At 38.6% G+C, this 72,089-nt stretch overlaps 3 protein-coding genes and 3 long non-coding RNA genes across 6 annotated transcripts; 2 read left to right on the forward strand and 4 right to left on the reverse strand.

Annotated features, from left to right (window-relative positions):
- The first annotated feature begins 14,472 nt into the window (after positions 1-14,472).
- On the forward strand, positions 14,473-19,977 carry LOC119073082 (beta-mannosidase-like). The gene is made up of 12 exons (XM_037178395.1): positions 14,473-14,762; positions 16,514-16,666; positions 16,734-16,882; positions 16,945-17,156; positions 17,211-17,478; positions 17,541-17,715; positions 17,790-17,983; positions 18,055-18,436; positions 18,500-18,618; positions 18,679-19,000; positions 19,055-19,263; positions 19,339-19,977. The coding sequence occupies exons 1-12, from the start codon at positions 14,594-14,596 to the stop codon at positions 19,927-19,929; spliced, it is 2,943 nt and encodes a 980-aa protein (XP_037034290.1). The 5' UTR covers positions 14,473-14,593; the 3' UTR covers positions 19,930-19,977.
- Positions 19,978-26,609: 6,632 nt separating this feature from the next.
- On the reverse strand, positions 26,610-30,231 carry LOC119073090. The gene is made up of 3 exons (XM_037178404.1): positions 29,799-30,231; positions 26,786-29,727; positions 26,610-26,714 (listed from the first exon to the last, which is right to left on the reverse strand). The coding sequence occupies exon 2, from the start codon at positions 29,554-29,556 to the stop codon at positions 26,890-26,892; it is 2,667 nt and encodes an 888-aa protein (XP_037034299.1). The 5' UTR covers positions 29,557-29,727; positions 29,799-30,231; the 3' UTR covers positions 26,610-26,714; positions 26,786-26,889.
- Positions 30,232-31,285: 1,054 nt separating this feature from the next.
- On the reverse strand, positions 31,286-32,199 carry LOC119073118. The gene is made up of 2 exons (XR_005087000.1): positions 32,093-32,199; positions 31,286-31,730 (listed from the first exon to the last, which is right to left on the reverse strand). It is a non-coding gene; the product is annotated as an uncharacterized LOC119073118 (long non-coding RNA).
- A 13,874-nt stretch (positions 32,200-46,073) lies between these two features.
- On the reverse strand, positions 46,074-47,497 carry LOC119073130 (putative odorant receptor 71a). Its single transcript, XM_037178430.1, has 4 exons — positions 46,670-47,497; positions 46,514-46,613; positions 46,179-46,439; positions 46,074-46,121 (listed from the first exon to the last, which is right to left on the reverse strand). The coding sequence occupies exons 1-4, from the start codon at positions 47,425-47,427 to the stop codon at positions 46,074-46,076; spliced, it is 1,167 nt and encodes a 388-aa protein (XP_037034325.1). The 5' UTR covers positions 47,428-47,497.
- Positions 47,498-51,667: 4,170 nt separating this feature from the next.
- Positions 51,668-51,884, forward strand: LOC119073122. Its single transcript, XR_005087003.1, has 2 exons — positions 51,668-51,702; positions 51,749-51,884. It is a non-coding gene; the product is annotated as an uncharacterized LOC119073122 (long non-coding RNA).
- An 11,812-nt stretch (positions 51,885-63,696) lies between these two features.
- Positions 63,697-64,208, reverse strand: LOC119073120. Its single transcript, XR_005087002.1, has 2 exons — positions 64,109-64,208; positions 63,697-64,050 (listed from the first exon to the last, which is right to left on the reverse strand). It is a non-coding gene; the product is annotated as an uncharacterized LOC119073120 (long non-coding RNA).
- Positions 64,209-72,089: the final 7,881 nt, after the last annotated feature.

The raw sequence follows: 72,089 nt of genomic DNA on the forward strand, positions 1-72,089 counted from the left end.
CAATTCTGTTCCGTCAATCGGTTCCATTGAATCCGTGTGGTACATTGGGAAAGGAGCATTCGTCACGAACAGGAGTATCATTTCCGTCACGTGAAATGATTCCATTTGGACCGTATGGCACATCTGTAACTGAGTCATCGTCACGAACATTCGGATTGTATAGCACAACAACGGGAGCAGGGTCATCGATAAAAGTGTCCACTCAACCGTCAACATTTTCACAGACATCTACGGCTGGTTCTAACGTTTTTTCATCTCAACCAATTATTCCAGCTTCGAACGATATGAAACGCATCGTTCTTCCACCGAAAAATGTTCCACCTGGGCGCCCTAAAGGTACAGGTAAAACGGCTATTGGACTACCGAAGAAAATTGTTCAGAAGAAAATTGAAAAGAAAAAGACAAAGTTCTTTGACCTGAAACTTGCAGAACGTGGACCAATCATTGTGCAATGGCTTACGAATTGGCCGTTGGAAAAAATTGGTAAGAAAAAAGTAAATTATTCGGACATCATTCAGGATCCGATAATATTCAACCGACTGAGAGACAAAAATTTGGACATTACCGCTACGAAGAAGTTTTTTGACATGAAAACGTACAGATACATCGTTGATGAGGTGGACAAATTGAAACGTACACAACACACATGCGCGAAGTGCAGAAAATTATTGAACGGTCTACAAATTATGTGCCACGGTTGTTTAGACTGGTATCACGCAAAGTGTATAACAGGAACACAGGATAAGAATGATGATTATTTTTGCTGTACATGCAGTGAGTCAAAATAATGAATAAATTTACTTGATTTCTAATGACTTCTCTTTTTGTTATGGATTGGATCAAAAGTGATGAAAAAACCAAGAATTTAAGTGCAATTAGTGTTTCAATACACTATTTGCACTTAAGTGCAATTAGTCTTCTTCGACACTATTTGCACTTAAGTGCAAATAGTGTATTGAAACACTAATTGCACTTAAGTGCAAATAGTGTCGAAGAAGACTAATTGCACTTATTTTTATTTATTAAGAAGCACAATTGCACTTAAGTGCAAATAGTCACTTCGTTTCAAATATTGTACAATTCAGACAAATTTTGTAAAATCCATTCTCGGCGTTTAATAGAGCATGGAAACCTCTACCAATATCGCCATTCAAAGAGTTTCAAACTTTCTTCGTCTTGGACATATTACTGTTCAAAGATGTCGAATTTTCGACTTTAGCTGGCTGTAGCTACGTGGTCAAGTTGTCGAGGGGAGCCATTTCCATACGAATTAGCTTAGAATTAGTCCCTCCATCCGTTGCGATAACAATCTGTATTCAAATTGACTCGTCGGTCCCGCACGGCCATGAGTGCCGGTTCTCCGAAACGACTGGAAAATTTTGCGAACTGAATGTGGTTCCATATAGTACTCGAGTCCCTCAATAAGAATATAAAAAAAATCAGAGGTGGTGTCGCGACTCTATTTAAATGGTGTTAACCAGCAGCAATGCTTTTGGTAGCTTTCTTGATCGTGAACGAAATATGTTGATTGTTGTTTTTCTCAATTTTTCGATCCAATGTTTGTAAACAATAAAACACGAAAAAGTTTTTTGTTTGTACGTTTCGTAACTATATTGTTACATCATCAGCTTTCTATAAATAAACAAAGAATGTCTTATTTCACTAATTTTTGATTGAGAATAATGAAAATAAAATTAAAAACGGAAGAAAACCGGAAAAAAAAACTTACAAATATGAAAATTTCAGTCTGGCTTTTGACTAGATTGTTTATGCTCAAAACAAACGAGGCATTGAAAACGTGTTTTGGTCCTAGTTTTCATTGACAGATGCAGCAGTCGCGATTTTGAATAGAAAAAGTTCTAACTTCATTTGACAGTTTCGAAAATTTCGTCATGAAAAATAGGACCAAAACACGTTTTCAATGCCTCGTTTGTTTTGAGCATTACTGATTGCAAAAACTGTGACATGTCAAAAGCTTACACACACTCAAAGAAGCCGAGTGTAAAAAACGAATGGAATGTAAACAAGTGGAATGGGAAGTTTCAATAAACTTTTGTACGCGGCACTAATGTTCTCTGTGTCACGTCTAAAGTTCATGGTGATAGATTGGGTGAGGATATGTAGTGATTCTAACACTTTACGTTTGGTGTAAGTGTGTTCAATGTCCAATATTGATGCCTTGTCTCTGTCAGGTGCGTGACCAGTGTCGTGGAAATGGTGTACTATTGCTGTGGTATTATCAAGATCATTCGTAGCATTGTAGGTTGCTATATCATCTTCGTGTTGATCGAATCTCTTAGTCACTTTATGGCCTGTGGTGCCTACATACTCTATTTAAATTTTGTTCAACCCCACCGTGTCCTTAGTCCTGTGGAAAAAGTTTTTGTCAAATTTTTCAGTGTGAACGCACTTGCGTCACGGCCCTTCACTAACGTAGGGCCATGATCGGTCACGATATCTGTAGAAATTTTACTTTCGCATAGATGTTATAATTGAAACTGATGTCACTGACTCGACGTTTTCAACAGTATTGAGATCTGTGTATAGGCAACTACTAACAAAGGTATGAACTTTATGTCCGACTGGGACATTGTAATTTGGATTTGTGATTGACTCGGCGAGAGTCTTTCGTAAGTGTGTGCACTTTTCGCTCGGTGAGAGCGGTCATTTTGATTAACTGATGTCCGACGAGGACCTTTTTACATGAAATAATGATCAGCTCGACGAGAGCGTAATATATGGGTTTGCGATAAACGAGAGAGCTTGTGTTATTGCGCTGTGTGCGTGAGCACCTTCGATTATGCTTGTAATCTATGTGATTGTTGGTTACGACTGCATGGCTGGCTGAAACATTCTTTGTTTTAAACAAGATGGCTGCTGTTTTCAATAATTATGTAATTATTGAAAATTCTTTTGCCAGATACTTACTAGATTTGTTTGGATTTCCTCCTAAACTGGTCTGCAAATATTTGATGTATATATTTGACTGGTTATTACGCCAGCTAAACACTTCAACAAGATAAATAACTTAAATTTGCCGGAGCTATCTAAAATGCGTCCGTTCGCTTCAAAATCTCTCTCTAGACCCCTATCATAAGGATGTCCTCTTATTTCTACTGAGCTAATTCTGGTATTCCAGGAGGATATTTGCACTGGAATAGCTGAATTTGATATAATCTGAATCATTGTCTGTGTTCTTCTTTTTCTTCTTCTTCTTATTCTTCTTCTTATTGTCTAGCCTTCGTTTAACTACCGACTTCTGGATATATGCACCTTCTTTCTACTTCGATGGGTTGTGATTTTCGCCATTTTAAGAAGAAGAAGAATGACGTTTCAGGTCTATGACGCTCAGTAAATACACAATTTGTGAAACTATTTATGTTTCAGGCATGTAGTATACGTTGAATAAATTGGTTTATTGAGTCAAAATCTCAATTTCAATAGATCATTGAAGTGAAAAATCAAAAAGAAAATGTTGAAACTGGCGCTGGCGATCAGTTTCGACGGACAAACCATGAACTTTCATCACAACCCATTTTGAACGATCCATTGCGACTGATTGAATTTCTCTAGCGTTCTGTCCATTGGTCGTGCTGTGGTCGGCCTCCAGTTCATCTGTCTTTCTTGTGGTTTATCCATCCAGTTCCATTTTTAAGAATGCTATACCTTTCATGACCCCGATGACTTTTGTCTGTTCTTGAATCCATTAATTTGTCATTTTGTCTCTGTGCAAGCATCTTTCTTCTTCTTCTTCTTTTTCAGCCTGTTTCTATCCACTGCTGGATGTAGGCCTCTCCAACTTCTTTCCATTTCGTACGATCCATTGCCATTTGCTGCCAGTTTGTACCTGCAATATTCTTAATTCCGTTTGTCCATCTCTCTGGTGGTCTACCTATAGCTCGTCTTTTATATGGTCGCCAGTTCATGATCTTTTTGGTCCAACGTTCGTCTGTCCTTCTTGCAATATGTCCAGCCCAGCTCCATTTCAGAGATGCTATTCTTTCCATGACATCAACGACCCTGGTTTGTTGTCGAATCCATTGATTCGTCATTCTGTCTCTGAGTGTTATTCCAAGCATACTCCGTTCCATGGCTCTTTGTGTCACTCTCAATTTTTCTTCGGATGCTTTCGTTAAAAACGTTTCCGCTCCATAAGTGAGCACTGGAAGGACACAAGTGTCGAAAACTTTGCGTTTCAGACTATTATTAATTTTGCTTTTGAAAATTAGTCTGAGTTTTCCGAACGCTGCCCATGCAAGACCAATCCTACGTCTTATTTCTGCAGTTTGGTTGTGCAAGCATACTTCGTTCTAATTTTGAAAATTAGCCTGAGTTTCCCAAGTGCTGCATATCCAATACCAATTCTACGTGTGACTTCTACAGTTTGCTTGCCCAAACCTAATTTCAGTTTCTGGCCGAGATATAAATATTTCAACAAGTAAGGCCACTGACGTGGCTTACCCGTTTCTCCATTTTTTTAGTTTCTTGATAAAATTCTCAAGAGTAATTGAGCTCAATTCAAGATATACTACAGATATTATAGGGCAGTTTCCACGCTCAGTGAGAATTCACAATTTGTACTAACACACATAGGGACAGTAGTACTAGTGTTAAAAATATACATTCGAAGCACATTTTTTTTGTTACCGGTATTTTACAGAAATTTGTAGCGGATTTTTGGTTTCTACCGGTATTTGGCGTCATTAATCTTTTGTTTTCAATGTAAAATAGCGCACAAAGTGCTATTTGGATACCAATTTGATGTAACCAATTTAACTTTAGTAGCGTTTGGTTCGAAAACTTTCTGCCTATCGGTATGACATTTTAGATTTTTTTACTAATGAAACGTTCGGAACGGTGACATTTTTAATTATTTTATAATTATTTCACAATCAAATTTAACTTAAAACGTGATTAAAATGAAGTTTTGCCCTTCTTGTTATTTTTAAATGAAGTAATGGTTAAAATTTTATTGTGAAACTATAAGAAAACACCTTTGCCGTCGATGACTGCATACAACTTTTCTCACTTTAGAAACGTTCGGAACGACGCTTGATTTGGGTGTACTTGGCAGATTTTTCCTAACACTTTATTATTTTTTGGTCTGAATATGAAGATTCATCTTTATTTATCATTTAGAAACAGTTTTTAAATCATTTCCAATGTATCTTTATTATTATTATTATTATTTAAATATCTTTATTTTGCATTGAAAAAATACCATGCACGAAAATGTTACAAAAGAACATGCCATAGACAAATTCTGGAAAATATTCCAGCACAACACTAATTGCTAGGGTTCCTCGATTTTTGAAAAATGTGAAGCGATGCTTCAGTACATTTATCAATTACCATCTAAAAGAGTCTTTTTTAAAGATGTCCCTGCAAAATGCGTATAAATTAGTCACACAATATCTGATTCTAAAGTAATTTTGATGGGAAACTTAGAACTAAAAAGACTATGAGAATAGTTTTACACTGGTGTTATTGCCTTAAGACGAACTAAAAGTTAGCCATTTTAGATCTGGAAACCTAGAATTTAATAAAAGCTAACGTCTCTACTCTACTCGAGGACATTTTAAACTTTTCTTAAAAGGGGTACCCCATCAAAGTATCTTTGAAATAAGATATTGTGCAACAAAATCTACAAAAAAAGACTCTATTAAAAAATAAATATCAGACACCTGTGAAACTTTTATCACAAAAAAATATTTTTCTAACTAAAAGGATTTATCCTTTGGGTTCGTTTATTAGAATAGAGATCTAAAACTTAATATTATGACAGTTTTACTAAAAATTCACATTTTAGACTAACCAGAAAAACCCTTTTTCAAAAAATCGTCTGTATTTAATGTATGTTCGTTGATTTGGCCCTCTCATTTATTTACTAGGCCCCACCTTTTGGGTGGGTCAGGTCCCTTGACTGACTGGGATTTTCTCAATAGATTTTTGTAATTGTAACAAAAATATCATAGATTGGTATTTGCTCAAAGCAGATCCATTTTAAGTCAGTGTGGATCTTTGATAGATAGATAACATCTTTATTTAAAAGACGTTCTGCTCCTATCTGAGTTGCTATTTACACAGAATACTAATATCATTCAAAACTTATTGAAAATATTTCGCTTGGTGGTTTTGTTCTCCAAAATGTCTCCATTTGTTCTCCATTAGTTGTAAAGGTGGTGATGTAAAATTCGCAATGAATCTTTTAAAATTGAAATTAAAATTTCGTCCAAAGTTTGTTTTTGAATTTTCATTTTAGAATGTTTGACATTCGGGAATCGTTCTTTGTATTTCGGTATCGTTTTCAAGAAATGCTCACGCTTTTCTGCATTTATCTCTTCTGCTTGTGATAATGTTTTTTCCCATTTAATTGTAGGATCGAGAATGTATCCAATTTTTCCGTTCTTTGAAATTGCTACGATGTCTGTGAATCTTGAATCGCCGTCCACTGTTGTCACTCGATCTTCACGTATTGTTTTCCAATCTGGTTTCAATGCATTGGCAAGGATGTCACAAGCTCGATGGTGACGATTTGTGCGGAGCAGTTCGCCTTTTTTACACTTTCCGAGTACGTGAGAAAGAGTTTCATACTCTCCACAGTGTCTGCAGAAGACAGTACTCGAATCGTTTGGACGGTTGCTTCGGACATCGCAATTGTTTGTAGACATTTTGATTACATTGGTCCATTCGGAAGATTATATACAAAATTGGCTTTGTTCATTATAATTTTGTTATTGTCTGTACACTCTTTGAATGTGCAAACACCATTTGCGAATTTTTGTGTGTCATAAATGGTTCACTCCTTTTATTTGATTGAAAATAAATTTTCATTTGCTTCAGGGTTATGCAGTCTGCTGAGAGATTCTTTGAAGAGGAGGTATTTCTTGCCTCCCTCTTGAACAAAAATTAAACTCGTGTAAATACGGCCGCAAAGCTCACACTCAATTTTCTAGATTGAAACACTTTTTTAGCAAATAAATCTACTGAATTGACCCGATTTGCTCATGAATAAGGTATGCACCTCGCGTGATTACGGCCGCAAAGTTCACTCTCGTTCATTTTTTTTCTAGCATAGACAGCAAGAAATCACGCATAAAAGTCTTTTCAGAAAAAATCATAGATTATTGATCCATCATTTTCCATTAACGTTAACTTCAGTACTGTCGAAAATTACTCCGTATGATAAGGAGACAGAGCCACCACAAATTTCATTCTTAGTTGAATAATTTTTTTTTTGAGATCTTTTGAGGATTATTCAAGTGACCGACGAGACGAAAATTCTTTTGGGAATATCTTTAAGATCATCGGTCCGTTATAGACCATCTTCGAACTTAACCTGAGGAACTGAATTGCCCGTCGATTAAAAAAAAAGTTTTTGGAAATCCGTTTAGGATTACTCAACTTATCCTGGCATCAAGCGACGAGCCAAAAATTCTTTTGGGAATATCTTTTAAATCTTTTAAATGAATTGAATTCCCCGTCGATTAAAAAAAGTTTTTGGAAATCCGCTTAGAATTACTCAAGTTATCGTGTCATCAAAGAATGAACAAAGTGTGACAAACATTTTCTGTATTTAAGGTTTTTGGTCATACATTCCATGTGAACATAGTACTGAACATTGTGTGACAAACAATTTTAGAGTGTTTATCATTCGTAAGACCCATGACTTTCAGTCAAGGGAATAAAAAATAAAATTATCTAGAGAAAACCCACATGCTGGACCGTTCAAGTCAGTTTGTTGGGAATTACCCTTGTAGAACAAACCGAGTGAGTTATCTGACAGGCTTTAAAAAAAAACGGTCTCGGACGTCGTATTTCCAAGCCCCTGCGACGCCGTTTTTCAAAAATGGCCTTCGAGGTACTTCTGGCTGACCGCTGGGAGGCCATTTTTGAAAAACGACCTCGTTGATCCTACTGGCTGACCACTTGGAGACCGTTTCTGAAAAATGGCATCGGAGGTCGTAGCGGCTGATCCCTAGGAGACCGTTTTTGAAAAACAGCCTCGTAGGTCGCAGCGGCTGATTCCTCGGAGGCCGTTTTTGAAAAACGGCCTCGAAGGTCTTATCGCTTTATTCCTGAGAGGCCATTTTTGAAAAACGGCCTCGGAGGTCATACGCGGGGACCTCCAGGAGGCCTGCGGACAGACAGACTCAAAAATTTTTTTGGACCAGCCCTAGACATAACTCATTAGTAACTGATACATGTAGATAAATAGATAAACAAATAAATAAACATTTAGATAGATAGATCTAGATAGATAGATAGATAGATAGATCTAGATATTTATATAGACAGTACTGCTATATTTCTGTATTATCTACTGATGTTGGGTTGCGGACAGACAGACTCAATTTTTTTTTGAAGACCCGTTTCTCTGACGAGAAACGGGAATTAACGGAATTTGCTTAGAAATTGTTTGATTGAAGTTCGAAACGAAGTGAATTTATTTTTTGGATTTTAGATTTCTTGCTCAACATTCCGAGTAGCTTTCAGTTGAGAAGTGACGAAAATGTTGGTATTTCTGGGATTCCTTGTAGTAACTGCATTCCTAAGGTGAAATGAGGAAGAATGTTGAAAAAGAGTTTCTTCCACCGCCCCTGTCGACTTCTAGAATTTTTACAGCTTTACGGTTTTTATCGCATTTCTTTCTGGACCCGAACTAATGTTGTGGTAGTAGGCTGGGTCCTACACAGCAGTGGATGAATGGTAAGACGCTTGCATTAATGCAATGAGTGATGATCTCACGAATGTGATTTTGACTTTCAGGGGAAGAATTCATCACCTAAAAATGATGTCAGTTGTTTTGTAAGTATACACAGGGACTTGCGTCACATTTCCCCACTAACCGATGTATTTTATTTTGGACGTGATAGATCGTTGACTAGGCCGAGGTTTTAAGATGACTTCTCTCTTCTTAACCACGCCTCGAAGTATGCAAACACAGGTGATATTCGCATAAATGTAGGCGAAACTAGAGATGTGCGGGCCGACCTATTTTCAAAATCCGACCCAGCCCGGCCCAGACTAATTTTTAAAGCCCGACCCGACCCGAGAATTTTGTAATCCGACCCAGCCCGGCCCAGACTAATTTTCAAAGCCTGGCCCGGCCCGACTCGGCACGTATTTTTTTTACTGAGCGCCAAAACCTAAAATTTGCGCGCCTAACAAGTGGAATTCGTTCGGTTCCCTATCTTTGTAATAATGTAGTCTCACAAATCTAACGAACACTTGAAAGTACGAGCGTAAGCTTACTGTATTGCAATTTTTCTTTAAGTTTTCACATTTTTCTTAAAGACGAACAAAGTCGGGCCAGCCCGAATCTTTGTTTTTGAAACCCGAGCCCGCCCGAGCCCGACTAATTTTTGAAACCCGGACCCAAGCCCGGTCGGGCCAGGCTGTGCTGGGTCGGGTAGGTAAATTTCGGGCGGCCTGCACATCTCTAGGCGAGACATGAGTCCACAAATTTCAGTATGCACATCGTTCCAAGCCCACCACAAATACCCAAATTGAAAAGCTTCAGTGAACCCTAGGAGCATTACCAATGCGATATAACCGCTAGACAAATTCCTTGTAGAATTTTGTCTGACAATCCCCTTCATTTTTGGTAGAAGTACTGTATATGACACTCACTCATCCCGTGATCGCCAAACAAAAAAAAACGAAAGAAAAAGTTTTTCATTTCAGTCACACAATATTTTGCACAATATTGACACAGAAAATTTTGCAATTCATTAAATATTTTAGCTCATCATCGCTTTGAATGCAGACATATTCTTGTTTATTTGTTTTTTCTTCTCTTTTTTCAGATGTCTTATATAAACAAATTTAAATATTTGTACCTACATTCTGTGTCAATTGAAATAAGACCTTCACCCTAGACAGATACTTTTGCAATATTTAAAATACATCGACTCAATACAGAGCATCATTACACTTGGGACTGTTAGTAAATGAGTCGATAAAAACGCACTTCAAGCATGAGTGGTACTCTAGATGGAGTGCTGAAACTGAACTGTGTACCATACAAAGTTTGGTACTAGAATAAAAAGTATAAAAAATGTTCATGCAAAACAGTACCCTATTTGACAGCTGTCACTACAATCAGTTATGCTTGAAGTGCGTTGGTCCATCGAAATCGAACCAGCCAAATTTATTTTGTTATTGATGTTCTCTCACCTCTCTTCTATTTTTTGAGCTTTTCGAATTTTGAGGTAGTGTATTGATGCCCAACGTCGTACTGCTCCTCATGGTCCACCATCTTCCCAGTTCTAGAACTTAAGAATTTCAAAGAATTTTTTAGTTTTTTCGGATTCCTTTCTGCGTTTTTGATATTATCGAGGTAGTAGCATGTTCGTTCTCCAAATTCTAGCATACCACACGGTCCACCCACCATTTTTCCAGTTCTAGAATTCACGGAATCTGAATTCTAATCTAATCTTTTGGGATTACTAAGGTGGCATCCATAGACGAATGGACGAATGAGCGTTTTGTAAACTTGGCACTTCGTTTTCTTCGATATCAACTTTGAGCGTAGATGTTTCATTAGACCGTAATAGCAACTGCTTGCCGCCACGATTCGCCTTTGGATTTCAGGGTTTATTATCGCCATCCGAACAAATCAGCGCTCCAAGGTAGATGAATTCATCGACTACCTCGAGGTTGTACTCTCTAATGCTTATCACGCACCCTGTTGATTGGCACCCGTATTGAATCGGTCTTCATGTGCTTGGTTTTCGATTCGTTGATCATCAAACCCATTCTTTCCGCTTGGATTTTCAGACTTGTGATAACGTCTACTGTCGCTGCTGGCGAAATCCAAGTCATCTGCAGAGACCAGAACTTGAACTGATCTATTCACCAGTATTTTGTTGGTTTGGATACCAGCACGCCTCATTGCAATTTCCAACGCCAAATTGAAGAGCAGGCAAGACAGTGCCTCACCCTGTTTCAGCGCTTCACTTATAGCAAAAACGTCAGACAAGTCATTTTGCACCTTGAGACGACATCCAATGTTGCTTTCACAAGTAGAATCAGTTTTGTTTCGAAGCCCAGCTCCTTCATCGCAACATACAGCTCTCTACGAAGATTGAATATTTGATCAGTTGTTGAGCGATCTCGTCTGAATCCGCCTTGATAATCCCCAACGACCGTCTCTGCGCGCGGATTTAGTCTAACGAATAGCACTCGAGCAAAAACCTTGTACGCCGTGTTAAGCAAAGCTATTCCACTGTAGTTTTTGCAAATCATCTTGTTATTTTACCTTATGCTTCCCCTGAACGTTCTGATAATTTTGAGGTAATCTTAAGATCACAATCTCAACTCAACTGGAGATTGTGGTAATCTTGAGTTGAGATTGAGATCTCAAGAAAATCTTGAGTTGAGATCTCAAATCAATCTCAAGATTTTCTTGAGTTGAGCTAACATATTCTACATCTTATCTTACGTTACGTTTGAAAGTACAGTAACTTGAAGATGATCAATTCAACCTAGCACGCAATGAAATTCGCAAGGCACACTGAGTGATTTCAGGCCTCCAAACGTTGTAAACAATGAGTGTGCGGTTGGTAGAGAGCTGCCTTGATATAATATATCGTTCTATTTAGCTGGTCGATCGTTGACTCTTCTTCTTCTTTTTCAGCCTGTTTCTATCCACTGCTGGATGTAGGCCTCTCCAACTTCTTTCCATTTCGTACGATCCATTGCCATTTGCTGCCAGTTTGTACCTGCAATATTCTTAATTCCGTTTGTCCATCTCTCTGGTGGTCTACCTATAGCTCGTCTTTTATATGGTCGCCAGTTCATGATCTTTTTGGTCCAACGTTCGTCTGTCCTTCTTGCAATATGTCCCGCCCAGCTCCATTTCAGAGATGCTATTCTTTCCATGACATCAACGACCTTGATTTGTTGTCGAATCCATTGATTCGTCATTCTGTCTCTGAGTGTTATTCCAAGCATACTCCGTTCCATGGCTCTTTGTGTCACTCTCAATTTATCTTCGGATGCTTTCGTTAAAGTTAACGTTTCCGCTCCATAAGTGAGCACTGGAAGGACACAAGTGTCGAAAACTTTGCGTTTCAGACTATTATTCATTTTGCTTTTGAAAATTAGTCTGAGTTTTCCAAACGCTGCCCATGCAAGACCAATCCTACGTCTTATTTCTGCAGTTTGGTTGTCCAGACCTAACTTCAGTTTATGTCCTAGATATACATAGCTGTCGACTCGTTCAATGACAGTGTCACCAATTTTGATTTCTCTATCGTCCCCGATGCCAACATCATCTTGATAAGTTCATCTTGAGGCCAACTTTGCTTGCCTCTTCACTTAACTGTTGTAGCATAAGCTGAGCCTGACCTAGATTCACTGCTATCGGTACAATGTCATCAGCGAAGCGGAGATTGCTCAGGTACTCTCCATTTATCTTTATATGCGTCCAATATCGACCATGTTTCCACTGAATCGAAAGCTTTTTCGAAGTCTATGAATAGCAAGACTATGTCGATATTGTATTCACGACACTTCTCAATAAGCGTTCTCATCACCTGCAAATGGTCGTTTGTGCTGAAACCAGATCTGAAAGCAGCTTGTTCAACAGGTTGGTAGAAGTCGAACTTGTTAGTGGTCCTCTTCGTAATGATTTTCATAAACAACTTGTAGAGTGTTGACAATAGGCTTATGGGCCGGTAATTTTCCAGCTTTGTTATGTCTCCTTTTTTATGCAGCAATGTAATTACCGCATTTTCCCAGGCTTCTGTACTTCTTCCCATTGAGACATTGATTAAACATAGCCGTGATTGCCTTTAATAAGGATTCTCCACCTAGTTTAATGGCTTCCACTGGAACACCATCTTCTCCGGGAGACCTTTTGTTTTTCATCTCGGCTACTGCGGCCTTGACTTCATCAACAGTTATGTCGGGCGATATGCCCACGTTTCTTATTATTGGTCCTTCTTCGGTTTCTTCCGTTGGACTCTGTCTTGCTGAAGAAAACAAATTCTCATAAAATTCTGTTGCAATGTTTAATATCGCATTTCGATCCGTTTGGATCGTTCCTGTTTTGTCTCGTAATTTGAAGATTTCTTTTTTGGCGTTTGTCATTTTTCTCCGTAGGACTTTCATATTGCAGTTAGCTTCAATTATGTTTTGAGCCAATTGGACATTATATTTTCTTTCATCTGATCTCCTTGCTTTGTTGATACTTTTAGACAAGTTCCGGTATTCCACCGAATCTCGTCCTCCGTTTTTTACCAACTTTGCTCTGCTTGCGATCAGGTCTAACGTTTCTCTGCTGAGTTTTGATTCTTTCCCTTGGACGGATTTGCATTTGGATTTCATGAAACCCATTATTGTATCGACGATTTTGGTATTCAATTCGTCCAATGTTTCACATTGATTGTTGACATTATCTAATTCGGCAGTCATTTTCGTAGCAAATTCTTCATTTTGTGTGTAAAGCCGTTGTGCGTCAATCCTTTCACTTTTTTGAACTAGTTGTGATCTTTGAAATCTGGTATTTAACGTGACTCTTGCACGAACCATTCGGTGATCACTACCTGTTGAAAAATTGTTTAGGACCGTAACGTTCTTAACGGTTGACTTACAGCCAGTTATGATGTAATCGATCTCATTTTTCGTTACACCATCAAAAAATGAATTCATTGCGTACAAATTGTGTTGCTGTAGGAAGTTGAGTAAAGTATTTCCACGCTCATTTCTTTGGTCGTTGCTAAAACTACCAATAGAAACTTCGGAGTCTTCTTCTCGTTTTCCCAGCTTCGCATTGAAATCACCGATTAGATATTGGTAATGTGAAGGGTTTTCGTTAAGAGCTTTCTCGACATCTTCATAGAATCTTTCTACTTCTTCGTCATCATGGGTGGACGTGGGTGCGTAAACCTGAATTAATTTGACACTGTATCTGTTATTTATCATCAGCCTTACGTATATCACTCGATCGGATATGCTTTTCGTGTGAGTTATGTGATCCGACCACCGCTTGTTTATGAACAATCCGACACCGTGCATCAGCTTCTGACTGTCACTTCCTCGGTAGAAGAATGTATGCCCTGATTGTAATTTCAGGCATTCCTCTCCAGGTTTTCTCACTTCGCTCACTCCCACAACATCCCATTTTATCTTTTCTAGCTCTTCTTCCATTTCTTGCATTTTTTGTCTTGACGACAATGTTCTCGTTGACTCTACTATCAAGTAATTGCTAGGATCGACAATTACAATTGCTCGTGTGTTTACTGTATTATTACGGGAATCCAGAGAAATTGAGATAGTGGATTGTGTACAAACAATACCGATAGTAATCACGCTGCAATGGCAAAAGATACATCGAAATATTAGGCTAATAGCAGTTATCGCAATAAATCATTATGGATGCTTCTTAATCAGTCTAATTACACACCAATTTAGATAATTTTGATTATTTATTGAAAGTCGTGGTATATCTTTCTACCACTGAGACTCTGTAAAAATTAGGTTGCATAACAGCCTAATGAAAGTTCAGCAACGATTATAAATATGGGGAAAACAGTCGGATTAATAACAGTTTTTTATCGATCACAAATGGCAGTCTTTCGATAAAATGAAGACGAAGACGAATATTAGTGAATTATTGTTTCTGACGGTTGTCTTTATTTACTCGTGGAACGTTGATTGTGCAAAAGTTGTTAAATTCGGTATTGAACATTTATCCTTAAACGCTAAGAGAGAGAGTAATTTGTGGACCGCTGTTGGAAACAATGGTACCCAAGGTACGGAATTTCTGACGAGATATTTTGAAAGTCATATCGCAAAAACTGCAGGTGATACGGTAACAAGCGGTCTCCAATTTCAATGAGTGTTAGCTCGTTGGATTCGTCTTTCTATTGTAGCGAGCACGTATCTCATTTTTTCGAAGGAAATAAGCCGTCAGAACAGTCGGAGCGTTTGCTGCGACTGAGCCCCGTACGACCCGTAAACCGATTACGTACGTGACCCTAGTGCATCCGTAGCCCTAATTCGTCGGTGATTCTAATTTTTCCGAAGCCCTAATACGTCCGCAATCCTAATACAGCTATAACCCGTATGTGCCCGTTACCATAACGCTTCCCACCTAGCCCAAGTCCGGCACGTGCAATTTTAATAAAAGTATTCATATTCATCTTAAAAATTGCACATAGCGCGTACGAAAGCCCGTACCTCTCAAATAAAACAAAAATTTACGAAGTAATTTAAGGAACCCTTTGAAACTTTTTCTATCACCATGTCCATATGTGTGATATATGGAATGCCTGAAACACCCCACACACATAACCAATTACTTCTGTGTTAACAGAACATAACTCTCTATGTGCCATTTTTCACAAAATATATAACTTTTACTAAAATCCAATATGGCCGCCGGCAGCCATTTAAGCACGAAACCGAAAATAATGCTGACGCATTCGTTAAAACCTTTCAAACAAAAAAAATCATGAAATTCGGTCGAAATTTACTCGAGATATTGTCAAAATACACCACGTTCACTGTGCTGCCTACTAGCCGGATATGAGCTCACTCCAAGGGACCTAGCTCACGCTCCGGTCAACCAAATTTCAAAATCTTTTTTTCCCTGATTGGTACGTTCAATACCTATCTAATAAAAAGCAAAAAGTCGAAAACCGTTCAAATTTAGCCGACCTACAAGCAAAAACTGCTTCGCGTCCTGAACCTAGTTCACATCAAGGGGTCTAACTCACGAGTTGTTCTTCCGATTTCTATAAACTTTTTTTTGTCGATCAGTATTGTAAATATCTTTCATTTGATGTATCATTTACAGGTGTAGCATTTTAATTGCCGTAGATATCTTCGAAAAACCCTAAAACACTTATTGGGCCCCAGCTCAAGAGTGGTCGACCCAAATATGTCCATTTTCATATGGGGTCTTGCCATTGTCATTACCTATCAGGGAAAAAAAATGAAATCGGTTGAGTTTTACTAAAGTTATCTTGGGCACGGACGGACAGACAGACAGACATTTTGCTTATTGTGGATTCGTCATCTATAATCATAGACAAATGCTTTGCCCTTACCGTCTGCTTAGAATTTCACATGTTACAAACGACATGGTGTTCTTATAAGCCCCCAGTACTTCGTACGGGGCTAAAAATATTTCGGTGTAAAGCTATCAAAAGCAAAGACATGGTAGAGGGTACCGAAAACCGTTTTTCGGTAATAACTAAAGACAAAATTATTTTAAATGATTGTAATATGATACCAATGTCGGCCTTGGAAAGACCTACAGATAGAGTAGAGTATACGCACGGCTTGATGCAGCATTGATGTTCCGCGGAACTGAGTATAAGGTGTTGTAGCTGGCCTCACCCATTATCGTTCGCTAGAATGAAAGACAAATGCGACGAGCTGTCTATCACTCATTAGAATCGGAGACCGCTTATTCCCAAAGTTAATAAAATCACCTAAAGCTTTGGCGATATGACTCTTAAATTGTAAAAATTCAGTGCAATGATAAAAACGTTTTCAGAATTCAGTGTACCTGCTCAGGTGCCAGGAGGAATCTACTCAGATCTGGAAGCATTCGGAGGCCTCTTCAGAAATCCAATATATCATGATTATAATGATGTAGAGAATCGTTGGGTGGGAAGAACTGACTGGACTTTTTCTCGAACTTTTACTGGTAACTTACCTCCGTGTTTCTGACCAGAAATGGTGACAAATTATTTAATTTTTGTCATACCGTGCAGTTTCTACTGAATTACTGAGCAGGGCGCACATCGTATTGTTATGTGAAGGGTTAGATACCGTGGCCGATGTATATGTAAATGGCAATTTAGTTGGTCAGAGTGTGAACATGTTTGTCCGTTACATTTATGACATAAAGGAAGCTATAACGGTCTGCGAACAATTCGAAACTAATGTTGTATCACTTGATTAACCAGTCACTTAACAATGCAGATCGGACAAAACGAAATACGAATCCAATTCCAATCTCCCGTTCGATACGCCTTAACGCAATATGACAGTTACAATGATGCTTACGGGTATCCCATTGTACGCACAAATTTAAATCCAGCATTCCGTGGAGAAGATAAAGTCCAAATGATGAGGAAGATGCAATCGTCGTTTTCATGGGATTGGGGACCGTCATATCCAAGCTCTGGCATTTGGTAAACAGCATTAACCAAGATTATTTGAAGAAAAACAATTATCGGATCTTACAGGAAAGACATATACATTGAGGGTCGGAATGGTGCGGTGATAAGAGATGTTCTAGTTTTCACCTCGACCAGCACTGCGAATCCAGGAGAAACAGATGAAACGGTGTGGACACTAAGGGCTCGTGTCTATTTGGATTTAACCTCAACGGAAGACGTTGGTTTTCTGAGTTTTCACCGATTGGACGGAACGTTTACGACAAGAGTTGCAGTCACTTTTGGAAACGAAACACAGATCCAAGGAGTCTATCGCGATATCACCCTTCAAATTCCTGTAAGACAGAACTGGATTGTGATGCTAATCGACTGTTTTTATTAGATTGATTTAACCGTTAGGGAAGTGAAGCAAAATTATGGTGGCCCAACGGATATGGAAACATAACGCTTTATGCTTATCAGGTGACTTACACCTCTTCGTCGACAGATGAGACCAGCTCAAAAACATTTAACGTTGGATTTCGAACTGTAGAACTGATTCAAGATCCGGTTGACATGTCTAATCTTCACTTCGGTTAGATGACTTTGCTCAGTTAAATTTACAAAGCATTCCACCACCAACTGACTACGTTTTATTGTTTCGATCAGGAAATTTCTTCTATTTTAAAGTAAATGGAGTGAAAATTTATTCCAAAGGATCCAATTCGATACCGATCCATGTTCTGCCCGAAAAAATCACAGACGAGATGACAGAATGGCTTCTCACATCGGCCAATAAATTGCACACAAATCAAATTAGAGTATGGGGTGGTGGCATCTATGAATCCGATTATTTCTATGACGTAAGACTCAATCAATCAAAATCCATGCAAAGAGTCAACTCGAAACTTTAAATTTGGTATCAATCAATTAGTTAGCAGACAAGCTGGGCATTTTTGTGTGGGAAGATTTCATGTTTGCTTGCTCGATGTATCCGACAAATCCGGAATTCCTTTCGAGTGTGGCAGAAGAAGTGGACACTCAAGTCAAGCGTCTTCAGCACCATCCGTCGCTATTAATCTGGGCAGCTAATAACGAGAATGAGGGAGCGCTCAGAGATAATTGGTACGGCACAGCAGAGAAGTTCGAAGTTTATAAAAATGATTTTGTAAAATTGTACGTTGACACAATAATCGAGAATGTTGCGGTGCTAGATCCGTCCAGAGAGTGTTTAATTTCGAGTCCTACGAATGGAAAAAAATCAGAGGAAGAAGGCTGGGTGTCAGAATGGCCGGGAAACATTAGATACGGAGACGGTATACGGAATTCACCTGAATCAATTAGGAAAGTCGAATCTTATCGATTTCTTGTTGTTGCAGCACATCCGTACAACTACGTTGAAGACAATTGGGATTGGAGCTGGATGGTTTCGAGGCGAACACGCTATGCCTCAGAGTTCGGTTACCAGTCGTTTCCTTATGTGGAAACAATGCGAAAGGTTCACCTTTTCAAGAAATTTTTATGTGACTGATCAATGAACCGAGAGTTTGTCAATTAGGTCGCTTCCAATTTCGATCAATGGACCTGGTTTTCTGAGTTTGTAGAGCATCGACAACATCATCCAAATGGTCAACGGGAGATTCACAATTTTATCGAAGCTCATCTTCCGTTGCCACGTAATCCTAATTCTACCGAATCATTCCCTTCAATGTTGTACATGGCACAGATAACGCACTCCATGGGCCAAAAAACGCAAACTGAATTTTACCGTAGGAATGTGGACAAGTTCTATGAGTCGGAGAATGGTACCGGATACAACATGGGAGCACTCTATTGGCAGCTGAACGACATTTGGGAAGGATGTTCATGGTCCTCTTTCGGTAATTAATTGACTCAACCTAATGCTTCCCCTCGATTACTCTTATTTTGCGCAGAAATTAATGGCCGATGGAAAATGTACGCCTACTTTGCTCAGAGGGCGTTCTCTCCGGTTCTAGCGTCTCCATACAGAGACACTAATGGAGACGTAGCTGTAGAAGTTATCTCCGATACTCTTCGAACATACAGTGGCTCTCTGCGAGTCCGTATCTTCAAACTGAGTTCGATTTCTCCCATATTCGATCAGGAGATATCAGTCGCTGCAGTAAGTGTCTAGCGTCACGATCCCAACACAAAGCACATTCCAATTTATAATTTTAATTAATTTACTCAATTGAAGGACTACCTAACGTCGAAAGAAAACGTTCGACTGAGCGCTAAGACAATTGAAACACTCAATTGCCATTCTGCACAAACTGGATCGCCATGTTTCGTTTACACAACAATGCCTCAACTTCCAGATAATTTCTTATTCCTCAACTATCCAACGGATAAATACTTTATCATTGATCCTCATCTTCAGGCCGGAGCAATGTACGCTTCACCTGATGGAAAAACCATCACGTTTACGCTTACTTCACAGGCGGTAGCACTGTTTGTCTTCTTAAATTTGCGCGATCACAATCATGGTCATTTCAGCGACAATGGATTCATAATGGTTGAAACCGAAAAGGAGATGACTTACTATTCTAGTGATGCGTTGACAATTGGCGAGTTCGCATCACAATTGCACATTACTTCATTGTTCGATGTTACTCCATTCGCGTTTGAATATGATCATGATGATGACGACGACGACGATGATGATGATGATGATGATGACAAAAATGACGACGACGAAGATGATGATGATGATCACAATAAATCGGTCTGTATCGCAACAGGAACCGTATCATTGTTACTCTCAATACTTATGTCGATTATGAACTGATTTGTATATTTTGTATGACATAGAGTGCTCACAGAGCTAAGAATTCAAATTTTTGCTTTTCTAAATTTTCATTACTGGCAGGAATTTTCTGATTTTGATAGAGGGTCTCAATACAATTACAAATAAAAACTTTTTCTAATGGCTTCCCCATCCAAGTTCCGAGTTATAGTGTTGATGTAGTAGCCATTCAAAATGTGTCCTAGTTCGCGACCTTAGGATTGTCACAAGACTTTTTCTGAGAACATTTAGGGGCCGTCCACAAAGGACGTCCATGATTTTTCTGGAATTTTAGAACATGGTGAATATGGAGAAGGACAAGGAAAACATGGAAAATAACAAAGTGAACATGGAAAAGGATAAGGAAATCATGGAAAATGACAAGGAAGAGGAGAAGGAAACCGTTTAGTAACATTTGATGCATTGAAAGGCTACAAATTTAGTGGTGGTCATTCGAGAGAAGAACAACAAAACGTAGAAAGAATGGAAAAACAAGTAAAAGGATAAGGATAAAAAAAACTCAAAAACAGCAAGGACAGCAAGGAAGATGCACATTTGGTTTTCCCATGCCGAGGCCTCCCACGCAAAATTCAGCAACCTTATTAAGGAATTTAAGAGGTTTTCGAGCAAAAATAAGGAAAAAATAAGGATTTGTGAAGTGGAAATTAAGAGTTATATCGCCAAGACTTCAGGTGATTGGGGAACAAGTGGTCTCCGATTTTAATGAGTGATAGCTCATTCGATTCGTCGTTTAATTCTAGCGAACACGTATCTGCAATTTTTTTGAAAAAAAAATTACTTTCTGTGAAAAAGGTTCAAAAGTGAGGACATGTCAGAGGGTAACGAAAACAGTTTTTTGGCAATAACCCAAGAAACAATTATTTTAAATTATTGTAATGATGTACGAATGTCGGCCTTGGAAAGACCTACAGGTAGAGTATACGCACAGCTTGGTGCGAGTATATCCGCGAGAGTTATTACTAATAATATAGTGAATGTTCGGAGAGTCCGCCATCTCTGCAGCTTCTATGTTCCGCGGAACTGAGTATGGGGTGTTGTAGCTGGCCTCACCCACTATCGTCCCACATATAAATGAAACCAGTACTTTTGTGCTGCAAGCCTACCGAAGTCTTGTAAAACAAGTTGGTGCCAAAATGCAGATTTTTTCCTTCTTTCTGTGGGCCCAACTGCTGGAACAGCGTCTGGAACGCTTCTACGGGAGTAATTTCATATCATCTACTATTCTGTTACCTTATACGCTTCGCTATGTCGCGAACATGTATCGTTACAAAATATCCAGTGTTAGTAATATCAAGAGAAAATTTATTAAATTTTTCTCGGCGGATTTTACTCAAATAAAGTGTTAGCATGTAGGGCATGATCTCAGGACTCCGGAACAATAATTAGTTTTTTATGTGGAACAATATTTGCTACGGGATGGGAGTTCGGAAAACCATTTGCTCTCAGTTGATCATATCGTTTTTCCAAACTTCCATTCCGTAGCAAATATTGGTCCGGTTGAAAAACTAATTACTGTTCCGGAGTCCTAAGATCATGCGCTATACGCTTACACTTTATTTGACTAAAATCCGCTTAGAAAAATTTAATAATTTTTCACTCGAATTACTAACACTGGATATGTTGTAACGATCTATGTTCGCGACATAGCGAAGCGTATAAGGAAACAGAATGGTAGACTATATGAAATTATTCCCGTAGAAGCGTTCCAGACGAGGGGTAATCACTGATTTACTAGCTCAGTAAATCACGGTAAATCACGGTAAATCACAGTAAATCAAAAATGAAGTTTCTACTAAATTTGAATCTATTTACTTCAGTTTGTATTAGTTCATGAAATTTATCCTATATGTTTACGGCCACGATACTTCGAAATGTAATCCAGTGACAATTAAAAAATTTTCAAAAAATTTTCAAAATTTTTTGTGATTTACCGTGATTTACTTGATTTACTGATTTACTAGTGATTACCCCCTTATCGAACTTATCGAAAACAAAAGTCATGACCAACATCGGGGACGATAGAGAAATCAAAATTGGTGACACTGTCATTGAACGAGTCGACAGCTATGTATATCTAGGACATAAACTGAAGTTAGGTCTGGACAACCAAACTGCAGAAATAAGACGTAGGATTGGTCTTGCATGGGCAGCGTTCGGAAAACTCAGACTAATTTTCAAAAGCAAAATGAATAATAGTCTGAAACGCAAAGTTTTCGACACTTGTGTCCTTCCAGTGCTCACTTATGGAGCGGAAACGTTAACTTTAACAAAAGCATCCGAAGATAAATTGAGAGTGACACAAAGAGCCATGGAACGGAGTATGCTTGGAATAACACTCAGAGACAGAATGACGAATCAATGGATTCGACAACAAACCAGGGTCGTTGATGTCATGGAAAGAATAGCATCTCTGAAATGGAGCTCGGCGGGACATATTGCAAGAAGGACAGACGAACGTTGGACCAAAAAGATCATGAACTGGCGACCATATAAAAGACGAGCTATAGGTAGACCACCAGAGAGATGGACAAACGGAATTAAGAATATTGCAGGTACAAACTGGCAGCAAATGGCAATGGATCGTACGAAATGGAAAGAAGTTGGAGAGGCCTACATCCAGCAGTGGATAGAAACAGGCTGAAAAAGAAGAAGAAGAAGACCCCCTTGGTTCCAGACGCTGTTTCAGCAGTTGGGCGTACAGAAAGAAGGAAAAAATCTGCATTTTGGCACCAACTTTTTTTACAAGACTTCGGTAGGTTTGCAGTACAAAAGTACTGGGTTCATTTATATGTGGGATGATAGTGGGTGAGGCCAGCTACAACACCCCATACTCAGTTCCGCGGAACATCGAAGCTGCAGAGAAGGCGGACTCTCTGGTCATTCACTATATTTTTAATAATAAATCTCGCGGATCTACTCGCACCAAGCCGTGCGTATACTCTACCTGTAGGTCTTTCCAAGGCCGACATTCGTACAACATTACAATAATTTAAAATAATTTTTTCTTGAGTTATTGTCGAAAAACTGTTTTCGGTACCCTCTGACATGTGTTCACTTTTGAACACTTTTCACAGAAAGTAAATTTTTTTTCGAAAAAGTGAAAGATACGTGTTTCCTAGAATTAAAAGGCGAATCCAACGAGCTATCACTCATTAAAATCGGAGACCGCTTGTTCCCAAAGTTACAAAAATCACTTGAAGTTTTGGCGATATCACTCTTAAGGAGAAAATTAGGCGTTTTCGAAACATTTTTTTAAAAATTTTAAACAGAATATCGAAAAGTTAAACAACAAAAAGGTTAAAGAGACCAAAGAGTTACAGTAATGCTCAGTTAGAATCTTTAATTTGTCAATGGTTGAAGTAATGTTTTTCGACCTTTCGATGCCAGCATTTATCACCATTTCCGACTTTGGAATCAATTCCTTATCGACTTTTCCTTTCCCAACAGTGAAGTCTGATAGTGCCTGTTTTCCATCAGCAATTATTTTTTGAGCCACATTAAACTTTGTTAATTGTTCTTCGAGTTCTAACTCTAGTCGGGACACTTTTTCAGCACTAATTTTTTTCTTTTGCTGAAGCTCACGACTCGCTTCCACTCTTTCTTGCTCTTTCAATGACTGTTGACGGTTCTCTTTTTCTATGTCCAAGTGAAGAAAATATTTTTACGAGACGCAGAACATAGGTCCAGCAAACGACGAATCATTGGGAAGTTTTCGGCACCGCCGTATCTTTCTGACACCACACACGAACCTGTACGGCTCGCGTAACTGGAGAAATTTTTGTAAGAAAAGTGCAAGTTTTCGGTTTTTGATCACCTTTCACCAGCCACACAAACTTCGAAGAATTTTTTTGGAAGTGGTTTTGGCTTCTAGGGACGAATACCTTTCTAGGCACATATAAAAAAGTCCACCGGAAAATGCGTCCGATTTCGGTAGGCTGTTTTTCAAGCCTCCTAATTCAAGCCTTAAACGCGCCCAAAATATTCAAGTTTTCATCGTGATAAAAGTGAATTTTACCATACAGCTTTACAAAAACGAAACGTTAAAATAAACAATAATGCGTTTTATTTTAAAGTTGAGGCGGACTTCCGATGTTAATTGCTGTATCTTAGAATAATTTCGATTTTATTCGAAAAATTTCTCCTCATTTTTCCTTAATTTCAACTAACAATTTCCTTATTTCTCCTTATTTTTGGTGTAAAACCTCCTTAATTCCTTAATAAGGAGTCCAAATTTAGAGTGAGACGGTCGAATAGTCTTCACTATCGGGACTGGCTATTCGTCCGCGCGGTCGAATAGTCTTCACTACGAGCATTGGCTATTCGACCGCGCGGTCGAATAATCTTCACTGTGGGGATCGACTATTCGACCGCGCGGGCGAATAGTCACTTCGAATAGAGTTTGCGCATGTGTAATATGAATTTTTACTTACGCAATTGGTAGTTTGCATTACCGGCTATGTTAAAACAGTAGAATGAAGTTTTTATTATGTAGAGGAAGGAGTTTTTAGCGCCGTACGAAGTACTGGGGGCCTACAAGAACACCATGCCGTTTGTAACATGTGGAATTCGAAGCAGACGGTAAGGGCAAAGCATTTGTCTATGATTATAGATGACTAATCCACAATAAAAAAAATGTTTGTCTGTCTGTCTGTCTGTCTGTCTGTGTACACGATAACTTGAGTAAAACTCAACCGATTTCAAAAATTCTTTTTTTTTCCTGATAGGTATTGACAATGACAAGACCCCATATGAAAATGGGCATATTTGGGTCGACCACTCCTGAGCTGGGGCCCAATAAGTGTTTTAAGGTTTTTCGAAGATATCTACGTCATTTTAAACGCTACTCTTGTAGGTGATACGTCAAATGAAAGGTATTTACAATACCAATCGACAAAAAAAAGTTTATGGAAATTGGATGATCGACTCGTTAGTTAGAACCCATGATGTGAACCAGGTACAGGGCGGGAAGCAGTTTATGTCATTTTTAAACGGATCTCGACTGTTTTTTCTTTATTAGATAGGTATTGAACGTGTCAATCAGGGAAAAAAATGTTTATGAAATTTAGTTGACTGGAGCGTGAGCTAGGTCCCTTGGAGTGAGCTCATATCCGGCTACTCGGCAGTACAGTGAACGTGGTGTATTTTGACAATATCTCGAGTAAATTTTGACCGAATTTCATGATTGTTTTTTATTTGAAAGGTATTAACGAATGAAAATCGTCAAAACTACTTCCGGTCTCCTAACAAAATGGCTACCGGCGGCCATATTGGATTTTCTTAAAAGTGATGTATTTTGGGAAAAATGATACACAGAGAGTTTCTGTTAACAGAGAAGTAATTTGTTATGTGTGTGGGGTGTTCCAGGCATTACATATATCACGCATATGTCATAATCATGTCCGGAGCGATAGCGGAGGACTTGACGCAGTCTAACTTCCAAAAAAAGAACGAAGAAAATTTTTTGAGACGCGGCAACTATATATAGGCGAGAATTTAAGTTTCTTTCCTTTGGCCTGTATCACCACAAATCCTATTCTATCTTATTCGCGCTTCAAATACGAGCAACACGAGCTATCACTCGACTATGTAACTTTAAAATTGCCGGAGATACATCGTTTTGAAGTTGGTCATTTTGATAGAAAATGCACCAAATTAACGTTTTCCAAACAATCAAAATCTTTCAACTTACTCTGTATGTTTCTATCTGTCTATCTGTCTATCTGTCTATCTGTCTATCTATCTATCTATCTATCTATCGACGGTCGATCTCGGAAACTAGTCAGCCAATCTCCATGAAATTTTGCAGGAACCTCAGGGTGGGCATAAAAATGAAAATGTGATACGTCATTACCCCAGGAAAAACCAGAATTTTGTTTTATTGGCCTCGAAGTGGTTTCTGAGTGTGGTTTTCGAGGGTCGGGAACGCGTTTTCGGCTGTAGCTTAGCTGTATTGAAACCTACAGAGGCGTGTGACCCATCAAATGAAAGGTATTCGTAACACGATTCAAACAAAAAAATAATTAAAAAAATCGGGTCAGATTCGTTTGAGCTAGAGTGATTAGAGTGACCAAATTTTGAGCTACTCGAGCGTAGGATGAAAGGACTAATATTTTTGCGATTATGAGAGATAGAGAGTTACTTTCTTCGGCAAAGTCTCAGAGTTTTACGAGTAGAACAGAGGGGCATATGTGAAAAATGTCGAAAGTTGGAAATGGGTGGGTCAATTATGTTTTTAGAGGTATTTCTTGAATGGTGGCAGATAGAGAGTTACTTTCTTCGGCAAAGTCTCAGAGTTTTACGAGTAGAAAAGAAGGGTATTTGCGAAAAATGTCGAAAGTTGGAAATGGGTGGGTCAATTGGGGTTTTGGAGATATTTCTTGAATGGGGGCAGATAGAGAATTACTTTCTTCGTCGAATTTTCGAATTTTGTCAAATTTTCGATTTTCGTCAAATTTTCGAATTTCGTCAAATTTTCGAATTTCGTCAAATTTTCGAATTTCGTCAAATTTTCGAATTTCGTCAAATTTTCGAATTTTGTCAAATTTTCAAATTTCGTCAAATTTTCGAATTTCGTCAAATTTTCGATTTTCGTCAAATTTTAGAATTTCGTCAAATTTTAGAATTTTGTCAAATTTTAGAATTTTGTCAAATTTTCAAATTTCGGATATTGCGTTGTATCGCCTGGATTCGACAAAATTAAAACTCCAAAAGTTGATGTGACCAAATTTTAGCCTAGCTTTCGACTGTGTGACCAGTCATCTTCAAGGCTGAAAAAATTTTATTTGGCACTTAATCACTTAGAGCTATGAACAATTATAATTTATTTTCGTAAACTTACGCTTACTACTAGGTTGTAAACAAACTTAATCAATTTCTTGGTTTTTCCTTATCACTTGCTTACAGTCTCGTTTGTTTATGTTTGTCACTTGACAATTTCACCTGTCACTCAAACATCTGTTGCAGATTCATTTCATCATTCCGTCTTCGAGGGGGGTTCACATGGCGGCGTTTTCCACTATTCACGATCAGATTGTAGAACATTGGCGATACATGAGCTGCATCTTTTCTGAAGTTCACAGCTGAATTTCCTTTAAGAATGATTTTGTTCGCTTCATGTATTTTGATCGTTCGTTTTGACCGGACTTTTTTCAGAATTTCTTTGTTCGCAAAATCAAATTGATGTTTCTTGGTGGACACATGGTAGACCAGTGCAGTTTTTTTGTTGTTCTTGGCCATGTTTTCCACGTCTTTCTTATGTTCTACATCCCTGTCATCGAGCCGGCGACACGTGCATCCTACGTAGCTTCTGGGGCAGTTCCGACAAGGAATGTTATACACCACATTCGAACATTGACCTGGTCTGAGTTTGTGTTTCATATTGGAGAAAATGCTGGCCACCTTATTTGTAGGTCTTGGGGCTATTTTCAGATCCGGTGCATATTTTCCGACTTGCTTTGCAACTGCTTCAGTTAATCCGGGAATGTAAGCCATTCCTGCAAACCGATTTTTCTTTGGCTGTGTTTGAACAGCTGGTGTTATTGTTGTGTCTATTCTGGTCGAGTTTGCATTCGGTGGTGGTGAGTTAATTTCCGATACATCGGCTGATAACGACGTGCCAGCAATTTCCATCCTGCTAATGAGCGGGTAACTTATATTACCTTTCGATGTTTGGCTGGACATCATCTGGTTCACTTGGTGGATTAGTCGTTCAGTCAGTTTAGCCGGAAAATTGTTCTTGTCCATTATCGCTTTGATGGTCAATCGGTTTTCCTGGTGGAACGATGAGTGGCTCAACGTGAACACTCGCCGGATGAACGATTTTGCTGTGTTGATGACCATATTCTTTGGATGTTTAGAATAATAGTTCAGCAGTCGATTGGATGCGATCGGTTTGTGGAACCATTTCGTTTTGAGTGTGTTTCCATCGTTGTGCACTGTTGTGTCCAGGAACACAATGGAGCCGTCATCGTCTTGCTTTTCCATTGTGAATTGAACATTGGGGTTGTAGGAGTTAAGTTTATTGAGTACTTTATCGGCCATTTCAGGTGGGATTGATGTAATATGATCATCAACGTATGTGTTCCAAAAATCTGGATCTAGGTTTGTGTCGATGATCGCCTTTTCCACAATGTCTTCAATGACTCGTTCGACCAATATTGGGGCCAAAGCGGAGCCCATAAACATACCCAATTTTTGGCGGTAGAATTTGCCTGCGAATACAAAGTAATTCGCTTGCTCCAAACAAATTTTCAGCATTTTGAGGAATTCTTCTTTCGGAATGGGTGTGACTTGCTCAATGTGGTGAAAATCACGGTCTATTATCTCCAATGCCAACTCAGTTGGGATTGTGCCAAAACAGTTGACCACGTCGTATGAGACCAGAATGTTGCCTTTTGTGATTCTTTTGCCTCGAATTGCTTTTATAAACTGTTTTGAATTTTTTATTCCAAATTTTGGCTTGAAAGCCTTCCGCAGGATCGTAGCCAGGAACCTTGCCATCTTGTACGCCGCTGAATCAATAGTAGACACTATTAGTCTAATCGGATGGCCTACCTTGTGGTATTTGATTTGACCAAAAAGGCGTGGAGGAATGGTGTTCCAGGTTTTCATGTTTTTCTTGACCTGGTCGGAAATGTAGTTTGCACGATAGAGTTTGTCCAGGAATCGGTTCACCCTGCCCTTCAGCTGTTCGGTTGGATCTTTGCTGATTGGTTCGAACGAATTTAGGTCGGACAATAGTGTTCGTATTTTGGTGAAATATTCTTCTTTCCTTGAGATGATCGTGACTCCTCCTTTATCGCTGTTGGAGACCATAATTTCTCGGTGGGTTTTGAGAAAGTTTCTGGCTTTTTCCGCCGCCTTTTGTAAGAAACGGTCAATTCGGTTCAGTTCTCTGTGCTGTTTGGAGAACTTTGTGATGGTGTACAATACGTCGCCTCTGGCTGATTTTCTGAGCGGTTTTGGGATTTGTTGTGAAATGATAGCCTCGACATCCGTTGCTACCTCCAAAATTGGCTCTCTCGTGGGATGAATTGCGAATTTTGGTCCCAAGCTTAGCACCGTCATGACATCTTCGGGTATGTCCACGCCACTAAGGTTTTTAATGAACGAATCATCGTACTTGATGTCCTCCAGGTGTGGCTGTGTATCAGTCAGCTTGCATAACTTGTTGTGTAGATTTGTATTTGCTGACCTCAACTCATTCTCATAGATCGTTCGGTTGTCGTGTGTCGTTGTGTGATTGGGTCGTAAATCCAATTCAGTAGATTTAATTTTGGTCTCAATTGTTTCAATGGATTTGTTGCAAATCGATATTTCCATGTTGAGAATTGTCCGTCTGATGTATTCCGACAACTTTTTTACTTGGTTTTTCACTTGCTTGGGTATGCTGCTACCATCGTAGTGCTGTAGTAGACGGTTGGTCCGATCGATGATGAATTTTGGTGAAATGCTCTTGCGACGGCATTTCAATAGGAAGACGAGCCTTGATTTTTGTCTGGCTAGCTTTTTCCATTGATTTTTTGAACGCCTGCGATCGATGTTGATTTCGCTGGGCGTGTTTTCGTATTGGCTGCTGTTGAGGTTATGGCTAACAGCGGCGGTGATCATTTTCCAGGATCACCAAAAATTAACGTTTATAGTTGTTGTATTGCTTGTCGATTTAGAACGAAATTGGATATTGCGTTGTATCGCCTGGATTCGACAAAATTAAAACTCCAAAAGTTGATGTGACCAAATTTTAGCCTAGCTTTCGACTGTGTGACCAGTCATCTTCAAAGGCTGAAAAAATTTTATTTGGCACTTAATCACTTAGAGCTATGAACAATTATAATTTATTTTCGTAAACTTACGCTTACTACTAGGTTGTAAACAAACTTAATCAATTTCTTGGTTTTTCCTTATCACTTGCTTACAGTCTCGTTTGTTTATGTTTGTCACTTGACAATTTCACCTGTCACTCAAACATCTGTTGCAGATTCATTTCATCATTCCGTCTTCGAGGGGGGTTCACATGGCGGCGTTTTCCACTATTCACGATCAGATTGTAGAACATTGGCGATACATGAGCTGCATCTTTTCTGAAGTTCACAGCTGAATTTCCTTTAAGAATGATTTTGTTCGCTTCATGTATTTTGATCGTTCGTTTTGACCGGACTTTTTTCAGAATTTCTTTGTTCGCAAAATCAAATTGATGTTTCTTGGTGGACACATGGTAGACCAGTGCAGTTTTTTTGTTGTTCTTGGCCATGTTTTCCACGTCTTTCTTATGTTCTACATCCCTGTCATCAACTTTTGGAGTTTTAATTTTGTCGAATCCAGGCGATACAACGCAATATCCAATTTCGTTCTAAATCGACAAGCAATACAACAACTATAAACGTTTCAAATTTCGTCAAATTTTAGAATTTCGTCAAATTTTCGAATTTCGTCAAATTTTCGATTTTCGTCAAATTTTAGAATTTCGTCAAATTTTAGAATTTCGTCAAATTATAGAATTTCGTCAAATTTTAGAATTTTCAAATTTTGCCAAATTTCCGAATTTCTGTTATAAACTGTTATAAAAAGCAGTGTTCTAAAACTTCTAAAACGACTGATATCCCAACAAAAATCTCTTCGAGAAAAGTGTGACGCAGTCTTTGAAATACAATTTCTAAAATGAATGATATCGCTAGAGTTGACGCTTTCAGCTTCGTTACGCAAAAATTAAATTTTACACCCAATTAGTTCAAACAAGCTGGCTTAGGTTTTCTCATCACCTGCCAAATAATTTTTACAAAAAAAAATTTTGACTGGAAACAACCAAAATTTTACCAAAAAAATCTGCGTCGCAAAGTTGCAGATGTTCAGGAACAGACCAGCAAGAAAATTTATCTGCCACATGCGACACAGATTTTTTTGGTAAAATTTTGGTTGTTTCCAGTCAAAAATTTTTTTTGTAAAAATTATTTGGCAGGTGATGAGAAAACCTAAGCCAGCTTGTTTGAACTAATTGGGTGTAAAATTTAATTTTTGCGTAACGAAGCTGAAAGCGTCAACTCTAGCGATATCATTCATTTTAGAAATTGTATTTCAAAGACTGCGTCACACTTTTCTCGAAGAGATTTTTGTTGGGATAGGAATGTGAAACGAAATTAACTTCATTGAAATAGTGGAAAATGTTGCCCCAGATTTAGATCACAGATTCAGATCGATTAGCTTGCCATTTAATTCGCAGAGCGGAGACTCAATCAATGTTATCAAGGTGAGAGGCTCATTTGAAATAATCAGTTTTGTCACATTTAATCTGGTATAATCATTTGAAGTAAAAATTCAAATGTAGAGAGAGAAACGTTTTATCATTGTTCATTCAATTTTATTCAACGAAAAACAGACACAAAAAATGAAAAAGTTCGTAGAATGGTTTACGATCTGTATGTTGAAAACACCAAGCATAAAATAGGTATGGTCAATTGGCACTGACTCTTGAACGCACTCGCAATTTTTGGTCGAAATAATATAAAAATGAGTGTTTTTACAAAACCGCTAAGTATGTTCTCCGAGCCAACATTAGACCATACCTGTTCAACATACTTTCACTGACAGACACCACTCATTTGCGGGGTGTTCGGTTGTTGTAAACAAAATTGTTTACCGCCAGCTCCTGGGCAACAGTATGGAGATGGTCCATCCCATTGGCACGATCCCCCAATTGGAATGCATTCGCCTGCAGTGAATTGAATGTGGAAGCTTGCGAACAGTACCAGAAGCAATGCTAGAATTGTACTAATTGCATGCATGTTGAACTGGAATTAAGAAATTAGAGGGATGAGTATCGTTACAACTGTTTACTTGGTCATATAATCAAAGTCACATAAACATTTTACATGCTTCGGGAACGAAACTGAGGAAGTTTCAGAAATTTTCCCGTGATTTCATCCCTTGGCATGTAATTTGTTTTAGTGTCGTGGACGTTGAATTTAAGATAGTTGTGCGTGTAGTTTGTGCTCAATCAACAACAAGCAATATTTTCGTAAACCCATCGTCCAAGCCATATTTATGAAAACTAGTCGCTAGTAACGATTAGCGATCAGTTAGTCATTAAATTAGCGAGATGCTTTCGCTAGTCGAACAAAATGATTTAATTGAACCCCTAATCGGCACTTACAAATTGATTTCTATTATCTTAGACAGGTAAATGAATAATGATCTGTCATCAGAAAGGCCACCCTTTTATATCAAAATGTCCGCTATTATTTGTGCATCGACCCAAAACGAGCCAATTCTGTTTTTTGTCCTTGTGCAATTTGATTTCTTTGATTTTCTCGTAAACAACACCTTCGTAACACACTTTCATTTCGCATCGTCTCGTTGATTTAATAATTAAACAAAGAAAACAGCACAACCTTCGCAACACAGATTCATTTCTAGTATTACATCGTCTCGTTGATTTGATATTGTTTAAACAAACAAAAATAAATAAATAATAACTTGACGCTGAATATATACTTTATAGAACGATTTAGCCGACTTCGTCCGTCAGTTTAGTCCGAATTTACTTCCCAATAACAATCAATGAAACTACTACTGTACTGCGTGGAAACGTCCGAAACACGACAGATTAACCAATAGCCAGAATTTCTCAGAGACAAAGCTATACTGAAAATTCCGCTATTGGCTTACTCGACGAAACAACATTTTCGCATTACATTTCAGCTTCAACATCAAAAATATTTCATTGAAAGATCTCTGGCAGTATAGGGTACCCATAGTCGTAACCGACATAAGAATTTTCAAAAATTTTGTGCATCCTAAATATTCTAATTAAAAATACTAATGTTGAAATGAGGGATTCTTTTGAATTTCGACTGACTTTATATATGTTTTGTTCGCTCCAAAACCAGTTCCAGATATTTTTGATCTTCCATACTTGGCTGGTTGTAAGTGGCCAAAAGTTGAAAAATTGGGTTTCGTAGTCCGGATTTTATTTCCGTGAGGTGGCGAGGACACGGGCGTGTATGAGTTCGTTGGAAAGCTGATGTCGAGTACTACCGGGGCAAATATTAACTTCAAAAAATTTGATGATAAACGGCCGAAAATATGACTTCAGAAAAATTTCTCACGATCGATGGAACCTCGATGAACTTTTACTATTGCTGTGATTATTTGATTAAATTATTATTTATTATGAATGTGGAGGACCTCCGCTTTACAGCGAGACCCATTTGTAGTAGTATGGAGCGTGACTACGTAACAGATGAAAACTGTGTGTTTCACTCATCCAAACATTATGTTATGAAAATTTGGGCACTGTGGATTCATCATTCTCAACTTTAATGTCGAAAAAATGTTTCGTCGGTAAGCCATGGCGCAAGTATGTGAAAATGGACAATGTCGTGGAAAATCGACAGTAAATTCTCATTTCCACATACCTGCCATTTCTTAACGACGAAATATTTTTTTTTTTATCAAAGTTGAGAATGATGAATCCACATTAGATCGTTCAGTGTCCACATTTTCATAACATAATGTTTATAGTATTTACGACGAAATTACATCTACACTCGCCTCACCATGATAAAACTGAATATCACGCGCCAAAAGTTATCGGAAACCATACTTTTTTAGGCTACCACACTGTAAACAGGTCTAGGGATGTGAGCAATGTTTTACTTATGTTTTACTACTGCATTTCCTGTGGTTATTTGTGTTATTCGCCAAAGAAAGAAATTTGATTTTAAATGAAAACGAAGGCGGAGCTTACTCTCCGTATTATAATGAACATCGAACGATCGACTCGTTCGGGTTTCTATCGCGTATTTTCGTTTTTACGCTTATTCTTCTTCTGTACATTTAAGTTTAACCTTGAAAGATGTGTACAAATGCGATAGAAATGCTTGGTATTTGTTTTTGTTGTTTGTGTATTTCATGGTTTGGCAAGTGTAAAATTTTGTGCAAAACAGGATTGAAACCACTCAATCACAGTATATGTGTGAATTCGTATACCACGAGAATAATTTTTGCATACGTATGTATGATTCGTCTCGACTTCGTATCATGCAAAAATTATTCTCTCGGTATATGAATTCACACGTATACTGTAATTTCGTGGTTTCAATCCAAGTGATGCAAATAACCATTTCAAAACTTCGGTACATGCATGTACACACAACTGTCGTACGTTACATGTACAACTGCGTTTGTATTTTTTTCGGGTTTTTGTTACGGCGTTTTGTCGTAACTAGTGGTGAAAAGTGACACATAGAAAACCAGAGAAAAAAAGACCCTTCGATCGCCACCCAAATCACGCACGAAAAAGTTCAGTTTTCGCAGCGCAGTTGCAGAAATATAAATTAATTTTGTTGGATTTGTGCTCTATGTCTTATTGTTATTATATTTGAAATAAGAAGCGTATCGAACGCTTTAGCTTTAGTGTGCGACAAGAAAATTAATTTATCAATTTATTTTAAAGTCACGCTAAATACGCTATATGAGCGATCAGAGATGGTGAAAAAGCATGACGTGATGGATGTACAACGGCTTTACAAGCTGAGTGGTGAATCTCGAACGGAAATGAGTGCCAAATTGGATAATTCGTCTGGCCAAAACAACACACTGGAGAACATGAGCAACAAAGTTGTCGGAACTGTCATGTTCAGAAATTGCACGTTTAAGCTACCCCCGGTGAACTTTGGACGCTTCAATACCTTACTTGTTTGTTTGTTTTTCTTAAAAATAGATAATTACTCTAGATTTGCGAGTGGAGCAACCTCGATGCAAAACTTTTTCATCAATATTTCTGAGCATCTTTTCACCTTTTTCAAGGTCTGTTAATTGTTTTCGAATCAGAGTGGCAAGCTGTATTCTTCTTCTCTCTTCTTCTTCTTTTTCAGCCTTTTTCTATCCACTGCTAGATGTAGGCCTCTCCAACTTCTTTCCATTTCGTACGACCCATTGCCATTTGCTGCCAGTTTGTACCTGCAATATTATTAATTCCGTTTGTCCATCTCTCTGGTCGTCTACCTATAGTTCGTCTTTTATATGGTCGACAGTTCATGATCTTTTTGGTCCAACGTTCGTCTGTCCTTCTAGCAATATGTCCCGCCCAGCTCCATTTCAGAGATGCTATTCTTTCCATGACATCAACGACCCTGGTTTGTTGTCGAATCCATTGATTCGTCATTCTGTCTCTGAGTGTTATTCCAAGGCTCTTTGTGTCACTCTCAATTTATCTTCGGATGCTTTCGTTAAAGTTAACGTTTCCGCTCCATAAGTGAGCACTGGAAGGACGCAAATGTCGAAAACTTTGCGTTTCAGACTATTATTCATTTTGCTTTTGAAAATTAGTCTGAGTTTTCCGAACGCTGCCCATGCAAGACCAATCCTACGTCTTATTTCTGCAGTTTGGTTGTCCAGACCTAACTTCAGTTTATGTCCTACATAGCTGTCGACTCGTTCAATGACAGTGTCACCAATTTTGATTTCTCTATCGTCTTCGATGTTGGTCATGACTTTTGTTTTCGATAAGTTCATCTTGAGGCCTCTTCACTTCACTTTGCTTGCCTCTTGTAGCATAAGCTGAGCCTGACCTAGATTCACTGCTATCGGTACAATGTCATCAGCGAAGCGGAGATTGCTCAGGTACTCTCCATTTATCTTTATTCCCATTTTACTCCAGTTTAACTTTTTTAAAATACTCTGCAGAATCGCCGTGAATAATTTCGGTGAAATGGTGTCACCCTGCCTTACACCTCGGCCAATTCTGAATTTATCCGTGCTCTTATGAAGTTTTCTACATGAAGTAGCATTTTTGTACACATATCGAATTGTGTTGGAGTACCTTGAGTCTACTCTACATTCGTCTAATGCGTCCAATATCGACCATGTTTCCACTGAATCGAAAGCTTTTTCGAAGTCTTTGAATAGCAAGACTATGTCGATGTTGTATTCACGACACTTCTCAATAAGCGTTCTCATCACCTGCAAATGGTCGTTTGTGCTGAAACCAGATCTGAAAGCAGCTTGTTCAACAGGTTGGTAGAAGTCGAACTTGTTAGTGTTCCTATTCGTAATGATTTTCATAAACAACTTGTAGAGTGTTGACAATAGGCTGATGGGTCGGTAATTTTCCAGCTTTGTTATGTCTCCTTTTTTATGCAGCAATGTAATTACCGCATTTTCCCAGGCTTCTGGTACTTCTTCCCATTGGAGACATTGATGTAAAATTCTGTTGCAATGTTTAATATGGCATTTCGATCCGTTTGGATCGTTCCGGTTTTGTCTCGTAATTTGAAGATTTCTTTTTTGGCGTTTGGCATTTTTCTCCGTAGGACTTTCATATTGCAGTTAGCTTCAATTAGGTTTTGAGCCAATTGGACATTATATTTTCTTTCATCTGATCTCCTTGCTTTGTTGATACTTTTAGACAAGTTCTGGTATTCCACCGAATCTCGTCCTCCGTTTTTTACCAACTCTGCTCTTCTTGCGATCAGGTCTAATGTTTCTCTGCTGAGTTTTGATTCTTTCCCTTGGACGGATTTGCATTTGGATTTCATGAAACCCATTATTGTATCGACGATTTTGGTATTCAATTCGTCCAATTGATTGTTGACGTTATCTAATTCGGCAGTCATTTTCGTAGCAAATTCTTCATTTTGTGTGTAAAGCCGTTGTACGTCAATCCTTTCACTTTTTTGAACTAGTTGTGATCTTTGAAATCTGGTATTTAACGTGACTCTTGCACGAACCATTCGGTGATCACTAACTGTTGAAAAATTGTTTAGGACCGTAACGTTCTTAACGGTTGACTTACAGCCAGTTATGATGTAATCGATCTCATTTTTCGTTACACCATCTGCACTAGCCCAAGTCCATTTCCTTTGAGGCTTTCCGGCAAAAAATGAATTCATTGCGTACAAATTGTGTTGCTGTAGGAAGTTGAGTAAAGTATTTCCACGCTCATTTCTTTGGTCGTTGCTAAAACTACCAATAGAAACTTCGGAGTCTTCTTCTCGTTTTCCCAGCTTCGCATTGAAATCACCGATTAGATGTGGTAATGTGATGGGTTTTCGTCCAGAGCTTTCTCGACATCTTCATAGAATCTTTCTACTTCTTCGTCATCATGGGTGGACGTGGGTACGTAAACCTGAATTAATTTGACACTGTATCTGTTATTTATCTTCAGGCTTACGTATATCACTCGATCAGATATGCTTTTCGTGTGAGTTATGCGATCCGACCACCTATTGTTTATGAACAATCCGACACCGTGCATCAGCATCTGACTGTCACTTCCTCGATAGAAGAATGTATGCCCTGATTGTAATTTTAGGCATTCCTCTCCAGGTTTTCTCACTTCGCTCACTACCACAACATCCCATTTTATCTTTTCTAGTTCTTCTTCCATTTCTTGCATTTTTTGTCTTGACGACAATGTTCTGGCATTATATGTGGCAATGTATAATTCGTTGTGGCTTCGTTTGAAGGTTTTTAGCATTAAAACACCACGCTTGCTACTGCGGGTTGGTGAGTATGAAAGCTTTACTTTGCTCGCCCCCGGTAATCCCCGAGCTCTGACCCGCACATTTCTGCACGTACCGGGACCACAGTGCCTATCAAAGTGCGACGGGGTAGTGTTACTCTTCTTGAACATTCTTTTCCATTCTTTTGAACCTATCTGAGCAAAAGGTTATTCGTCCTTTAAAAGCTTAACCTTGTAGCTAATAAGAATACTGGGATCGTCTATCCTTTGGCTTCCTGATCGTGTTGTTTCGCCTCAACGTTGGTCCCTTAACCCCAATTCTTTCGGCTTCCAGCAAGCTGTATCATTGAACATTCTTTCCCATTCTTTCGAACCTATCTGAGCAAAAGGTTATTCGTCCTTTAAAAGCTTAACCTTGTAGCTAATAAGAATACTGGGATCGTCTATCCTTTGGCTTCCTGATCGTGTTGTTTCGCCTCAACGTTGGTCCCTTAACCCCAATTCTTTCGGCTTCCAGCAAGCTGTATCACTGGTCCAAATTTCACAATCCCAACAAAAATCTCTTCGAGAAAAGTGTGTCCTTTAAGTACAATTTCTAAAATGAATGATATCGCTAGAGTTGACGCTTTCAACTTCGTTACGCAAAATTAAATTTTACATCCAATTTTAGTTCAAACAAGCTGGCTTAGGTTTTTTCATCATCTGCCAAATAATTTTTACCAAAAAAAAAATTTGACTGAAAACAACCAAAATTTTACCAAAAAAATCTGCGTCGCATGTGGCAGATAAATTTTCTTGCTGGTCTGTTCCTGAACAACTGCCACTTTGCGACGCAGATTATTTTGATAAAATTTTGGTTGTTTCAAGTCAAATTTTTTTTTATTTTTCATTGATGGGTCTCACGCCTCAGTAGGTTTCAATACAGCTGAGCTACAGCCGAAAACACGTTCTAACCCTCGAAAACCACACTCAGAAACCACTTCGAGGCCAATAAAACAAAATTCTGGTTTTTCCTGGGGTAATGGCGTATCACATTTTCATTTTTATGCCCACCCTGAGGCTCCTGCAAAATTTCATGGAGATTGGCTGACTAGTTTCCGATATCGACCGTCGATAGATAGATAGATAGACAGACAAAAACATACAGAGTAAGTTGAAAGATTTTGATTGTTTGGAAAAAGTCAATTTGGTGCATTTTCTATGAAAAATGACCAACTTCAAAACGATGTATCTCCGGCAATTTTAAACCTACATAGTCGAGTTATAGCTCGTTTCAATCGTATTTGAAGCGAGAATATGATAGAATATGTGATAATAGGTGTGGTGATAAAGTCTAAAGGGCAGAAGCTGAAATGTTCGGCTATACATAGTTGCCGCGTCTCAAAAAAATGTCTTCGTTCTTTTTTTGGAAGGTAGACTGCGTCAAGTACTCCGCTATCGGTCCGGACATGATTCTACTATGAACTGAACTATTTTTAGGCTATGGACCTCTACTAGTATGTAATGTCTGTACAAATTCAAAAACAAATTATAAGAAATTGTGATTAGAATTACCTTAATACAAACAACTTGCAAACATACACTTCGTCAAAATTTTGACATTCGGACAAGAAACTTCGACAATGGATGTGTTGTTGTTTGTGTCGTTTCACTTGAAACGAAATCTCTTATTTTGTCATTATTGTCGTTTGTTCGTGCACCTAGATCAAATGAATTCAAACATGGAATCACATTGCTGGCATTGCACCTCTCGATCTTCACATGGCGCTTTGATGATGATGTCCATCGATCGCTCTTACAACCCAGACGTTGTTTTTTTTTGTCAAAGCGCTGTCTGTGGATAGAAATCATTTCGGTTTCTGTGGACCATTTGATAAATTGATGTACCAGATTTTCTGATGTCGAATCGATGTGCCACCGACCTAACAGAACATCTCATGAATCCAAGCATCGAGTTCGCTTTCGATACAACATATTCAAAGTGAAAATTAAAATTGAGAGCACAGTCAAGAAAGACTCCAAGATCGCGAATAAGAGTCACACGTTCCAACCTGGAAGCGTCGATACAGTAGTTGAACGACACTGGATCTCTGGATCGGTGGAAGGAAATCACCTTACACTTATCAACATTCAGCGAAAGGCGGTTACGGCAACACCAGCTAGAGAGTGCGTCAAGGTCATGCTGAAGCAACATACAATCGAGTATAGAGCTCACACGAAGAAATATCTTCAAGTCATCAGCAAACAACAGAAACTTGGCTGAAGCAAACACTGATGTGACGTCATTGACAAAAACAATAAACCAAAGAGTACCAAGGTACCTTGAAGAACTTCTGACGTAACGACAAACGATTGTGACGTCCAACTCGACAACCTCACGTACTGGGAACAGCCAATCATGTACGAGTGAATCCAACCAAGCAGACTTGACTGAATGCCAATCTCTTTCAGTTTCTGCACTAGCAAGCTGTGAGACACTCTATCGAATGCTTTATGTATGTCAGTGTACACACCTAGCCGTCTAGCTGACAGCCGGACTCCATGACATTGACAGCCTCATTAACAAAATCCACTAGATTCTACAAAGTTGACCTCTTCCTCATGAATCCATATTGCTTGAAAGACACAACCCTCTTTAGCTTAAGGCCAGTTCATACTCGCATACATTTTTGCGATATATGCGACCATGAACTGGCCTTAAAGAAACCTTCCAACGTTTGGGGAAACTAGTCCTTAGCGACATGTTAAATATAAAGAGAAGCGGAGCGGGCAAGACATCCGAGCAGTTCTTCAAAAACAAAGGTGAGACATTATCAGGGCCATCGCCTTTTGATGTCTTCACTCTATTGAGCGACTTATACACTTCGTCATAACTTAACGACAACGAGCCAATATCTACAGACCTCGGAATCCCAAACTTACCACTGTCGCTTCTATCGTCAGCACTGTACACTCCCTCGAAAAAATCGGCGAACAGTTCACACTTATCTCGCATCTTATCAGCTACGACACTGCCCTTACGCATAGTCTTCGGATACCCTCTAGATTCACTCTTAAAATTCACATAGGACCAAAACCCCGTAGGATCAGAGGACAAGCTTTCTTGTACCTCAGACAGATAGAACGCATAACAAGACCGTTGGGAAGCCTGAAATTGCCTGCGAAGAGAACTGCTTCGAGCGTTTGAACCTCTTGTGAGCCACATCCTTCCTCTGCTTTAACTTCATCGGATTATCCGTATACCAGGGTGGACGACGGAAGCACCGAGGCTTCTTCAAAGGCACATGAGAACGAAATCCAGTCAAGAGCGTTTCATAAAACACGTCAACAACAGCATCAATACCAGCCTCATCAGAAAACAACCCTTGCCAATCACAGCTGCCAAGTACGAGCTTAAGGCGGGGAAATTTGCACTACGAATGTCGAATTCGCGAACGGGTGGACTAGCTTCCTCGACACCCATTTGACTAACCATGAAATCAACCTCAATAGCACCGTGAAAGACAGCATCCACCTTACACAAAGGATCCAGAACCCAAGAGCAAATGAATCAGCTTTCGTTTCACACTCAATATTCGTTGGATACATTACCATCGTCCGGATATTCCTCGTCCGACGCACCCACAGCAGACGATAAAGAGTCAGGGATCCATCGAACATTGGGAATGTTAAAATCACCAAGGATGAAAAAACGATCACCGTCATTCAACTCAATCAAGTCAATCACTTTCTCGAGCGCCAAATGGTACCTCAGATAGACCGGCCATAGACGAACCAGACGGAATATACAGGCAGCAGACGTATGCGCAACAACGATCAACTTTCAGCTTGACGACCAACAATTCAACATCATCGATGCCATTAACTTCAACCACCTCACTATGAATGTACGAACGAACTGATATCAAGCCCCTCCACCACTTACCTTTTCACTATTGTTTAAGCGCATGACATCAAATTAGTTGATGTTTGCGTTGAACATTTCTGCAATTGAAATCAGTTATAGTTGGCATGTATATCATTAGTATTTTTATTAAGTCTACTACTTCTCCTGATAAAAATATTTTCAATCTATTAAATTTCATCTTGTACTTCAATGGTTTAAGCATACATTTTGCTATGTAAAACCGCACTTGGTAGAACTCATAATTTATTGTTGTCATCGTTGTCGATGACAGATGGCAGGTTAATTGACACTCACTCATTCATGTTACCACATAAGCGGTAATTATCGAACGAGCGTTGTCGTTCGTAATGGCTCTTATCCGAACGGCGTTCCATTATGATCCTTCTCCAAGTACATCGCTTCAATTTTTGGCCACGATCCATTCGATGTGTCTGGTTCCATCTGTTGGAATTTCTTCCCTTTCAGCACTGTCTTGTATTTAGCGTTTTTTTTTGCAGTGTTTTCAAATTTAAAGTCACTGTCGTTGCCACTCGTGCTATTACTACTTTCACACTGAGAGTCACTTTGATTAATCTCCGATTCGTTCTCGAATATACTTTCATCGTCACCGTCCATGATACTTTCGAGACTTTTATTTGCTTAGATATTTGACAATTAGGTGGAGATTTTGAGGTGTTTTTCTTGCAAGAGGTTAAAGCACTCTGCATACCTATGTTAGTTGTGTTACTGTTGCGATATCGCTTCCGCTACCATGGAATGCACTTAAGGATTAACTAACAAATACAAAGATTGGAACGAAATGCAATACCTCTCAAATATTAAGGTTTTATTACCCTTAATCCTTTCTTTGGCCACTCGGCGACTATATGTACCTTCATTTTCCACCACAACAACAAAACCAAATGAACCGTCCGAAGTTTGGGAATCATCGGGTAATAAACTCATTAGCCTCATAATATTACATAAGGACCAACGTATACCTGAGTGTATGCCAAGAATTATATTTTCCAATTTTGTCTTTCTTTTCATTACAAATATCCGAGATGACTTAGCCAAATGAATTTTTGGTTCACTGTTTACAGTCATTCAGTAATGAGTTTATTACCCAAATATTCCGAAAATTTGGACGGTGCATCTGTTTTTTGCTTAGACGAACTATTCCTAGACAGGTATTTCGTACGGTAAAATGTGCGTATCTGGAATGAAGAGGTACTGCCCGATGAATGAAAGACCAGCATACTCTGTCCGATATATAAGAAGGGTGATAAGTTGGATTGCAGTAATTTTCGAGGAATAGCCCTACTGAACATTGCCTACAAGACCCGCGGAAAGCGATCGTTACATGTGGGAACTTTTTCATTATATCACAAGTCATATATTCAATTCATATGAAAATTCATTACATATCAGGAGGTTTTCATTACATACCAGCAGAATTTCATTACTTATGAGCAAAAATGTATCACATGAAATATTCTTTAGCACTGAAATCGAAACAATATTCGCGATGTTATTTTAAGTGCACACCAATCTAAGCAAATTCATAAAAACTTTCGAAAAAAAAAAAATAAAAAAAAAATAAATGACGGCGAGAGTGACGGCCATTTTGTCTATAGCCATAATTTCAATTTTTCAACTTCGACGAAAACCTATGGCCAAACAATTTTAATTTTTGCATTTTTCACTTATTTTCAAAAACAATCAACACTTTTGTCTTTAGGGGTTGTCCATAAAGGACGTCCGCACTATAGGGGTGAGGGGGGGTTCGCCAAAGTGTGTAGTGTAAAAGTGCGGACAAGGGGGGAGGGAGGTCTAAAATTCCAGAAAAATCGCGGACGTCCTTTATGGACGGCCCCTTATTATCATGTATTCACTTCACTTCACAGCAAAATTTATTGTAACACCACCAAAATCGACAAATATTACGCAAAATATGAATCTAGCACTTCACAAAAACAAAACAGTCGAAGTAGTTTGTCAACATGTCATCAAAACAGTAGTGTTACCAGTGATGCTTTCGGGATTAATGTTATGAAGAAATGTGAGCTGATTTCATGAGCAGACTAGAAACGTTTCAATGCAACAATTTTTTTGTTGCCCTTGTGCTATCTGTATTTTTTATGTTTATTATTAGTCTGGCAGTGAATAAAATAGCGCGACATAAATTTTGTGAAATTATACATTAATTTAGAATAATCTTATGGTATTCAAGAATCTGCTAGTGTCTTCTTGAACACTTTGGTTTTGAACTGTCAGGTCCTTGGGTGGAAAAATGTACTCGTAACAACAATATTCCGGGTGAATAGGCAATAAAACAGCATACATTAGATGCTGCTTGGTAGTTCATTACACTCGGAATCAATTTTGTGAACTCGCGAACTCACTCGTGTCATTTTAAGCAACTCGCTTTGGAAACGGTTATTTTGACTCTTGTAGTTGCACTTGTCAAAATAACCGTTTCCAAAGCTTGTTGCTTAAAACCACACTTGTGAGTTCGGCTCGTATTACAAAATTGATCCCTCATGTAATGAACTACCTCCGCAGCATCCAATGTAATCTACTATTTTTAAGGTGATGAAAGTGCCTTTGGAGTTTACATGTAAATTACATCGTAGTAAGTCAAAATTTAGAATAGTGCTTATAGAATACAAAGAAATAAGATGTGAATTAGACGCAAAGAGCTGAGATAGACCGCCTTGGCCTTGCTCAAGCCAACATGTCAGATATTTAATGCATGTCCCCTTCGTAAAATTAACATTACATGTATGTATACCCCCTCGGAAATCGTTTATTTCTTATGGACATATTTTGTGTCCGATCGGGAAAGTTTATTCCCTCACTAGAGAGGTAAAAGTTCATTACATACATCTATACGAGACCGTCATCATTGTAAATCTCAAACACTGAAATAAAAGCGGTTGTTGTTGCTGATGTCGTGTTGATGCTTATAGTTTACACCAGTTCTCGTACGGTTTTTTTAATTAACAACCTGGATACTTGACCTTGATAATAAATATTGCAACAGAATTTTATGAGAATTTGTTTTCTTCAGCAAGACAGATTCCAACGGAAGAAACCGAAGATAGACCAATAATAAGAAACGTGGTATCGGAGGATATGCCCGACATAACTGTTGATGAAGTCAAGGCCGCAGTAACCGAGATGAAAAACGAAAAGTCTCCCGGAGAAGATGGTGTTCCAGTGGAAGCCATTAAACTAGGTGGAGACTCCTTATTAAAGGCAATCACGGCTTTGTTTAATCAATGTCTCCAATGGGAAGAAGTACCAGAAGCCTGGGAAAATGCGGTAATTACATTGCTGCATAAAAAAGGAGACATAACAAAGCTGGAAAATTACCGACCCATAAGCCTATTGTCAACACTCTACAAGTTGTTTATGAAAATCATTACGAAGAGGAACACTAACAAGTTCGACTTCTACCAACCTCTTGAACAAGCTACTTTCAGATCTGGTTTCAGCACAAACGACCATTTGCAGGTGATGAGAACGCTTATTGAGAAGGTCTTGCTATTCATAGACTTCGAAAAAGCTTTCGATTCAGTGGAAACATGGTCGATATTGGACGCATTAGACGAATGTGGAGTAGACTCAAGGTACTCCAACACAATTCGATATGTGTACAAAAATGCTACTTCATGTATAAAACTTCATAGAGCACGGAGAAATTCAGAATCGGCCGAAGTGTAAGGCAGGGTGACACCATTATAAATGGAGAGTACCTGAGCAACCTCCGCTTTGCTGATGACATTGTACCGATAGCAGTGAATCTAGGTCAGGCTCAGCTTATGCTACAACAGTTAAGTGAAGAGGCAAGCAAAGTTGGCCTCAAGATGAACTTATCGAAAACAAAAGTCATGACCAACATCGGGGACGATAGAGAAATCAAAATTGGTGACACTGTCATTGAACGAGTCGACAGCTATGTATATCTAGGACATAAACTGAAGTTAGGTCTGGACAACCAAACTGCAGAAATAAGACGTAGGATTGGTCTTGCATGGGCAGCGTTCGGAAAACTCAGACTAATTTTCAAAAGCAAAATGAATAATAGTCTGAAACGCAAAGTTTTCGACACTTGTGTCCTTCCAGTGCTCACTTATGGAGCGGAAACGTTAACTTTAACGAAAGCATCCGAAGATAAATTGAGAGTGACACAAAGAGCCATGGAACGGAGTATGCTTGGAATAACACTCAGAGACAGAATGACGAAGCAATGGATTCGACAACAAACCAGGATCGTTGATGTCATGGAAAGAATAGCATCTCTGAAATGGAGCTGGGCAGGACATATTGCAAGAAGGACAGACGAACGTTGGACCAAAAAGATCATGAACTGGCGACCATATAAAAGAAGAGCTATAGGTAGACCACCAGAGAGATAGACAAACGGAATTAAGAATATTGCAGGTACAAACTGGCAGCAAATGGCAATGGATCGTACGAAATGGAAAGAAGTTGGAGAGGCCTACATCCAGCAGTGGATATAAACAGGCTGAAAAAGAAGAAGAAGAAGATACTTGACCTGAAACTGAAAGGAACATTCACTAGGACACAGTGTTTCTATTTATTCAAGCAACATATGATAAACTGAAGTTACAGTGTTTTGGGTGTAGGCGATTTTGTCGATGACGAAAAATCACCATTGGTGGAAAAGTGTTTCAATTGTCGGTTTTAAGCTGCACTCCACTTGTACTGTGCACAATTCATACGACACATATGGTACCATTTTCACTTTTTTTATTAAAGACTTTTTAAGAGGTTGAACATGCTGTAGGCACCGTTGACAATCTATTCGTAATGAAGATTCATTAAAGTCAAAATCAGATTCAAACCTTTTTGACTCACCGTCATAAAAGTTTCCAAGTTCATTGGATACATCAAGACGACAAGTTGTTGCGGTTGCTTCAACACCTCGCACATGATGACAACATATTTCTTACACAATTGTGTCTGCTCAATCCAATTTGACTTAAATAAACAGTAGGACAATCGGTCACTGGCAACGGTAATGTCATTTGCCAGGTACATAATCAAAAAAATATCAAAAATTGCGTAGAGCACCACAACAACATAAAACTCGATTTGAACAATATTTTGGTTCGAAGACTAAATTGAGATGAGATTACGAATTGAACATTTTTATCAATCGAAAGTCATTAGTAGTGTTAGTGGGTACTTACAAAGGCTAAGCTGTAAACTGAAGTACAAATAATAATGCCACTGGTTGTGATTTGGACCAAAAATAATGTCGAGAAAAAGGATCTGAATCGCTTTATTGTTCTATATCGAAAAGAAACGTTTATTTGTAATCTAGTACCAATTGTGAACAGGCGTACTCGGTTAAGTTGCGATGAGCTTTTACAAAGACAATTAAATCTTCAGCGAACCCACTTCGTTGTGTCAACTTGAATTGTTTCTGTTTTTTGGTTGTCTTCGAAACAGTTTTCTTTATCACTCCTAATTTTCTCAATTTATTTCCCAGCAGCTCGTACTCGATGGAGTAATTTAACATAATGTACCAAATTAGTATGGTCATCAAGTTCATTATAACGTACAAGAAACATGACAATGACACGAACAAATACGCGAACCAATAAATAATTTCCGAATGGTTCCATGAGAAACTGATAAAAAGAGGCAGGCCTCTATCGGAGGAGAATATTGGCAGTGCTATTACGATCAGCACTGGAGCAGTTGCAAATATTGCCAGACAATACAGCCGTACGAAATTCATAAATTTTTTGATCTTTTTGACTGTTTCCTCATATTCTTCACGATTTTCAATTGAATGAACAACGATCGGATCACGTAAAAATGCGAGGATTTCGTGTTTCTCAAACAGGACGTACAGAATTTTCACGTATCCTATCGTCGCTGTAATTGAAATCTGTACTGAGAAAACAGCTTCAACAAGATTGTCACATAGAAAAGCATTAGCCGTGAAGAATATCGGGTAAAATGTACCCAAAAAACTGTAAAACAATTTCTTGCCCATTTTACGGTAATTGGACTCTTCGTCCCTTTGCCATATTCCCATTAGGTAAAATATTTGTTTAATTAGCTGAATAGTTTTCTCCACTTGAATCGTAAACATTTTCTCAGAATTATATTGTCGACCGTTACAATCCACAGGTAAACTGACACTGATTGTATACAACACTTGAATCCGTTGTAGAACTAGTGTCACAGTACAGTACATTCATCACCTGTTATTATTTTCATATACTATTTTCATATACTTGCTTCTGCACGCCGAACACTTCACCGTACCTCGATAAGTAATATTAACGACGATTTCAGTTTTATCTAATCCTATGGATACGTTTTTGTGAAAATTGAGAAAAACCACACAAAAAACCACTTTTTGGTAATTTGCGGTGGCTCACATGCCTGTGGCCGCTCTTAAATGTTGTTATTTGGAAACGCCGACCTCGAAAACCCTTAAGACACAAATTTCACTATAATCCATTGTATTTACGCGAAATGGCAGCCATTTTTCGCTTGCAACAAGGACTTGCGTCACTTTTTACACTCAAGGTTTTTGGACAGATTTCTATTTTCGTAAATATTTGCTCATCTATCTACGCATTTACTCTAATCACAAAAGTATGGTATCAACGATAAAACATCGAATAATTTGATTGCCCCTTGCCAAAATTCTAGCCTACATTTGTGCGCAAAAATATTCGTTTTTTGATGATTTCTCTCAACGAAAGTCTTTTTTTGAAAAAGTAAAACCATTAAATTATGCGAAAATATGTTACATTTAAAGTAAAAATTGGTTTGTAAGTCATAACTTTACCCAGTTGGAGCAACCCTTGTAAAATGTGTAATTTGTACATTGCAAAGGTTTCTCCAAGTGGTATAACTTATCACCCACAAACCAATTTTTTTTTTAAAGTAACACATTTTTGCATGCTCTAATGGTTTTACTTTTTCAAAAAAAGACTTTCGTTCAGAGAAATCATCAAAAAACGAATATTTTTGCGCACAAATGTAGGCTAGAATTTTACCGAGGGGTGAGCGCTCTTAATAATTCAAAACAACGTTTCAGATGATACATTTTCCCTGTGAAAGATGAACTTTCCTTGACTTATGGAAAGGAAGAGGTTTCCTTCACTTGGTAAAAACTTGGCTCCAAATGCAGCTCTGCTCCTAGCATCCATAAAAAAAATATTGGAAGGCTTATGCAATCAAAATAGGCTTTGTGTAAGCAAAGGAGTCATGATTTCTTGATGTGAATAAAAACGCATAACACTTGTATACATGTTTGAAATTTTAAAGGCTTTTTCTTCTTCTTCTTCTTTTTCAGCCTGTTTCTATCCACTGCTGGATGTAGGCCTCTCCAACTTCTTTCCATTTCGTACGATCCATTGCCATTTGCTGCCAGTTTGTACCTGCAATATTCTTAATTCCGTTTGTCCATCTCTCTGGTGGTCTACCTATAGCTCGTCTTTTATATGGTCGCCAGTTCATGATCTTTTTGGTCCAACGTTCGTCTGTCCTTCTTGCAATATGTCCCGCCCAGCTCCATTTCAGAGATGCTATTCTTTCCATGACATCAACGACCCTGGTTTGTTGTCGAATCCATTGATTCGTCATTCTGTCTCTGAGTGTTATTCCAAGCATACTCCGTTCCATGGCTCTTTGTGTCACTTTCAATTTATCTTCGGATGCTTTCGTTAAAGTTAACGTTTCCGCTCCATAAGTGAGCACTGGAAGGACACAAGTGTCGAAAACTTTGCGTTTCAGACTATTATTCATTTTGCTTTTGAAAATTAGTCTGAGTTTTCCGAACGCTGCCCATGCAAGACCAATCCTACGTCTTATTTCTGCAGTTTGGTTGTCCAGACCTAACTTCAGTTTATGTCCTAGATATACATAGCTGTCGACTCGTTCAATGACAGTGTCACCAATTTTGATTTCTCTATCGTCCCCGATGTTGGTCATGACTTTTGTTTTCGATAAGTTCATCTTGAGGCCAACTTTGCTCGCCTCTTCACTTAACTGTTGTAGCATAAGCTGAGCCTGACCTAGATTCGCTGCTATCGGTACAATGTCATCAGCGAAGGCTTTTTGACAATGAAAAAACCAAGGCTGTATACTTTGGGGAGGTCACGCAGATGCAGATACGCGGGTTACACACCACGTTTCATACAAAAAATTCACCACGCCATACAAATTCAATTTTGGTGAATTTGTTTGTATGAAACGTGGTGTGTTCCCGTTCCAGCATATCTATTAAAATGGCTATCTGCGTGACATCCCCAAAGTATACAGCCTTGGAAAAAACGAGTGTTTGTGCTAGGAGCGGTGCTATGGCTTGAGTGAACTTTAGTACCAATCATTAGAAAAATTCCTTGTAAAGTTGTCTGACGCGAGAATCCGTATCAATTTGGTGAAGGTTAGTACGTAGCCATTCCGTCCCGTATGCAATTATAATCACACAAACATGTGAGATAAAAATATATTTTCATTACATTAACTACGAAAATTGTAATTTCGCTTCCCGAACGAGATACGAAAGTTTTAAAATTCAACTCTCAGTAAGCCACGACATCACAAGTGGTGCGAAAGTACTTTCGCCCCCCCCTCCCCCAAACGAAGATGCGAAAGTAAATGACAGCAACAACAGAGGAGCGAACGTACTTTCGGCTCTCAAACGACGATGCGAAAGTAAATGACAGCAACAAAATATGCTCCGTCTGGTGTCGTTGTGATCGCTGTGGTTTTTGTGATAGAAAAGGACGTTGCCAATAATTTATTAATTTTTCTTTTACCGCCCCCTGGACAGTCTCATGTTTCAGCTTATTTCAAATTGCAATTTTCGTAGTTATTGTAATGAAAAGTTGTGTGGATCACATCATGCGATTCACATGGCACGACGTAAAAAAATTCAACCTGTGCGATTGCCGCACTGGCCTTCGGCCACGGGCTGCAAACTTCGCACACGGTTGAATTTTTTTATTTTCGTCCCTTGTCATCCAAATAACCATTATAGTGTGACTTACCAATAAATTAAGATGGAGATTTGACACATGCCATAGCTGCAAGTTGAATTTCTCCAATATTCCTCACAGAATAATTTATGAAGTGAATCAACAGCATGTTTGTAACTGACGTGCTTTAAATCAACACTTTACACGTGGACAAGGTCATCGAAATTCTATTTAGTTAATAAGTTTGACCTGTGACTTCAATGCATGGCAAGTGTTGTTTCGACGAACAGAAATATCGAAACTTTAAACCTTTTGAATAATTTAACAGACTTGGCATAGTCACACTGCACAAACTTTGCGGATAATTTAAGTTAATTACACATTGTATTAGAATCGTTCAATCGTTCTCAATAACACAGTAGACTTGAAAAAGTATGAAAAGTCATAAATTATTGAAGCATTTTTACATGTCAGTACACGTAAAGTGGTTGATTATTCAGGAGTAATAGAATTTCAGGCAATTACCTCGTATCTACGATTCATCGGATAAGCTTCTGCCGGATAGATTTGAAAGCCATCGAGAATGGGGTCAAAGTTAGGGGCCTTTTAGTGTCACTTCCAGAAAATGTTTCAGTACACTACACTGCCCATTTTGCTGGTAGAACCGGTACATGGCAGCCAAATTGTCAGACTTTCGTTAACTTGACCAGGAACGGGTAACGAGTTGACTGAATTCGTCAAAAGTTTGGACCATGAAACAATACTTAACAAATTGTCAGTGAGAGGAGTGGAATGGAAATATAACTGTACAGCAGCACCAAATCGAGGTGGGGCCTGGGAACGTATAGTTCGATCAGTTAAAGAAGGACTGAATACTTTGATCGAATCACAATTACCAGGTTTCGAAGTCCTATCGACAGCTATCTCCAAAGTGGTGAACACCGTCAACAATCGACCGTTGACTTACATATCATCTGACGTTGACGGCTTCAACATCAAGGCAATTACACCGAACGACATTATACCACTTGAGCCAACCACTCTCAATACGATGTCAAAATGGAATACAATTTTCGACCGACACAAACGTGGAAACTGGCACACAAAATCGCGGACGAGTTTTGGTATCGATGGGTGAAGGAATATCGAACATCGCTTATCAAACGAGCAAGATGGCCGGATAGTCGCGACAACCCTCATCTGAAAGTAGGCGATTTGATCCGAATCGTTGACGAAAATGAGATCCGTGGACGTTTTCCCAAAGGAATCGTAACGAAAGTTTTTCCAGACAAAAGAGGCATCGTACGAACGGTCAAAGTGGACACCATCATCGGCAACGACAGTTAGCTAGTTCGGGGGCATTTCGTTTCTAGCGATCCTGTGAGTTCAACAAAAAAAAAATTATGGGATAATTTTAAGCATAATTAGTAGTCAAGTGAGTCAAATAAACACTAATTAAAATTTTTAAGACCGCAGATCAACAAGCTTTTTTTAACAAACAAAATTTTGAACGCCAATATAAAATCAATGGTACAATGTAAACAATCTGTTTCTTCGGCAACTTAACATTATTTTCAACGGTGATTCTATATAAAATGTAAAACCCGCTAAATAAACGCGACACATATATGTCTCGGTGTGTTTGGGACTAAACCTACCTTACCATGGTTGGCCATTCAGCTGAAAGTCAATTTAACGTCATTCGAAAAGAAAAAACAAAATTTGGTGCTTGGTGTACGAAAAGAATTAGAAAGTTTGGGAAATTGGATGAAATATGACTTGGCCTCAATGCATGGAAAGAACGATCCGAAATTTGGTGTGAGTCTAGTTTAGTTTAGTTTAGTTGGATTCGTTTATTGCGTTTGTTTGTTAGCCCCGTACGAAGTACTGGGGGCTTATAAGATTAATATGCCGTTTGTAACATGTTGAATTGGAAGCAGACGGTAAGGGCAAAGCATTTGTCTATGTTCATAGATAACGAATCCGCAATAAAAAAAATGTCCGTCCGTCCGTCCATCCGTCCGTCCGTCCGTCCGTCCGTCCGTCCGTCCGTCCGTCCGTCCGTCCGTCCGTGACCCCTCTAGCTTGAGTAAATCACAACCTTTTTTCAAAATTCTTTTTTTCCCCGATTGGTATCGACAAAAGTAAGGTCAAGTTCGAAAATGGACATGGTAGGGTCGGCCCTTCCAGAGCTAGGGCCCTATAGGTGTTTTTCAGTCTTTCGACGATATCTACCGAAATACGCACGCAATAGCTGCTTGTGATATATCAAATGAAAGGTATTGACGAGTAGAACAAAGTTGCTGAACATTGTTTTTGGGTAAGATGCAACCCGGGCTTGTTGGGAGGGCTCAAAGGTCGTTACTCGGCCCTAAGTGTTTTTTGCACATAAATCGAGTAAATCTCATCCGATTTTGCTAGTTTTTGTTTCATTTGAGAGATAATTGAATGCCGAATAGAATGATGGCAAAAAAAGTTTCAAATTTGGTCTCTTGGACTAAGGCCGCTACTCGGCCCTAAGTGTTTTTTGCACATAAATCGAGTAAATCTCATCCGATTTTGCTAATTTTTGTTTCGTTTGAGAGATAATTGAATACCGAAAAGAATGATGGCGAAAAAAGTTTCAAATTTGGTCCCTTGGACTAAGGCCGCTACTCGGCCCTAAGTGTTTTTTGCACATAAATCGAGTAAATATCATCCGATTTTGCTAGTTTTTGTTCCATTTGAGAGATAATTGAATGCCGAATAGAATGGTGGCGAAAAAAGTTTTAAATTTGGGCACTTGGACTAAGGCCGCTACTCGGCCCTAAGTGTTTTTTGCACATAAATCGAGCAAATCTCATCCGATTTTGCTAGATTTTGTTCCATTTGAGAGATAATTGAATGCCGAATAGAATGATGGCAAAACAAGTTTCAAATTTGGGCCCTTGGACTAAGGCCGCTACTCGGCCCTAAGTGTTTGTTGCACATAAATCGAGTAAATCTCATCCGATTTTGCTAGATTTTGTTCCATTTGAGAGATAATTGAATGCCGAATAGATGGCAAAAAAAGTTTCAAATTTGGGCCCTTGGACTAAGGCCGCTACTCGGCCCTAAGTGTTTTTTGCACATAAATCGAGTAAATCTCATCCGATTTTGCTAATTTTTGTTTCGTTTGAGAGATAATTGAATACCGAAAAGAACGTGGCGAAAAAAGTTTTAAATTTGGTCCCTTGGACTAAGGCCGCTACTCGGCCCCAAGTGTTTGTTGCACATAAATCGAGTAAATATTATCCGATTTTGCTAATTTTTGTTTCATTTGAGAGGTAATTGAATACCCAATGGAAAGTTGGCAAAAAATTTTGGGTTTCTAAAATAATGTCGTGAATTGTTGGTTTTATTTGACAGGTACTTCGTACGGGCTTTCGTAATTGCGCTGTGCGCAATTTTAAAAATGAACACTTTCAGTAAATTTGACCATGCCCAACTTGACTTGCATTTTGGTAACAGACGCATTAGAGGGTTGTAGACGTATTAGGGTTCCGGGCGTATTACGGCTACGGACGTATTATGGTTACGGACGAAATAGGATTACGGGTCGTACGGGGCTAAGTCGCAGCAAACGCTCCGACTGTTCTGATGCCTTGTTTGTTTTTTGAATTTGTTTGTTGGTTCTGTTTGAATGAATTTTTTCTGTTTTTTTGTTGCGCTTGGGTGTTTTCACAGCAGTTTCCCACTTTATTTCCCGATTTTCCATCAGAAGATGAACTTGCTCTTGTAAACTTTCGAAACTCGTTCAACTGAAAGTGTACTGCTGTCTCGTGTAACGGACCAGTGGAAACAACTGAAGATGGTTAGACCCCGCTAACCTCTGACCTCCACTATATCCGGAGGTCGAAACAGCATTTCATCTCCACTTTCGGTTCACGCGATCCTCGGGAAAGGGAAGAGCAATTACGCTCTGTTTGTTTGTTCTGGTGTATTCGTTTGAACTTGATTTTTTCTGCGTATTAGATAACACCACCCCTGGAATTAATGTGTTTTCCAGGTAAAATAAAGTTTTGTACCTTCGGAATATTGAATGTTTATTGATTGACTGAAATGTCATGCGGTGCTCTGGCACCCTTGCCTTCGCCATCTCGTTAGTTGGTGGTGGGTTTCTAATATGTTAATCCATGAGTTTTGGGTAACCATTGTGATCCACTTTGCAAACGTTCTGGTTAAGAACGAAACGACTTGAATCTACACTGGATTCTTCAATCAATAATTCGAACTATAGAACGGGATTCTGTCAACAAAATGTATAAGGACAGAATAAAATCTGTAAACTTTTGGTGGCATTTTGTCTTGTAGAGATTCAACGGCACGTGAATCTGGAACGAAGCTGAACCACGCGTGGGGAAATCAAGTTTCTAACTCTCGAATAAGTGTTCTTGTTCCCTATGTGTTTATGGACAAAAGAAAATATATTCTTAGACCATAATACGGGTAGCAAGTAAAAGACGAAATATTCAAAAATTGAATGTTCGCACAAATTGTTTACGTAAGTACAAGATGAGCCAAATACGATTTATTCTTCTTTTTCTATGCGTCGTTTCTTCATTCGTATGAAGATTTGTATACTGATTTGGCGTTCAAAATTTTGTTTGTTAAAAAAAGCTTGTTGATTCGTGGTCTTAAAAATATTCTAATTAGTGTTTATTTGACACCATTTTGTAATAACCAAGTTTCTATCATTTAAAAAATGTCTTTGAACATGGTTATTGCAAAATGCTGTTATGCTTAAAATTATCCCATAAAAGTTTTGTTGTTAAAATCAATATGGACGCAAATCGTTTTTTTTTACGAAATGCCCCCTAACTACTTTATCATGCCTGCACGTTAGTAAGCAGGCGTGACGCAAGTCCACACTACAAAAAATTCAAAAAAAAATTTTAGGGACTAAGGAACATATATACAGCAACTTTTTGACTTTCCCCCCTTGGCTCGCACGACTCTTAAAGTATGATAATCGTATTCTGGGCGTATTCCCCGAAAATCAATAACACATCCATTACTAAATTACGAAATTAAATACATCGTTATAGATCGATTTTTCATTAAATCGTAATTGATTTTCTCCATACAAATCTATAACGCCAGTTCTTTCCGTGTAGATTGACCACTCCCTTTTACTATCCGCTTTATTATACTTCTAGTAACCAATGTCACTCGTGTCAAATAATTCGACTCTATAGACTCTGAAAACCTCATCTTGTGGAGGTGAAGCTGCCGTCAGTGTTGGCTTTTGCGGAGCACTTGTGGCTTGCTGCGAACTGGAATCGACTGATAGTAGCGATGGTATGCGCGGTCATCGACTAGATGTACCTTCATTTGCCACAAAATTACGTAAAAATTGTGTCCCCGACATAAAAAACGAAATATTTGATACTGTGAGAATTAGTGGGCAAATTAGCACAAAGAATTCGAATTTTGTACCACACAAATCTATTGAATTTAAAGAAAATAAATAAATTTAGAACGATTACCTTGGGGATGAAGTTGGAAACTTTCAGAGACCGGAAGAAAAGTGATTTATTCCAATGGATTGAAAAATATGTAGAAGGTTTTCGTGAAAAGGTATTTTCGAATTCGCACAATTTTGACACAATTCATAAAAAATACTTAAAAGTTGAGACCTTTTCTCTTCTCCTAAGCCACACTCGAAAAAAAATATTTGCACAGTAAATTAATGATAAATTGACACAAATATTGAACAAGAATAGACCGGCTGAAGCCTGGTGAGGTCTTTTTCATTTTTTTCAATTTCTGTTTACTACTAGCTTGGTACTCATTCAAGTACCACTTTGGTATTCAACTACCAAATTTTGGAATTATGAATAGGCAAGCAAGCCGATTAATTTCATCAGTCGGTGTGCAGCTCTCAAACAGTAAACATATCTACAACATCCGTATTAGTAAACTACCATGTTGGTAGTCAACTACCACTTTGGTAGTCAACTACCACTTTGGTAGTCAGTCAACTACCACTTTGGTAGTCAGTCAACTACCACTTTGGTAGTCAGTCAACTACCACTTTGGTAGTCAGTCAACTACCACTTTGGTAGTCAGTCAACTACCACTTTGGTAGTCAGTCAACTACCACTTTGGTAGTCAGTCAACTACCACTTTGGTAGTCAGTCAACTACCACTTTGGTAGTCATTCAACTACCACTTTGGTAGTCAGTCAACTACCACTTTGGTAGTCAGTCAACTACCACTTTGGTAGTCAGTCAACTACCACTTTGGTAGTCAGTCAACTACCACTTTGGTAGTCAGTCAACTACCACTTTGGTAGTCAGTCAACTACCACTTTGGTAGTCAGTCAACTACCACTTTGGTAGTCAGTCAACTACCACTTTGGTAGTCAGTCAACTACCACTTTGGTAGTCAGTCAACTACCACTTTGGTAGTCAGTCAACTACCACTTTGGTAGTCAGTCAACTACCACTTTGGTAGTCAACTACCAAATACTCGATTTATAAATAGACCAGCAGGCCGAATAATTTCGTCAGTCGGTGTGCGTCTCTCGAGTAAGAAACATCTTTGCTGCTATATAGTTTGGGGGTCTAACTACCAACAACTACCAAATTGCAATGTCTGCTATGAGCGATTGGTTACCAGATAACAAATAATAATTGATTTGCCTGGTGTTGGTTTGCTCATAGTAGCATTGCAATTTACAACCGAGGTAGTCAACTACCAAATATTTGAGTTATAAAAAGGCAAGCAGGCCGAATAATTTCGTCAGTCGGTGTGCGTCTCTCGAGTAAGAAACATCTTTGCTGCTAAATATTTTGGGGGTCCAACTACCAACAACTACCAAACTTTCAAATTGCAATGTCTGCTATGAGCGATTGGTTACCAGATAACAAATAATAATTGATTTGCCTGGAGTTGGTTTGTTCATAGTAGCATTGCAATTTTAACTTTTATCAATGACATTTTATTTGTGACACAGACGGACGGACAGACGGACGGACGGACGGACGGACGGACGGACGGACAGACGGACAGACGGACGGACGGACGGACGGACAGACGGACGGACGGACGGACGGACAGACGGACGGACGGACGGACGGACAGATGAAGTGCCCACAATAGGTCTTTTTTTCCTATGGAAAAAAGACCTAATAAAAACAAAACTTTTCATTCGCGATACTGGATTTGTAAAATACTAAACTGACAGCTATACCAAAAATGTCAACGCCTACATGTGTTGGTGTAAAATTCTACCGCACGAATTATCTGTCTAGGAATAATTCGTCTAAGCAAAAAAACAGATGCAACGTCCGAAGTTTCGGAATATTTGGGTAATAAACTCATTACTGATTGACTGTAGATTTACTGTAAACAGTGAACCAAAAATACGAAAATTCATTTGGTTGAGCAATCTCGGAAATTTGTAATGAAATGAAAGAAAAAATTGGAAAAGATTTGTCATACACTCAGGTACTTCTTCTTCTTCTTCTTTTTCAGCCTGTTTCTATCCACTGCTGGATGTAGGCCTCTCCAACTTCTTTCCATTTCGTACGATCCATTGCCATTTGCTGCCAGTTTGTACCTGCAATATTCTTAATTCCGTTTGTCCATCTCTCTGGTGGTCTACCTATAGCTCGTCTTTTATATGGTCGCCAGTTCATGATCTTTTTGGTCCAACGTTCGTCTGTCCTTCTTGCAATATGTCCCGCCCAGCTCCATTTCAGAGATGCTATTCTTTCCATGACATCAACGACCCTGGTTTGTTGTCGAATCCATTTATTCGTCATTCTGTCTCTGAGTGTTATTCCGAGCATACTCCGTTCCATGGCTCTTTGTGTCACTCTCAATTTATCTTCGGATGCTTTTGTTAAAGTTAACGTTTCCGCTCCATAAGTGAGCACTGGAAGGACACAAGTGTCGAAAACTTTGCGTTTCAGACTATTATTCATTTTGCTTTTGAAAATTAGTCTGAGTTTTCCGAACGCTGCCCATGCAAGACCAATCCTACGTCTTATTTCTGCAGTTTGGTTGTCCAGACCTAACTTCAGTTTATGTCCTAGATATACATAGCTGTCGACTCGTTCAATGACAGTGTCACCAATTTTGATTTCTCTATCGTCCCCGATGTTGGTCATGACTTTTGTTTTCGATAAGTTCATCTTGAGGCCAACTTTGCTCGCCTCTTCACTTAACTGTTGTAGCATAAGCTGAGCCTGACCTAGATTCGCTGCTATCGGTACAATGTCATCAGCGAAGCGGAGATTGCTCAGGTACTCTCCATTTATCTTTATTCCCATTTTACTCCAGTTTAACTTCCTAAAAATACTCTGCAGAATCGCCGTGAATAATTTCGGTGAAATGGTGTCACCCTGCCTTACACCTCGGCCAATTCTGAATTTCTCCGTGCTCTTATGAAGTTTTATACATGAAGTAGCACTTTTGTACACATATCGAATTGTGTTGGAGTACCTTGAGTCTACTCTACATTCGTCTAATGCGTCCAATATCGACCATGTTTCCACTGAATCGAAAGCTTTTTCGAAGTCTATGAATAGCAAGACTATGTCGATGTTGTATTCACGACACTTCTCAATAAGCGTTCTCATCACCCTCAGGTACTCAGGTACGTTGGTCCTAATGTAATATTAGGAGGCTAATGAGTTTATTACCCGACGATTCCCAAACTTCGGACGGTTCATTTGGTTTTGTTGTTGTGGTGGAAAATGAAAGTACATATAGTCGCCGATTGCGCAGAGTGGCCAAAGAAGGGATTAAGGGTAATAAAACTTTAATATTTGAGAGGTATTGCATTTCTTTCCAATCTTTGTATTTTTAGCCCCGTACGAAGTACAAAGATAAGATTATCTTATAAGATTACGATGCCGTGTGTAATTGATGGAATTCGAAGCAGACGGTAAGGGCAAAGAGTTTGCCTATGTTCATAGATGACGAATCCGAAATAAAAATTTTGTCTGTCCGTCTGTCCGTCACGTCGATATCTTGAGTAAATCAAATCCGATTTCAAAAAAAAAAATTCCCCTGAAAGATAGTCGAAATATTGAGGCTAAGTTCGAAGATGGGCATATTCGGGTCGGCCCTTCGTGAGTTAGGGCCACCTAAGTGATTTAAGGTCTTTTGGTGATATTTATGGCAAAACAAACGATGGAAATGTAATACCAATCCAGGAACAAAAAGTTTTTTAAAATCGGGTGTGTGGACCGTGAGTTAGCGCCTTAGAAGTGAAATGCTACTAGGGCCCCATGTGTATTTTACATACAACTCGCGTAAATTTCATCCGTTTGTCGTAATTTTTGTTTAATTTGGAAGGTAATCGAAGGCCGAATAGAATGTAGTTGAAAAAAAAAATTAAATTTGGGTCCTCGGACTAAGGCTGGCACTAGGGCCCTATGTGTATTTATACTCAATAAATTAAAATTTTAGGGCGATTTGAAATTTTTGTTTCATTTGAAAGGAACGTCGTACGGGGCTTCGTAATTGCGCTATGCGCAATTTCTAAGATGTACACATTCCATAATAATTTTACTTTAACTACACAAACCGGCGCAATAGGCTTACGGTCAAAGTAGGGTGACAGACGCTTTAGGGTCACGTACGCAATAGATATACGGGTTTGTACGGGGCTCAGTCGCAGCAAACGCTCCGACTGTTCTGATGGCTCGTTTAGTTAATCCTTAAGTGCATTCCATGGTAGCGGAATGGATATCGCAACAGTAACACAACTAACCTAGGTATGCAGAGTCCTTAGTACAGCTTAACCTCTTGCGAAGAAAAAAATCTCCAATCTCCACCTAATTGTCAAATATCTAAACAATTAAAAGTCTCGAAGAAATTGTGTACAAGGATGGTGACCATGCAAGTGTATTCGATAGCGAATCGGAGATTAAGCAAAGTGACTCTCAGCGTGAAAGTAGTTATAGCACGAGTGGCAACGACGGTGACTTTGAACTTGAAAACACTGCAAAAAAAACGCAGAATACACAGTGCTGAAAGGGAAAAATTTGCAAGAGATGGAACATCAAATGGCATCCTGGTGAACAATTGAAGGCATTCGAAATGCATAGTCGTACTTGAAGAAGGAGCATATGGACGAGTTCTAAGAGTTAAGAATGTTAGCACCGGTAAACTTCCAACGCTGAAGGTGGTCAGAAACGAGCAGGTGAAACGTAAATAATCGCGCTTAAAGTCAGCGCATGCAGAGATCCACACTGCAAAAGTTTTTGCATAAATATGTGTGGGACTTGAGGATATCAATTCCACAAGAGAAACATGTGTACTCGATGAGAGTTCAGAATGATATGATTTTATTTAGAATAAGCAACCGTATTTATAGGCACAAAATATTTACAAATGAATACTAGAACGCCACATATGCTTAGTTGGTTCAACTGTTGCTGGCACGTGTGCATTGCCTCTACCTCTATACCACTCTAAACCTAGGAGAACCGGAGTCGGGATCTGTACAGTATTCGCCTTTATCGCGATTCGAATCTAATTAATTGCTGGGTCCTAAACCGAATGTCACTATTGATTGCTGCCATCTGTTGGTATATATAAGATTTGTATTCTAGTTTTTGTCTATTTAAGCGCGAACAACTAAGTGTTCGTCCTCTTTGTTATTACACTGTAGCCGATGGCTGCAGTTCATCGTTAAATAAATGTATAAAAGAATAAGAAGGTCTTTTAGTATAAGGCGGAATACCATTTCTGTTCATGGTCCTTCGTTTCGCCATCTAAAAAGTAACCGGTGAAGTGAAGTGAAATAATAATACAGACCACTAACGGCGACAGTGATACGTTCCGGCCTCGATTAAATTAAATTAAAACGGTGACAGTGATTAACGTTCCGGCCAAAACTCAAAACTAAATTAAATCTAATGGCGACTGTGATGCGTTCCGGCCAAATAAATTCAATTAAATCTAACGGTGACAGTGATTAGCGTTCCGGCCACTAGATAAAAATAAAAAATCCTCTAATCTCCTCTACGGGTTTAACCGTTCTACCAATATGATTTCGACACCCAACGTCTTTCAAACTATTTTCATCGTGGTGAAAGGTTTTGCAATTCCAGTGTACATAGGCATCGACAACCTGTAAAAGCAAATTCAAGCATCCAGCATCAGACCGGTAACATTCCACATAAATCATTGGATGTTATGTGCCCTATCGAAATTTGCACAGTTGTCGTTTGGTTTCCATCGATACATTACGATGTCAGCAAACAACGTCAAAGTTTCACTAAAATTAATTAAATTGATCACTCAAGTGTTTCGGGCTGGTTTAAACCGGGGTCGACTCGGCCAGTTGTTACTGCGGGTGGTTAATTTATTTTTATGAGTACCGACAGAATCGCGACGGCAAAGCAAGATCACCGAGTTGGTGGAAATTTCCAGTTGAAATTCGTCGAAGAAAAGTTGTTGTGCGCAGAACAGAAATGGTATTCCGCCTTATACTAAAAGACCTTCTTATTCTTTTATACATTTATTTAACGATGAACTGCAGCCATCGGCTACAGTGTAATAACAAAGAGGACGAACACTTAGTTGTTCGCGCTTAAATAGACAAAAACTAGAATACAAATCTTATATATACCAACAGATGGCAGCAATCAATAGTGACATTCGGTTTAGGACCCAGCAATTAATTAGATTCGAATCGCGATAAAGGCGAATACTGTACAGGATCTGACTGACTTTTTTGAAAATAGTTGAAAAATGTGAGTTAGTGGAATCTCTGTGAATCCGTCCTTATAACTGCAACACGATCGTTCGCGAAATTAACGTTAAGTGTTTCTCCAGCGCCATTCGTGTCTGTGCTTAAGACGAATCTACACATGGCTAAATTCTTGCCGACTTTTCGGGGCAAAATTGTTATTATTTTGATGATAATTTTGGACTCGCATTCTTTTTGGAAAATGTTTGGTGTTAAAATGTGTTAGCTTTCAGGAAAAATTTAAATGCTTGTGGCGATGTTTTGGAACAACGTACACAGAAATTGAAAGTGCGAAACAATTTGCTACAAAAGTTTGCTGGTGCAAATTGGGGCGCTAATGGTAATATGTTGAGAGCAGCAGTCTCATTGGTGTACTCTTCTGCTGAATATGCGACACCTGTTTGGTATAAAAGCTGTCATGTTGACAAAATTGATATCCAACTAAATGTCGCCATGCGAACAGTAACTGGTACAGTCGACTCCACCTCTGTGCCATGGCTTCATGTAATGTCGAATATAGAACCACCTCAAATCAGACGAAAATTGGCTGCACACAATGAATGGAAGAAATGTATGGACGAAACCAATTCGTTCTATTAGAATTAATCGGTCTCGACTAGAAACTCGAACCTACGACTCAAAGTAACATTCGTCCGAGCTACTACAGCTCAAATCGGAAGTATCAAGCTTAAGGGATCAACTTCAATCTGTCAAATCTCACGATCTTCTTTTGGAAACCGGTACCTCAGCCGAACAAGAAAGCATCAACTCGAACATCATAATTAGATGTATTGATCTAGAGCAACAAGCAAGTCACGATACGCTGTTGGAGAAATTCGATCGCATTTGGGTATATCGGTGACTTTGAAGCTGCCGACATTGACATTCTGCAATCTAAAACCAGAACGGATCATTGATTCACACATTTCACACATGTGTTTCCATGAAGACATTTTATTTTTCATTTTTCGTTGTGGACACATTTCGCACTTTCGCAGAGGGTAGGAATATATAAATTTCCCACCATGTAATTGATCGTTATCGCAGGGCGATTCTGCAGAGTGTTTTTAGGAAGTTAAACTGGAGTAAAATGGGAATAAAGATAAATGGAGAGTACCTGACATTGTACCGATAGCAGCGAATCTAGGTCAGGCTCTAGCATCTCTAGCATCTCTAAAATGGAACTGGGCAGGACATATGCAAGAAGGACAGACGAACGTTGGACCAAAAAGATCATGAACTGGCGACCATATAAAAGACGAGCTATAGGTAGACCACCAGAGAGATGGACAAACGGAATTAAGAATATTGCAGGTACAAACTGGCAGGAAATGGCAATGGATCGTACGACATGGAAAGAAGTTGGAGAGGCCTACATCCAGCAGTGGATAGAAACAGGCTGAAAAAGAAGAAGAAGCAGGGGGTAAACAGCCGAATAATAGCCAATTTTCGCATGGGGCAGGTAATAAAATAAATTGTGGAAATATAAAGTATAATTAAGAAACTGACACTTACATGAGTGACGGGGTATGCCACGAAGTGGCCTTGCTTGTCATGAATCTCATTAAATAAGTTCATTGTTAATTTAGCAACAAAATTCTGCATCAAAACAGTTAAAATAGCCGTTGCCGTAGAATGTTAAGAGTGTAATGACCACATGACCGAACAACACGCTGATTAAAAAGTTAAGTAAATTATATCTGAAACTTTATTATCCATTCAAAAAATCAGAGAACCTTTTGTTTTGCCTGAATATTGTAGATATTGTAAATGATATAAAATGGCAACTGGTACGTGTATACTATCACGCATGTTTAACACTAATGCGTTTTCCTTCAAATACAGATCCGTTTAGTGCTTTAAGTGCAGCGTCCGCTTCTTTTTTTGTAGACATGATAACAAAAGCAGAGCCTGAGCCACGATTAATAATAACGTCCTGTACGTTACCAAAGGTTGCGAAAAGGTCTGTGAGCGAGCGGTCAGTAGTCGTCGATGCCAAACCACTCACAGCGAGTTTTGATGATGCCGCTCGTACACTGATGCACTGTTAAGCGAATTATATTTATTTGAGTGCCCAATATGTTCACTAACTATCACTATACCTGTACAGTAACAATTGCTACAAACAAGGTTATCCAACACTTCATAGTTACAGATTGTAATCGAATGAATGACGGTTCTCAACTGAATAATTCTGCAAGCGAAACATCTCTTATAAAGCAACTTCACCCATTCATAGATGTATGTTTTCAGTATGTGAAGGTTATTTTGTTATTCAATTGACTGTAAGTCAGGGTCTTATGCCATAAAATACTCTAAAATGTTTGTTCCAAATGTAATACAGCGATGAACTCTCACAATGACCGTATTTTTCTAAATCTGTTATTTTTCCAACTTCTCTCATTTGTCCATAAGGAATATATAGAGAAATGAGAGAAGTAAGAGAAATGAGAAATTTAGAAAAAGACGGTCATTATGAGTGTTCATCGCTGTATGAAATGTTATGCAAAACTGAATTGTTTGTCCCAATATTTTGCTTGTAAACACGTTCACTTGAGTAATTATCAACGAATTTCTAATTTTTTTATCGACGCAGAATTAAATTCCTGAGGTTCAGCTCGAATATGGGCTATGTGGGATTAAGAATCTAGAAGCTTTTCCTTAAAACCATATTTTAAACTGTTGGAAATTCAAGCAATCGAAAAAGATTACTTTGATGTTTGAGTTTGTCGGTTAGTTATATCTAGATATATATACCAAAGCATGTTAGGGTGGTTCAAATTTCCCTGAAGGCGAGGAAATCGAAAATTGTTATTGAAAAATGGACAAAAATGACATTTTAAAAATGTTTAAAGACGTAAATTTTGTGTTTCTATGTATTTCTTACAATTTCAAAGCAATCTAAACAAGAAAGCAAAAGAAAAAAAATTTGACCAAAAAATCGGTCTAAGAATCCTATGCAAAACCATGCATTTTTTCATGAAAAATGAATGTGGCGCCTACACTTTGCAAAATACAATTATGTTTTCTTCGGAAAAATTGTAGCAAATGACATAGAGAACAATATTACCAAAAAAATTTTTACTTTGGAACATGTTTAAGAAATTATTTAACTTTAACCTTAAATTTAAAACATCAATTTGAAGAAAAGTCGGAAAAGTCTTAAACGATTTGGAAAATTCGGAAAATCTAACTGCGCCAAAAAAAACTATGAACCTTTACCTTTAAAATGAGCTATCGCACGCATCTCTCTGTTTCACACAGCCCTGTCAATAATTCAACAAAGCCACCTCTGCACTTAAACTTTGAAGGGGTGTGGAGGGGAAGGGTGAGGTGGAATTTTTTGTCTCTTCTTCAGAAAACTATATCTTCGATGTCCCCAACAACCTCCAATCACTCGTTTGCTGGAACTCGCTCGGTAAAGATTCATTGCGTTATCGACTTCGCGGTTTTCGCGTTTGGAAGATATAGAGGATACAAATTGCAACCAAATAACATAACAGAAAATCAAACCAAACTTCCAAAACAACTGACATCAGTCAAAAACACTCAAAGAGTAAAAGTTATGCAAGTCCCTGGGCATACTTACAAAACAACTGATATCGCTGTAGGTGAAGCACTCTGCGTTTGTAATTTTTGCGTACAAGCGCAGAATGCGTCACCTACAGCGATATCAGTTGTCAAAAGACTTTTGATGGCCTGCTTGAGTCATTGACATATTAGTGTGTTAAATCTTAAAAATTTTTATGAATACAGCACAGCATATGAAAAAAAAAATTGGAGGTTTTGGTATCAGTGATTTGTGATGATTCGGAACTTTAAGAATAAGATTGTTTAAAAAATATATTCATAAAATTGACAGTCAAGCGACCTGACCCGCCCAAAAAGTGGGGCCTAGTGTAGATTGTGTCAGTTTCAAATTGTATTTGTATTAGGTACAGAAATCGAGTTCACAGGTAAATGCGTCACTTCTGCCTACAGCAGGTACATAAATCGAGATCACAAGGAAATGAGAGTTACTTGTTTTCCTAGTAGGTGCAGAAATATATTTCTTGTACCTAGCAAGTACAATCTTTTTGAATATTGAGGTCGATAAAGTAGAAAAGTTATGCAAAGTTTCCCATTCTTTTTTCAGTTTCTTCAACCCACAACCCGCCTAAACGCAAGTAAAATTTGGTAAATATGCCATTCAAAAATCAAGTACTTCAATGTCTACGAAGCAAACGTAAATTCAACATGTGAAATTTGTGAAAGGGGAGACAAGTTTCAAACGTTTTTTTTACGTAAGTGTATTAATGGATTGGTAGAAATTAAATTGTACGACCAGAAACGTTTTTTTTTTGGAATTTCTAAAACATACATATTCTTTCGTCCGACTGTACTGACGGCTTGTTTTTTCTGACCCCATTCGAAACGGGTGTACACAGACACGATTTTTTTTCTGACCCCGTTCGAACCAGGTGTACACAGACACAAATTTTTTTTTGACCCCATTCGAACCAGGTGTACACAGAAACAATTTTTAGACCCGTACGAAGTACTGGGGTCTTATAGGTTTACGCATACGTTTGTAGCACGTCGAATTGGACTCCGTGAGTAGGGGTAAACCTATTGTAGTTGTCCAGAGATGCCGAATCCGCAAAAAAAATCATGTCCGTCTGTCCGTCTGTCTGTGGGTTCTCTAACTTGAGTAAAACGCATCCGATTTTGAAAATTCTTTTTTTTCCCGTTTGGTAATGTCAAAAGACAGGCTAAGTTCGAAGATGAGTGGTTTTGGATCGACCCCTCCCGAGCTGTGGCCCAATAAGTGCTTTACGGTTTTTCAAAGATGTCTCCGGACATTTAAACGTTACACTTTGAAGTGATACGTCAAAGAAAAGGTATTTACAATACCGATCGACAAAAAAAAAGTTTATGGAAATCGGATGACCGACTCGTGAGTTAGACCCCTTGGTGTGAAACAGGCACAGGGCGGCAAGCAGTTTTTGCTTGTAGGTCGGCCACATTTGAACATATTTCGTCTGTTTTAGATTTATTAGATAGGTATTGACCGTACCAATCAGGGAAAAAAAGTTTTTGAAACTATGTTCTCCGGAGCGTGAGCTAGGTCTCTTGGAGTGAGCTCTTATCTGGCTACTCGGCCGTACAGTGAACGTGGAGTATTTTGTCAATATCTCGAGTAAGTTTTGACCGAATTTCATGATTTTTTTTGTTTGAAAGGTATTAACGAATGTAAAGCGTCGGTAAAATTTCCGGTCTCCTAACAAAATGGCTGCCGGTGGCCATATTGGATTTTAATATTTCTTCTTCAGAAAACTATATCTTCGATGTCCCCAACAACCTCCAATCACTCGTTTGCTGGAATTCGCTCGGTAAAGATTCATTGCGTTATCGACTTCGCGGTTTTCGCGTTTGGAAGATATAGAGGATACAAATTGCAACCAAATAACATAACAGAAAATCAAACCAAACTTCCAAAACAACTGATATCAGTCAAAAACACTCAAAGAGTAAAAGTGATGCAAATCCCTGGACATACTTACAAAACAACTGATATCGCTGTAGGTGAAGCACTCTGCGTTTGTAATTTTTGCGTACAAGCACAGAAAGCGACACCTACTGCGATATCAGTTGTTTTAAAAGTATGCACAGGGACTTGCGTCACTTTTACTCTTTGAGTGTTTTTGACTGATTGAGAACACAAAAGACTTTTGATGGCCTGCTTGAGTCATTGACATATTAGTGTGTTAAATCTTAAAATTTTTTATGAATACAGCACATCATATGAAAAAAAAATTGGAGGTTTTGGTATCAGTGATTTGTGATGATTCGGAACTTTAAGAATAAGATTGTTTAAAAAATATATTCATAAAATTGACAGTCAAGGGACCTGACCCGCCCAAAAAGTGGGGCCTAGTGTAGATTGTGTCAGTTTCAAATTGTATTTGTATTAGGTACAGAAATTGAGATCACAAGTAAATGCGTCACTTCTGCCTACAGCTGGTACAGAAATCGAGATCACAAGGAAATGAGAGTTACTTGTTTTCCTAGTAGGGCAGGCATAGGGCAGGCAACAAAATAAATTGTAGAAATATAATTAAGAGACTGACGATATAATACCATTACACTACTATGATTTCAATTAAGTAATTTTTTTATTATATGCAAAATAGAGTGGTAGAATTTGGTAGAATTAGTATCTTCATTCATCGAAGCCTGTGCAACATAACGCCACAAATTGTAACCGACCTCGTCACTACTGAACTTCATCATTTCCTCGTCGCTCGAATTCCTTCAATAGACACAAATGAGGCAATTCCGTACAACAGACCTCGTCTTCGACGCACTAGAAAAAACTTGTCTGAATCTGCCCAACTGTCAAGTCAACGTAACGAAAAATCAAAAGGAAACGAATTTGCTCGAAACGCATGGATACGGTCTATTAAATGCCATTGATAGAGATGTCATCACCCGCCGAGCATCTGGAACAATTCTGGATCTTGTAGCCACCACCTTGTTACACTTCCGGTACAAAGACTCAATTGTTCGTCAACAATCGTCCCATCATGCCATTGTCTACACTTCGGTATATACAAACCATGCATGAGCAACGAGTCCAACATTGACTGCGGCAATGATTTGAATCGGAATCGAGCACAGATTTACATCGACAGAGCAATTTTCGTGAAGGTAACAAATGACAGGCTTAAAGCCGAATTCTATGCAAAGAAAATTGAAAGTACCGCTGGCGACAGCCGTACAATGTGGAAGGTCTACAAGGAAATATTGTTTAATCAACATCAGCAATAGAATGATACAACCATTATAGCGTGCCGATTACATCGTCTCGTTATCTCTTATATAAAACACAAACGCATCAAATAAATTCGTAGTTTAAAGTAGGGAAATGTGTATTATACAAATATCTAAAGAAAATAAGGAAAATTCAAATTAAGCTCAATCGAAACTCTACATCAACACCGACATCTACCGGCTGGCGCATCAAGGAATCATCGAAGTATTCGAAAATGAAGAAAGTTCGAGTAATGGAAGTGACGATTGTCAAAGTATTTTCTCAGCTTATCAAAAGACGGTCTCTCTTTCTCTTTTTCGTGCCGGCTATATCCAACCATATTGTCCAAAAATAATTTACACAAATTTGACATAAAGGCCATTTCATCTAAAGTCGGTGTAAATTAAAACGTTTCGGATGAATAAATGCCATTCGATTGTAATTATCAAAATCGTGGTCTAAAATCATTTAATCGCATCCACTTCGATGTTGACCAGATATGTCAAAACTTTCAATTTAGCTGAATTATTTTGTCCGGCTAGAGTAACTTTAATGACCGTCCGGTCGGCGCAATAAAATAGTTTTTCTCTTCATTCTAGAGATAATAGATTGAATTGACTTTGTGCAAAGAAAACTGAAATTAGTTATTCGCATGACGGTTGAGTTTAAAATTTGGTTGCTTTGGTTCAAAAAAAGCATTACCGTAAAGTGATGCTATTGCGTGATGCTATTGACGGTATTGACACAATTCCCGGCTTTTTAAATTCGTCACAAACGCACGCTGTGAAATTCTCGAAATTTTTGTGCGAACGAGTGATTGCAAACAAAATGAAAATTCCGGTGCTTTAAATAAACTATTACGGCTTTCTATAATGAATGTTCTGCTTAAGGAGCCAACAGACATGATAAAATGTTGCATATGCATTGAAAAGGTGCACTGGCACTATTTGGACACGATAATCACATCTGTTGTCGACAGCAACGACAAGAATGAGTGATGACCTTCTGTTAGCATGTCCTTTTTACAGCAAAACGTATATTAAAACAAAAGTAGTGCAAGATTCTGTATCAAACACTCGGTGATACTTTGAACAAAAGAAGTAACAGATTTAAGCATGATACGTCTGCCGTTTCTAAAAGTTTAATCTGGACACTTCGTTATGACGTACAACATTAGTAATTGGCCCTAGTAGTTGTCGCACTATGTGCTTGGGACTGACATTGTTTCAGGAAGTCCAAAAAAGCGGCGTGAGTTAGATCTTAGGGAATAATCCGCCGATTTTTGTGATTATTTTGTGTTACGTAAGGAATAGATTTCTCTATCGTCCCCGATGTTGGTCATGACTTTTGTTTTCGATAAGTTCATCTTGAGGCCAACATCGGGGACGATAGAGAAATCAAAATTGGTGACACTGTCATTGAACGAGTCGACAGCTGTGTATATCTAGGACATAAACTCAAGTTAGGCCTGGACAACCAGACTGCAGAAATAAGTCGTAGGATTGGTCTTGCATGGGCAGCGTTCGGAAAACTCAGACTAATTTTCAAAAGCAAAATGAATAATAGTCTGAAACGCAAAGTTTTCGACACTTGTGTCCTTCCAGTGACCAACGTTACAATAGTTCCACTTTTTTTAGTTTCACTTTTTTCGTGGAACTATAAAAAGTGAAACTATCTTCACCCTGCATATATGCAGCGTTACAATAGTTTCACTTTCTAGATTTCAGATTCGTAGATATCTAGACTTTCCAGCCTAAAAAAGTGGAACTATTGTAACACTGCATATATGCAGGGTGAAGATAGTTTCACTTTTTATAGTTCCACTTTTTTTAGGCAACTGTCAAAAGTGAAACTATCTTCACTTTGCATATATATAGTGTTACAATAGTTCCACTTTTTTAGTTCCACTTTTTTCTTGAACGTGAAACTGTCTTCACCCTGCATATATGCAAGGTTACAATAGTTCCACTTTTCTAATTTCCTTTAAAGGTTTACTTAGAATGAATATGATTTGGAACCGTTAACACAGTTTTCGTCACGAATGTTGTCATACTCGACGGTTCACGTTTGGGTTTGTGAAACAAAGTGGCACGTTACGGTCTTGCTGTAAGGTAGTTGTTAAAAATGGTCGATGTAATTTTGTTGTATTAATCTAAGTCAGCATGTAAAATGCAAATGCTAAGTCAAGTTCCTCTAGAAACTTACCATTTTCAGTGTGAAGAATTGATAGATAGTAGACACACGTAGTCTTAAATCGTTTCCTATCATCAATTAAGTCTGTTATTAACGGATCCAGCTTTAAACTAGACATTTTTAAAGCTCTTGCTGTGTTGTAATAAGTTCAAAATAAACGTATTTTATAATAAAATCGAGTCGAACTTATTGCTATAAAAAGTGATAAAAAAACTAGTCTAGAGATCCCGGATCGTTTTCAACATTTCGAGCCGAAGGTGAAACACGACAAAACAAAAAAGATTCCCATGAAGCGTTTTTGCGTGTTGTGCGAAAATTATACATGCCGCTCGTACTTTACTCTTTCAAAAGAAAAATTTTAAGGAGCGAATGAAGAAACTATTCTTGCCGAGGCACGAACTTGGGACCCCCTGACTACAAGTCGAAAATCGATCCAATCATTGGACAACATTTATTGATAAAGTGATGTAAAATTTAAACTTATATGTACCATAGCGTGATCTAAGTCCCACGGCCGTACAGTGTAAATGGCGTTAATCATCTTCTTTTTATTAGTTTATTGGTAGGCGATATAAAAAGACTGATAAAGCAACCAGTAAAAAAACGATCTTTTCAAAAAAATAAATATTACTATAGATAAAAGTCATCTACTCTAATTGTTCCTAATGTCCCCCCCCAGCATGTATGCAGCGTTGCCTCTTTGAATTGCATTTTTTTTTTCAATTAAATAGTCGGTCAAACGCGGTTCCCCTGAAGCAGCCTTCATAATTGTTCCTAATTTCTTAATGGAATTCATCGTTGCTGGCCCCAAACTTTCAAAAGCTAATGATCGACCGCTGTTTCTTACTAGATTCATTGACATATGAAGGCGCTAATGTATTTCCTACTGTTACATCCCATATAAGTGATTTTCCGTGACTCCATGGAATCAACGTCATTCCATCCGGCCTTTTACTATCATCTCTAGAAATACCTGGTGGCTGTAAAATGTTTGGAAATCCTGCTGAAGAGAATGCATGAGAAAAATATTGTTACCGCCGTCATGCTGAGCTGTTATCTTCAGGGACTATTTTGGGGAATATTATTGGAAAAATAAG

This window comes from Bradysia coprophila, unplaced genomic scaffold (genome assembly GCF_014529535.1).
Source record: "Bradysia coprophila strain Holo2 unplaced genomic scaffold, BU_Bcop_v1 contig_137, whole genome shotgun sequence".
Classification (NCBI taxonomy): domain Eukaryota; kingdom Metazoa; phylum Arthropoda; class Insecta; order Diptera; family Sciaridae; genus Bradysia; species Bradysia coprophila.

Bases quoted from the DNA above. Each gene is read 5' to 3' on its own strand.
- LOC119073082 (XM_037178395.1), top strand. From the start codon at position 14,594: ATGAAGACGAAGACGAATATTAGTGAATTATTGTTTCTGACGGTTGTC. The intron at 14,763-16,513 runs GTACGGAATTTC...AAACGTTTTCAG, and splicing joins TGGAAACAATGGTACCCAAG to AATTCAGTGTACCTGCTCAG. The intron at 19,264-19,338 runs GTAAGTGTCTAG...ACTCAATTGAAG, and splicing joins AGGAGATATCAGTCGCTGCA to GACTACCTAACGTCGAAAGA.
- LOC119073090 (XM_037178404.1), bottom strand. From the start codon at position 29,556: ATGATCACCGCCGCTGTTAGCCATAACCTCAACAGCAGCCAATACGAA.
- LOC119073130 (XM_037178430.1), bottom strand. From the start codon at position 47,427: ATGTTTACGATTCAAGTGGAGAAAACTATTCAGCTAATTAAACAAATA. The intron at 46,440-46,513 runs GTAAGTACCCAC...ATCTCAATTTAG, and splicing joins CAGTTTACAGCTTAGCCTTT to TCTTCGAACCAAAATATTGT. The intron at 46,122-46,178 runs GTGAGTCAAAAA...CATTACGAATAG, and splicing joins ACTTGGAAACTTTTATGACG to ATTGTCAACGGTGCCTACAG.